Below are 72,089 nucleotides of genomic sequence, written 5' to 3'. Positions count from 1 at the left end.
ATGAATTTTCTCAAAACGTTATAAAATTAAGTGTAGCTTTCGTTTTTGTTATAGTATGAAGCCTCTAGATGGACAAAGAAGGAGAAAAAAATGGCAGAAAAAAGTCAAAAGTTTTGGGTTATAATGCAAAACGTGACTTGTTTCTTTTTCTTCTGCCGTTTTTTTTCTCTTCCTTTGTCCCCATTAGAGACTCTGTAGTAGGTTTTCTCAGTTGAATATGAAAAAACAATCCCACTGATTATCAACGCGGGAATGAATGTCGCATTGTCCAAGTGCAAGTTGATCTTGAAGCTAAACTAAAGGCTTTGGGTGAAAGCGCCCTCTAGTGATCATTGTGTGTCGGCGACAGCTTCCCATTCAAAACAATAGGCGGAAAAATGACTGGTGAATCGTGCAAAAAGTAGGTGACACTGGCGCGGCGCTTCTAGTGTTAAATGGAGATTTTTTTTTTTTCATTTTAAATTTGATGCCTGCTACAGGTCTCAAAAAAGTTAGGACAGGGGTAACAAAGGGCTGAAAAAGCAATACATTTCGCTGGGACAGCATCTAGTATCAGGTCTGTAACATTATTAGCTAAAAAGCAATGTCTTATAGAGGCAGAGTCTCTCAGAAGTAAAGATGTGCTGAGGCTCTCCAATCTGTAAAAGTGTGAATAAAAATATTGTGGAATACTTTAAAAACAACATTTCTCAAACTCAAATTGCAAAGGCTTTGCAAATTTGATCATAATATAATTTTTATCTTCTGGCCCTCAGACAACACTGCATCTCTCATTGGCATGATTGTGTCATTGACATATTTTAATAAATTTTATTGTAACTTTTTAAAATTTGTATGCTGTAAATTATATAAATTATTTTATATAAATTTTGATTTTATTTTAGATATTATTTTATAATTTAGATATTAAATTTCCATTTAACCACTACATTTTTTTATTTTATTGAGTAATTAAATTCCTACACCTTCTTTGCCTCTGCTCCCTGTACCTCTGTTTGGGTATTTTACATTCATCATGTATTGTGGACGTGTTTGCTCTAACGAACCCTGTTTTATTGCATAGTAACGATTCACATTGCTGCTTTTTATCACCATCAAACTTCTGGCATGATGAATAAACATATATTGATCTGTCCTTTCATCTTTCAAGGTTCAGGTCTAATTTCCCATTTTTTTTTTAAATAAACCATGCTGTTTCACGCTTTTGTTTGTTTCATTTTTTTGTCTATACACAGTAAACTATTGGCTCTGTTAAATGATGAGTTTAGCCACACCCACCTCAAGGGATAGAGTGCTAAATTAGTATAAAAAGACAAAAATGCTAGATGCTGTGACATAATATATGGATAATTTTATAATTTCACTTTATTATTTATATGGATGCCTGGAAACATTTTAGTTTGTAGCCCCTTGCTCTCTCAGAAAACATGTAAAACATACCTGCTACATTTACTGTAGATATTTTGTTGGCCTGTCAATAAAGGTGATGTAGCTTGGTGCTGTAGAAAGTGTGTAGAGAATAGGAAGTTGTGCAGGAATCCCTTGGTGTTAATACATTTGAGCTTGTTTTTCATCACATCATATAATGATCATTAAAGGTCTAGGACCAGTGGTTGTACCAAACATCAGCTGTCCAAGAAAATCCATTTAAACATTTGTCTGTGTTCTTTGGGAAAGGTTAAGATTAGCAAAAACAATTGTTTACCAACATCTAAGGTCCTCTCAGGATGTCATGAAAGATCAGTAGGACCATGAGGCCATTCCATTTTCATTTTGGGAGGGAAATCGCATTTTACATTGGTTCTACACTCCAAATTTCCTGACCTAGATGTACAGGGCATGGGCATTTATGTGGTTTACACTGATTCAATTAGTTAGATTCAATAATTCAACACTATTCTATACAAAAATCTATATAAGTATTAACTGGCAGGCTAAATGCTGACTTAGGTAGGTTAGTGCAAGGGTTCAAATTCATAATATTTTATCATTTGTGCTTTTTAACACAAAAAAAACATGCACATGCATGCAACATGCAAACTCTTTTGGTTTGTGATACGTCTTGCTTTATTTTTCAAAGATTTTGCTTTAAAACTGTTTCTAAACACACAAAAGAAACTTAGAAAAAAGAAACAAAAAAAAAAATCCTTTCATTACATATATTAAATGAGCATGCACATCATGAGGCAGTTTGGTTATCAATACAGAATTTAGCAATAATAATAAAAACTAAGATTATTAAAAAAAAAAAACTTAGATACTTGGGATAAAAATATTTTAGTTCAGTCTCATTTCATTTGCACTCACTTTCATTTGAAACAACCATACTATTTTCTACCAGTCAAAAAACATATTAGAATTTCATGTTGATTTAAATGAGGTGCATCCGCTCTAAACTCAGTAGAAGAGGTAGGAGGAGAGCAGAGGAACGATCATGAGAAGGAAACTTAGTGTTAGGATCTCGGCGCTGTTACACAGATTTCCTTTACAGCACTGCATGTTTGTAACACCCATATCTTTCGTACTTGATGATGCAGATGCAGCACAGAAACTTGCAGACACACATCCTTTTACAGACACACTAAGGCCCCCTTGTTGAACTGAGAGAGAGAGAGAGAGAGAGAGAGAGTTCTTTAAAGTACAACTAATTATAATAAATACATGCAGTGCATACTTATAACTGCAAAATCAGAAGACATATGATGAATCTGTTTAAAGTTAATATACAGGTTTTGCACTTAAACAAAAACAACAACAACAACAAAAAAAAAAACCTCACTTTATGTTTAATGTGTGTATTTACACTACAATTGTGTAATTGCTATAAAAAATGCATGAAGTCCAAAGAAAGGACAATGGGCATGTCTGGGTGTGGGATGTTTTTTTTTTTTTTTTTCCAATATGCAAATGAAGCCATTGAATCAGTGAATTTGAGTTTCTGCTGTCAAGAAATGTGGTCTATCAGGGTTCACTCAGGAGCTCATCCATACTGCAGTATTAACATTTCTGCACATTCTATCAAAAAACAACAGCAACTCAACAAAGAAAAGTGTGCAATGTACATTTACTTGCTTGTTCCCCCAAGGTAGAAAAAAAGATAGTGATAAGAGATTTAGGGTTAAAAAAACATGCTTGTTACAAAGAAAGTTAAATAAAGTTCACCTGATGCACTGATGCAGTGATCTTCATTACCTCTACAGTTAACTGTCCCTGAGCATTTGCCTTCATTACAGGTGTAACACACTCTACCATTGGGAGGCTGCTGTGGGAGACCTTGAGGGGGAAATAAAATCAACTGCTCATTGTATCTCATACAGTATGTAATCAAGAATAATATTCCAATAATGTTTTAACTTAATCTCCTGTAACATGCTGGAGGCAGCTAGATGCCCAATCACACATCTAATACCATCCTAAAGAGGAACAAACTTTTATTTTATAATAATAATAATAATAATAATAATAATAATAATAAACTCCATATTGGGTTTAAATGAAATGGTAAAAAGAGTGAGCAACATTCTGGAGTACTTTGTGTTTTACCTGGCAGTGTTTGATTGTTACAGAAATTGGTGCTGCAGCATTTAGCATTAGTGATCACTTGCATTGTCCCCATGTTCAGGCTTCCATTTACACAGAGCCCTGGTGTGCCACAAGTCTGAAAATTATCTGTAATCTTTGTACCACCTACAGAACATTTAACATAACAAAGTGATTAGAAAAATTCACCAAGTCAGTAATTTACCTACAAACTGCCATCATGTAAATTTAACGTTTCAGGGCCTGCCGATCTAGGAAAATAAACAACCACCCAGTCATTTGTAATTCCTTACACACAATTAAATAATAGGGAGAAATCCAGGGTTAAAATCTTATATAAACACACACACACACACACACACACACACACACACACACACACACACACACACACTTACTTACTTACTTATGTACACAGAAGAGGTTGCAGTAACACACTGATCAGAACATGTCACCTGAGTACTTCTGCATGGTCCAGATGCTGATGGCAAACACTGTTGACAAGTCAGTGACTGTGCTGAAGGGAAAAAAGAAAAAGAATAATAAAAAAAGTTTAAATTAGGAAAACAATTAAAACATACAGTACACTGCATGATTATAAAGCTATACACCGCAACAAATTATTGACTGACTGATTTTGCTTAAAGTAATTATATTTATTTCTTCTATAAAAATGAAAGCTTTATTACCTTTAGAGAAAAGCATGCAGATGAGAAGCAGTGTGACCTGAGACTTCATTGTTGATTTTTTTAGCAGTCAAGGTGTGGAAGTGAAGTGGACAGGGCTGAAATGAGGGGCTGAAAGAGTAAGGTCTAAGAGGTAGATTGCTACCATGGTGATGTACGATGGGGTGTGTACCTGGAGGGAGGGATTTACTGCTCTCTTCCTGACATACCTTAGGTTCCATTTCTTTTAAAATGACATGGGATAACTTTCTCTTTCCTGTAAATAACTACTAACTGCTTTATATGAACTCAAATTGCCAACTTTTAGGTTCAACTTTTGAGTAGTTATTTTCAAGATGTTCACAAATTGTTAAAGTTGGAAACAATAGTATTAGCGTATACCTTTCCTAAAAAATTCCAATAAAAATGAAAATAATAAATAAATTCTGGAACAGCATTCTTTGGACATGTAAAAAGTAATATTAACTTGTAGTATGTCGAGAAGAAGAGAAGTTTATTCTCTAAAAAAAGTTTATTCGTCTTAAAGCATAGCGTAAGTTTGGTGGTGGACCTGAGATGATGTGATTGCTGACAGAGAAGGAAAAGAAAAATGGAAATGTATCAGATACATCTCACATTTTGCCAATCGCTTTAAAACTGGGTAAAGGCGAACAAGTGGAAGGAAAAGTGGAAAAGTTTGTCGATCTGAATGTAAAATTATTTCGTATTTTTCTTACATCAGAAAATCTTGAGTGACGAAGAGCAACAACTCAGCTGAACATCTACAGTTTAATGTAACCAAAATATGTCATGGTCCAAGTTATATTGGGACTGTAATGCACTCAAAACGAATGACAATAATTGTGTTAGTGTTAGGTAGTGTTGGTATTAGGTCAGTAGTAAAAAATATAATAACACTAGACCTCCATAAACATGACACTATAAATGTATTATTTATTTAATAGTCAAGATTTTTTCCACAAATAAATATTTAAATTAGAAATTTTGCTTTTCTCAAGTGATGGTAAACAATTCATACACTGCTAAAAGTTTATTAGTTTATTATTTATAAATTAAAATTAATAAATCAACAACACAAATCTGTTATAGCACTACTTTCATTTCTGTTGAAGTTATTAGCTTAAACCAAACGAAAGTGGTTTTCTTTAAAACCACATTATCCACAAACACTTTGCATAATGTGCTGGTTTTTATTTTACAATTTTCATATTCAAATGTTTCCTTGCACTCTACTACATTGGTCTCCACAAAAAATCCTGACCTTCTTCTACAGATCCTACTGTAAATGAGAGCTTTATTTACTAAAGATTACAATCACGCCACACACAGACTGTTTATCAGATTGCCATCAGGCAGCCAGTAGTGAAGCATTCAATCATAAACCAGAAAGCTGAAGAACAGTCTGTACCTCCAGGCAGAACTGAAACTGAAACTAAAATCCAGTCATTATTCAATCCAATTCAATTTAATTCAATTTGTATAGCACTTTTATCCATTGTCATTGTCACAAAGCAGCTTTACACAATCATAAGAATTATGTTTGTATATATGACGTTTGTATTAAATGTCAGTGTGTATAATTATGTCTTCTAGTGCTCTTAGGTTCACGTCTCCACTACGTCTCACACACCGGTCACCACACTGACAACTCTAGGACACTTCTATTCATGCTCACTCTTTGTAACTTGTCAAACAAATTTTAAACAATCCATGATTTACAATTCAAAACCCAGAGTACCTAAAAACTCGTTGGGAATATATGCAAACTTGATGCACACAGTGCAGAGGCAAGATACAAAACTCAAAATCCTGAGGTCCCTGCAATGAATTGGTAACACTACCAGGTTGTGGAAACAACTGAAGTGCAATGCTTTAATCATTATTAAACTGACAATAAAACCAATATCAATAACTTAGCTGTACAGTCATTAAGACTGTGATGCTACCACACAGTCTTTAACTCAGGAATCTTGATTTTATTTTCTGCCTAATCAAATATTAACATTCAAAGTATTGTATAACTTTCCAGCTCAACTTCTGTCCATGTTTTAAAAAAATAATACATAACTTACTATATGAAGATTCAAGACCTTATTTAATTTTCTCTGTTCTATATGCCTGTATTTTAAAAAAAATGACATAAATAAATAAATAAATAAGGGAAATTTTATGAGTAATTGAAGACATTAAGTTTTATTTCCACTAATAAAGCCTAATCTGGAACACACTACACATTTCTTATATCCTCAATGTCTTTAGTATTTACATTTGGGTAAAATCTAATACAATATTCCCAAATACACTAAACTCATTCCTACACTGGTTTAAAAATAATAATAATAATCAACAAGTAGATGACAAACACTGAGTGACACACTTGGCATTATTAATGGCTGTCATTTGTGGGGGACAAATATTTTTACTCTTGATGGTCAAACAAGCTGGAGATATATTTAAAAAATAATTAACAACTAAGAGTTGATTGTCTGCAAATTGTCTAATGATTGGTAAAATAATAACTGATTAAATATAGAATTTTGCTCAATTTTTGCCAACTGTATTTTTACTTTTATTCATGGACACTTATCATGTCTAACACAAAAACAAAAAATGCACAGTGGTCATAGCTATAAATTTATACATAATACTCACTCACTCATCTTCTATACCGCTTTATCTGGTATTCAGGGTCGCGGAGGGCCCGAAGCCTATTCCAGGAGCACGACAGGCCAGGGTGCCAATCCATCACAGTATATACATAATAAATACATTTTATTTTGTATATAAATATTACATAAATGTTGCAATTGAAGATGTGATGCTTACTTTAATTCATTAAACCATTGTTAAAATAATCAGTGTTTCTGCATGCCCAACAAGTCAATTCTAAAAAGTTATTTAATGATGCTAGATCAATTACAGTGCTGATAATTAGTGTCACTTTGAGATTGTTAACTGTGTGAAGGAAGATGTTTTTGTCTAAAAGATCAACAATTGTTAACTTAGTTGTGAGTATAATGTAAATGCTAACAAAAATGGGGAAAAATGTACAGTAAAGATTATTTTAAATGTATGACCAATAATAAATGTTTTTATATATTTGTTCTACTTTATTGTCATCTATACTTCTTTGTCCTGTATACAGGGTCACGGGGAGCCTGAAGCCTATCCCAGGAAACTCAGGGCCCCAGACAGGGTACACCTTGCATGCAATGCCAATCCATCACAAATATTTGTTCTACTGATAATACTAGTATAATATGGCTCTGGGTTACTGGGTTAATAATTAGAAGGTCTGACCCCAGGTTCCCAACTGGGATTAGGCAAAAAAAATCCATTCCACTGTGCTGTAAGGTACATTTGATAACTAATTTAATCTTAATAATTCATAGTTTTGTTGGGAAGTGACGTCATCTTTGAGCCTTCATCAGTACTTCCAGTCCCCTCTGAGTTGTCTGATTGTGCATCATCAGACTTACCTTGCTTTTCTTGGAAACAAATTGCTTTTCTATTCTATCAGATGCATATCGGTGCATATATCTAAATAAAAAATAAAAATGACACTGCTGTCTGTGCTAAAAGCTTGAACGAAATTTGACAACAACAACAAAAAAGCTTTTGCTTATGCAGCCCTCAATTTTTGGCAAAATTAGCTTACAGATGTTACTGTATTCAGCGGCAACGTCATCAGGGGTGTGCGTTTCCTTACCTTACCACTAAGTGGTGCTATAACTATAGACTTACTGTAGTTCATTCTCTCAAGGATTAATGAGCTGCAGCTTACATGATAACAGCTTTAAGTGAAACATTAAACACATTTACAATCACAGTACTAAAATTACAGCACAAATTTAGAATTTAAATTAAATATAGGTGTTTCTTATTTGCATCGAATTTAAGGAAAGTAAATGTTAACACAGTGAGCTTTTAGATTTTATCATGTATAACACTGGCATAGTCAGAAAACAGACTCTAGGTGTGTGTCAGAAAAAGTGGGTGTGCCACAGTTATTGTCAGATTAATGTGCAAAAATATTTAATAAAACTATATAAGCTACATAACCTTTACAAGACTCTACTTTTATTTAAGTGCACTCATAATGACGACGAAAGTTTTGATTTTGTAAAATAATGAAAGCAATCAGGGTGCACTATTCTTTATCGGTTTTAGTGAACTTAAGCATGTTAAAAAAACCCACACATCTTATCTTCACTTCTTTGGCTCCCTGTATAATTCCGCATTGATTTCAAAATACTACTTTTGACATATAAAGTCTTTACAACAGTAGTAAGTCACAGTCAGTTAGACAGAAAGTGCCGCAGTATGAGTGAACTGCTAGTGTCTTAGTATCCATTTTGGTTCATACTTAGGCCAGAACCGTCTTTATGGTAAAGTGAAACCGTCCCCAGACACCAGACGCATCCCAAAGAGACACACAGGGCATCTATGTGCCCTATAAATGCCCTGTGTCATCTATGTGACGAGATCTCCAACCAGAAGCGGGGCACTAGGATGAGTCAGACAGGCCCAGAGAGCAGAGGAAGTCTGGATCACTGGCAGCTCAGGAATGACATGTGTAGCTCGACAGAGAGAGAGAAAGGAAGAGAGAACAGGAGAGGGGAGAGCAGAAAAGAAAAGAGAACAGTTAGGTATGGTCGCAGTCACATAATGTATAATGTGAATGTATATTAACTCTAGAGTGCAAGCAGAGACTCCGGCAGGACTAACTATGACACCATAACTAAAAGGGAGAGCCAGAAGGAAACACAGACATGAGAGCTCCCTGAGATGTAAAGGAAACAATCACCTCACTGTCAGCAAACCTGAGTGATCAATGAGAGTGAGGAAGACAGCATCCAAACATACCAGTTCACCATAATACTCTACGTCCATGAGTCCCCCAGATCTGCTCCTTTACCTATGGCAAATCTATTTATAAACATGCTTGGATAAATAAATAGGTTTTTAGCCTGGACTTAATCACTGAGACTGTGTTTGAGTCCCGAACACTATTTGGAAGACTATTCCATAATTTTGGGGCTTTGTAAGAAAAAGCTCTGCCCCCAGCTGTATTTTTCATAATACGCGGTACTGACAAGCAGCCTGCATCCTTTGATCGAAGTAGGCGTGGCGGATCGTAAGACACTAGCAGTTCGCTCAGATACTGTGGCATGAGACCATTTAATGCTTTGTTTGATATGTCAGGAGTAGTATTTTAAAATAAATTATTTTAAATTAAAATTTCACAGGGAGCCAAGGAACTCATTTACTACTTTACCGAGTGCTGTCTCTGTGCTGTGATGAGGCCTAAATCCTGACTGATACAGTTCATGTATGCTATTTCTATGTAGATATGAGCATAGCTGCTCCGCTACTATCTTTTCCAGAATCTTAGAGATAAAGGGGAGGTTTGATTGATATTGGCCTGTAACTGGACAACTGACAACTGCTAATTTAAAAGATTTTGGAACATAACCAATGCTGAGTGAAGAATTAATTATTCTCAACAGGGGTTCTGTTATTGCTGGTACTATCTGTTTAAGAAAATGTGTCGGTACAGGATCTAATGTACAGGTTGATGAATTTGCAGAAGAGATGAGTGAAATTAGTTCATTCTCTTCAAGGAGAGTAAAGTATTCTAGGTTCTGATCTGACATGGCTAGATTAACATCTGCATCAATTACATTGTCTGGTTTCAAGGCCTCAATTTTATGCCTAATATTTACAATTTTATTATTAAAAAAGTTCATAAAGTCCTCACTATTGCACAATGCTGTTGTAAATATTTCTGCAGTGGTCTTATTTCTGGTTAGTTTGGCTACGGTATAAAATCTAGAATAATTTTTGTTATTTTCTATAAGAGTGGAGAGATAGGTTGATCTAGCTACACTAAGAGCTTTTCTATAGTTCAGGATGCTCTCCTTCCATGCTATTTGAAATACTAGTAATTTAGTTTGACGCCATTTACGTTCTAATTTCCGAGCGGTCTGTTTTAAAGTGCGCGTGTGATCGTTATACCAGGGAGCGAGTTTCTCATTATATAAAGAAAAGTGGAACGTCACCTGATCGAGTTCTATGGGGTCAGACGGTGATCCAATCAATGTTGGTAACTCTGGGAGATTACAGATAAAGCTTTGTGTAGTAGTTGATGTGAATGTATGTTTAATACAGCAGCACAGTGCTGTGCGTACATTATCACTATGAAACACTTCAATTAAGAGAAGATAGTGATCTGATATAACTTCGGACAGTGGAATTGTAAATTAATTTCTTATACTTAATCCAAAGAATATTAGTAATTCTAAAGTGTGACCTGCTTTATGAGTGGGTCCTACTACACACTGATTTACTCCTACTGTATGGACATAAATGCTGTTCTCAAAGAGTCTTCTGGATTCTCAAAATGAATATTAAAATCTCCAGCAATTAACACTTTGTCTACAGAAACAACTATGTTTGAGAGGAAATCTGCAAATTTACAAAGAAATTCAGACTTGGCTGCAGTCTCTCAATAGTTCAGGACTGTAATTCCCTATAAGTCTATCTGAGCCTCCAATAACTACCTGGACTCCATATTAAGATCAATTAACATCAATTGTTATGCTGAACTGCCTGTCACCTAACACACTGTATGAATGCAGATCAAATCCTGCTTTCTGTTTCACCCAGATGAGGATGGGTTCCCTGTTGAGTCTGGTTCCTCTCAAGGTTTCTTCCTATTACCATCTCAGGGAGTTTTTCCTTGCCACTGTTGCCTTCGGCTTGTTCATCAGGGACAAACTGACCATTTTGATTTATATTCACATTCCATACAAACTTCCATTATTTCTTTTGATTGTGTAAAGCTGCTTTAGCGACAATGACAATTGTTAAAAGCGCTATACAAATAAAATTTTATTGAATTGATACTAAATTGCATATTTAAATGACCACAAACACTACTGAGGGATAGTACTGCATATCTATTTTAATAAAAGTTTGGAAAGGAGGTATAGTGTGGTTATTGGGTGTAAATTGTAAAATAAAATAAAATTCACGTTGATATTTGATATTTAATAAATCAAACAATTCATAATGTTTTCGCATTTGTGTTTTTTATCATGTACAAAATAATTTCTCAGTTTGCAATGGTTCTATCTTTATTCTACAATAACTATTACAAAAAAATCTCAAAATATTTATTTTGGAGTTAAAATTTTGCTGTCAAACTGAATTGTTAAATAAAATTAACACATTTAATGTACCTAAAACACAACAGGTATATTTTTACCCTTTTACTAGATAAAATTTCCTATTATTTTACATTTGCTTGCAAATATAATAATAATAATAATAATAATAATAATAATAATAATAATAATAATGTTTCACTTTACCTAATAGACACTTAAGCATGCTGACAAAAAAGAACCATGTGGTTGCTTTCTACTTTTCACATATTTTGTTTTCTATAAACATGTAGGTGCATCAGCTCTGAGGTCAGAAGAAGAGGGCGGAGCAGAGCAGAGGAAGGATATGAAGGAGGAAATTCCGTTTAAAGCTTCCAGCACCGTTACACAGACTTCCCTTACAACACTTTACATTTGTAGCACTGATTCCTGGAATGCTTGATGATGCAGCTGCCACACAGAGACTTTCAGATGCACATCCTTTCATAGACACGGTAATGCCCAATTGTTGAACTGAGGTAGAAAGAGAGAGAGAGAGAGAGAGAGAGAGATAAAGAGCGGTTGGGGAAGGGTTAAATTAGGTACGTGTAGGTTTAATTTAGTTCTTAGTAACCTCAATGCTTATCATCTAATTAAGGCAGTAAATTTAATTTACAGTATGTGACAGTGTGGGATGTCGGTCAAATTGGTTATAAACATGCACCATTAAGAAGTATACTTATTATTTCATCAAAAAACATTTGTTCATTATATGAAATAAAATACCACACGCATCAGGGTATAACTAAGCACCCCTCAACTGTCAGTCCAAAATGTGTTGGTCACAAAATATTTTTGGTCACTATAGACTTGATCTTGACATTTCAGTACAATCAGGTACAATTTAGAGTAGACTGTACTGTGTATATACTGTGAAATATTTATGAAAAGTTTTATATCCCTATCTCACCTATGCGGTTTGACTCACGGTGAGATGCGGAGTTAGGCACCGTGAGTCGCCGCGATTGCCCGCCAACGTCCAGCTGGCGTTCCGCAAAGTTCTGTAAGGGCCGCAAGCTTCCGCGAGGGCCGGCAAAAAAATTAAACATGTTTAAACTCGAGAAAAAAAAACTCGCAGTGAATTATGATGAACCGTACTCATGGCCACTGCGCAAAACCACGTAGGTGAGATAGGGGTAATATCCCTGGTGTGATTGCTATTAATTGGAAATGTTGTTTTAGAGTAAAGAAGCTTCTAAAAGTCTTAACAACAGTAGTAAGTCACAGTGACACAGAAAAAGCTATAGAAGTCCCTTATGTTGCAACATGTTTCCAATAACATGTGAACAGAAAGTTCTCAGAGGTGTAACTGAACATACCCAAACAGGTAAAAGATTTCCTAATGTACATAACCTATTAAAGTTAAGTGCAGATTTAGGAGCATCTAGTCAAAGGTTTAATACATTACCTTGCAACTAACTACTAATCACTTTTAAACATATTGTACCCATGCTAATAAATAAACAGTATGCAGTTTATACTTGTAGCTGCAAAGTCAAGACATTAGGTGTGTCAGTTCAAAGTGAAGTTTATTAAATAACAAAAACAAAAGTTTATTTATAAAGGTGGATATGTGTGTGTTTGTATGTATGAACAGTGGATTGAAAAAGTGTTTGCCTCTTACTGATTTTCAGATCATCAAACAAATTTAAATATTAGTCAAAGATAACACAAGTAAGCACATCATGCAGTTTTTAAATGAAGGTTTTTATTATTAAGGAAAAACAAAATCCAAAAGCAAAATGACTTTGGAGTGATGTTAGTCCTAAACTAAATCCAATTGAGATGATGTGGCATGAACTTAAAAAGGTAGTTTATGCTCGAAAACCCTCCAATGTAGCTGAATTACAACAATTCTGCAAAGATGAGTGGGCCAAAATTCCTCCACAGCGCTGTAACAGACTCGTTGCAAGGTATTGAAAATGCCTAATTGCATTTGTTGCTGCTAAGGGTGGACCAACCAGTTATTAGGTTAACTAGTTATGTAGTTTTGGATGTTGTTTTCCTTTAATAATAAACAAAAACTTCATTTAAAATTGTTTGAGGATCTGAAACATTAAATTGTAACAAACATGCAAGGAACATAAAAATATGTAAGGGGGCAAAAACTTTTTTCACACCACTGTATGTTTGTGGGTGGTGTAGTGATTAGCACTGTCGCCTTGCACCTCCAGGGTCCGGGTTCAATTCCCGTCCAGGCTCGATTCTCGTCTCTGTGTGCATGGAGTGTGCATGTTCTCCCCGTGCTTGGTGGGTTTCCTCCGGGTTTTTCCTCCCACAGTCCAAAGACATGTAGGTTAGGCTAATTGGCATTCTCAAATTGCCCATAGTGTGTGAATGAGTGTGTGTGTGTGTGTGTGCCCTGCGATGGATTGGCACCCTGTCTAGGCTGTTCCCTGCCTCATGCCCTAATGTCCTGGGATAGGCTCCAGGCCCTTGCGACCCTGAATACAGGATAAAGTGGTATAGAAGATGAGTGAGTGTGTGTGTGTGTGTGTGTGTGTGTTTAGGTGTGGCAGTTTTGCTTTTGTCATATGCAAATGAAGCCAAGGCATCACTGAATTTGTATATTCAATGAGCTGAGTTTCTATGTGAAGAAATAGATTTTTTATTAAATAATACATTAGGGTGTCTTCAGGAGCTTAAAGAAGATTTTATTTATTTATTTAGCATTATTTTAATTCCTCCTGTTTTGATAACAAAACACTAAGAACTCAACCAAGAAATGCTTAGAGAATGAATAGACCATATGAAGCATAAAAACGATCTCTGCTTGTTATAGAGAAATTTTGTTAACCTGATGCAGTGATGCAGCGATCTTCATCTCCTTTACAGCTCACCAATCCTGAGCAGCCAATTAAGCCACAGGTGTAACACACTCCACCATTGGGAGACTGCTCTGACAGTTCTTAAAAGAGGAATATAATTAACCAAACTGCTTATTGTGTTACATATGTCAGCAAACATGATTAAAATATTATGCAAATTGTAAATTTTGAGAGAAATCATAATGTATGGTAATCTGCAGTACTATATACTATGCCTTTTTTTCCATTACTCATACAATACAATAGTAAAAGTCAAAGATTAGTCCACGTATAATTTAAAATAATATTTGAAAAAATTAAAACTATTTTGTGAGGAACATTTTGAAGAACTTTGTGTTTTACTTGGTGGTGTTCGAGTGTTGCAGAGATTAGTGTTGCAGCATTGGGTACTGGTGGTCACTTCTATTGCTCCCAGGTTCAGGCTTCCACTTACACACTTTTCTGAAGTTCCGCAAGACTGAATAATATTATCTGTAAGCTTTGTGCCACCTGTAAAACATTCCACATAGCAGGACGATTAGAAAATCTTGCCAATTCATAGTGATTTTGGTTACATTGGCCTGTGTTATTCTTTACACACTACATGTGCATTAAATGGAAAATTCAGAAGATGATAGATAGATAGATAGATAGATAGATAGATAGATAGATAGAAACACACTTACTCATATACACAGAAGTGGATGAGGTCAGACACTGGTCTGAACAGGTTACCTGTTCACTGGTGCATATCCCCAGTACTGGTATACACTTTTGACAAGTCAATGACAGTGCTGCAGAAAAGAACAAAAAAAAAATTAAAATACAATTAAAACAAGGAAAGAAATTAATAAAAACACACTATAAACCTATACGAACTATAAGAAACTATTCACCAACTGATTTAATAAAATGAATTTAGTTTACCTTTAGAGAAAAGCATGCAGGTGAGCAGCAGTGTGACCTGAGACTTCATTGTTGATGTTTCAAAGTGAGGTCTATGTAGTTAACAGGGTGAGCAAAGTCTGAGAGAAAGACTGCTACTATGGTGATAAAAGGTTGGGATGTGTACCTGGAGGGAGGAATTTTTTTGCATACAGTACATCCTGACACTCCTAAAGTTTTGTTTCTTTCAATATAAGAGGGATTTACGTGCCCTGTCCTGTACATCATGTCATGGCAAATTTTGAAGACTTTAACCATTTTCAAAAGCCAAGTAGAAAGCAAAAGCTATTCCCTTTTTCAGCATGAGTTTTTGACTGTGTGTACCTCAAAAACACTGTGTTGCTCCTCTTTATTTCTTTGGTTAATCAAATTTTTCTATCAGTATTCATTATAGTTAATCATTAGATTTATTATGATTTGTTTGGCCTGGTTAAGTGACAGCTCCCAACATTGTCTTTTATCATCTTTTGTTCATTAATTATTCATGTGAGGATTGAGTTTCATGGGCAAGTCTGGCCATCTCTACTCAGTGTTCAAAAATCAGGAAGGAAAACAAAACTGAAAGCTATGGTGTATTCTTTTAGTCCATGTTCGCCAGACTTAAATCTCTTTTTATAGTCAAGGCACTTTTCCATGAAGTGATGCTTACATTAAAGTTTCTCTTGTTCTCCATCATGCCATTCGATCAGATCACTTCATGTGACTCCAATCTTTCTTTTAAAATGTTTAAGTACTTTAGACATCTGATTCCACTTTCATTGTCCTGTTGTGTGTCTCTTATGCTATATGAATTACTGGAGTATAACTAAGTCTTACTAAGTCTATTAACCAACACGAATATGACATTTTAAACAGAGTGCTACTATAATGTGTTAATTATTGTGTATAAAATATTGCATGTTTAACTGTCCTACTGATTTTTACTAATCCTGATAACCCTATCAGCCTTTATCCCACCTAACCTGTAATTATATAAACAATTTTGATGAGTAATTTAATACTTATTTATTTGCTGTAATGACAACACCATGTGCACTTAAAAAAATCTGTGAGGCTTTTCCTGCATTTTGCTGTAAAGTTCTGAGCAGATGATTTGATCTTATTTTGTACATTTTTTACGTTGGTGTTACATGTTGTCTGGATTGTCTTTCATCCCTATGTCTCAACGAACTTCCTTGAAAAATTTTGGAGACAAACAAACTCCATGCATGTGGATTTGATTGAGATACTTTTAATATATGAAATACATCTGGTTTGATTACAATACTTGTTTTAAATGATATATAACTAAATAAAAAAAAAATCAAGGGGAATGTCTATTACTGCCGCGCACTCTGTTGCGGCCAAACGGCAACAGCCAAAATAGCAATTCAAAGTAATTAGTGAAATCACCGCCAGGTGGCGCAAATGGACATTTTGCAAAACGGCTGCAATTAATTTTGTTTAGACAGACTCTCTGTTTCTATCTGTCTATTGTTATTACTAAAGAAAAAAGCACAAACAACAGCTCAAGGGCTTGTAAAAACATTTTTATTTTTAACGGTAAAAATGTCAATTTTGGAATCAGAAGCTCAGTGGTCCGAGCACAACGTAATAATCTTTGTATGATAAAATGTTTCAGTTTCAAATAATCATTAAACGCTGAACCCAAACAGCAAAAGAACATAATAATAATCATCAAAAAAATAATATTCATGGTGCTTTTTGCTGTTTATGTCCAACATTAAATAATTATTTAATTATTAATAATTAAAGCTGCTCACATCGCACGCGCGTTTTCACTTTTAAAAAATGTAGTGTTTAATCAGCAAGTATATGTCGCTTCTCTTTATGAAAGATGAATATTATGACTGAAACATAGCTTGTGTGTAAGTGGCTGAAATGTGGCTGTGAATAAACCTTTTAGTGAATGTAAAATGTTCACGTGAACCCGCGGCGCGCGCATGCACTCTTTTACTTTGCTGAGTTTTGATCTAAAGTCAGATGAACACGCGTGTCGATATGAGAGATTTATAAGAGATTTCTCTTTCCCAGAAATACAACAGACACAAATTTAAAAGTGTTAAATAAGCGCTGTGCTTGCGGCGCTGTGCAAAACGCACGCCGATGTGAGACGCTTTATTTCAGTCATAATATACTAACACTTTTGCTGTGTAGTGGGCCGCGCGCGCACAACCTCTCACCGCACCGGCGGAAGTAGACTAATGATTATGAATACGTTGCAGCATAGCGCTGTATCCCTGTTTGCTTTCATTATTTTACAAGATTATAACGGTTTGTCTTCATTGTGCGTGCACTTAAAAAAACGTAGAGTCTTATAAAGGCTATGTATCTTATATAGTTTTATTATATGGTTTTTGCCCATTAATCTGACAACACCTGTGGCTCACCCACTTTTTCTGATGCACACCCAGAGTTTTCTGGCTACGCAAGTGTTACACACGATAAAATATACACATACATTATATAAGAACTATAGAGTAAAAAAAGGGACCACATTGTACTTTATTTGTAAGTTTTCAATCCAACTTTAATTGGAACATTGGTTAATCTTGTTTGAAATTGTTCATTTCTTCATAGGTTTTTAGTCAAGGATATTTCACAGCAATGTTCAAGTTTGTGAAAGAGAATGTTCCACTGTTATAGCACAATAGTCTAAATATTTTATTTTGTTTTTCATTTTGGAATTTTATTGTAATGCTATAAAACTGAACTCCTTTTTATTGTATTTTGCATCATATTTGTAATATACGGTGTCACAATTCTACAGGCTATTTTACAAATATTGTCATCTTAAGTTTGTGTTAACTTTTTTTTGAACATGTGTGTTCATAGAAATTTATAAAAAAAATGTTTTGTGTTATTGCTTTATTTGAAGGTGTTTGATCTTGAATTTAGGAAAAAAATTGTAAATAACTGTGTTTCCCTGCTAAATGTTTGCTTTATTTAATGTGTTTGAGTGGAATAATTTCGGAAAAAAAACTGTAAAATAAAAACATTTTGCTGCTACACGTCTAGTGCTGTTTTAATGAATGTTTAACATATAGTGCTGTTGATTTATTGAAGGTCTTCAATCGTATAAATTTAGCAAATATCTGTAAAATAATGGTATCTGTTAAACTTATAGTGCTGTTGCTTTATTGAAAGTCTTTAATTGTATCAATCAATCAATTGTAAAATCTGTAAAAATAACGGCGTTGACAACTTCAAACCTATCGTGAATGAAAGGTGTGAAGAGGGATTACAGTAATTGGGATTCTGTGAGTGTTCACCTAGGATCGTGCTGTCCCATAAAATAGATAAAAAAAAATAATGATAGCAATTAAATCAGACTAAATAGTTGGATTTGATACTTTTTTTTTATTTACTGTAACAAACTTGGTAGATTGTCCTAAAAGTCTTGAGCAGTAGAGGATTGGCCATCTGGAGCACCATGAAACATCCATTGAAATGCAATTCCGATGCACAGAAAAAAAATAAACTACACAGCAAATATATGTTATATTATATTATGACTTGAATAAATCGGCTCACATCGAAGGGCGTTGGCGTGTTGTCTGCATTTTTATTGATAAATCGCACGCATTTTGTTAAGTGAAAGTGCAAGCTGCGGGTTTACGCACACCGATGAATTGCGTGGTTTAGGGCATCTCATTTCATTATTATAAACATAATTTATGAATTACGGTAGAGCTCTGATTATACTACATAGGAAATGGGCTCAACATCCCTAAACCCAAACCTCATTTAAATAAAAAAAAATTATTAACAAATGTTGTAAGTAAACAACAGTAGCACAAGTTTATTTAAAAAATATATTTTAGCATCTATTTTAGATGTGTGGGTTCATGAGCTCAGAGCGCCTAGGGATTGTCTGGAGATCAAATCTAGATAAAACACATTACACCCGTTCATAAATAAAAATGATTATTTAGGCCTTTATGCAAAATATATTTTACTTAAATTTTACAGATTCAAACAAGGAAAGAGGACGTGCTGAGCTTTAGTTTATTGTGATGCAGACAAAAGGTCTGGAGAGGAAACAAAGACATTTCTTTTTCCGTTTTTTGCATTGAGTTTAATCATGTAGCACTTTTATTATTCATAGTTAAAGCAAACCAACAGTGTGATTAAAGTACGCGAAATAAACACAGAATTTTGACCCAGCATAAACAACCCAACGATGTGTTTACAAAAACCCAGCATTTTAGTCTACTACTACTAATGAATGGAGGAAGCGCAGTCAAAGTCCAGGGATTCTGCATTCTGTCATGCTGTATTTAGCGAGTAGCATATATTTTTTGTGTTTGTTGCATTTCTGGGGAGTATGTCTGCAGTTTTATCAGTAAATCTACTCATATTTGCGCATGCGTATATCAGCCTTTTGATCAAAAAGCCGCACACAAAACTTACTTTCACTTTGTAAAAGGCAGTGTTTATTGTTTAGTGTATATTTAAAGCGCATAAACACAATAAAACAATATTGTTTTAGGCTAACATATTATACATTTTTGTAGTTTTTTTGTTGTACTTTGTCTTTTTACACACGTGCAGGTGCGTTACAACAATAATAAGAATAATAACAATAATAATATTAATAAATTCGGATCAATACTACTACTACTACTACTACTAATAATAATAATGATAATAATAATTTTAAATAGAGAAAGCATAATTGAAGAAAAGAAGAAAATGAACAATAAATACATATCAGTATTTACAGTTTGAGCTTGACACGTTTATGAGCTCTGTCACTTGCTGTTAATGGGCACCTAAGAGAGATAACACATTTTCGGCTTCAGTAGACACAGAATACTTCAGATTGAAACAGAACTGCCCTCTACAAATAATGAATGGCATTTTCACAGCTTCTCGTGCACTGCCGCGGCAGCTCACAAGATTCTTTTTCTCAAAACGTGCGTTCTTAATAGCCAGATTTATACTACCAGGATCTATGCATGCGGGGTCCTTGGGTTCGATTACAGCCTCTGCTGTACCTGAATCCCCAGACTTACCAGACTGATTTGCAACACCTGCCTTGGTAGGTACAATGAGAACGAGCTGTTTAATCAGCTCTCATATTTTTGAAGCATTTGCTTGATGTCGCGCTTATTCGCGCTCCGTGGAACCGAGATGCATATCATAAAGACAGCAAGCAGCAAAAAGTCATCCTTCCTGCACCTTTCAAACTGCTCCACTGAAGGACAAATTAACTCGTCCAAATTAAATTTCTTTGCCATATTAAAGCTCACACACACACTATAGGCAAAAAAAAAAAAAAAAAACAGCAGACAAATAACAAAACAATGGACGAGCCCCCAATTCTGTTATGCCACGGTCTAGGTTGGTTCATAACAGGAATAAAAAAGGAGGGGCAAGAACAAAAGTGTGTTTGCTTAGTGTTTATTTTACAAAAGTGCGTAAGCAAATCCCCCCAAAAAATGGCTGTGAGCTTCAGAAGCCGACAAGGCCAAAACAATAAACACAATTCCCTCTACATAGTCCCGAAGTGAAACAACTAACATGCACCAAAAGTAAAGAAACAGAAATGCAAAATACTTCCTCTACTCCCTTCCTAACCACTAAAATGGTGTCGACTCCCTACTAAGCCACTGAGTGCAGAAGTATATACGAATATATACAATACGTATTTACAATCAAGAACAGGTATAAACTGTTTTTATAACAACATAAACATATTAATTTGACAATTATAAACCGTAAAGAAACAATTAAAATTTGTAAAATATACAGTATAATCAGTGCAATCGTGTTCAACCAACAACATTGTTACCATATTTTTATGGTAAATTTTTGGCAACCATAGTTGCTGTTTTTTTACAATAATTAACAGTTTATTTTTTACAGTGCAATGATTGTTCTACCGTATTTTTTACGATAAAGTTTTGCCAACCACAGATGCCATTTTTTTCCCTGTAAAATTTAATTATTTTTTTTTTTTTAGTGTACAGTAGGTATGGACGAAGAACAGAAGAAGACCCAGTACTGAGCCACATGGGACACCAGTAGAGAGTCTGCATGGGGCAGATGTGACCTCCATGTAGGAAGCAAACCATTGCCATGACTTTACTCAGATTCCATGGCGAATAATACATATTATAGAATCTTGTGGTTTACTGTGTCAACTGCAGCTGGCAGGTCCAGGAGGATGAGGACAGATGAAGGTTTAGCTGATCTAGGAGCATGGAGCTTTTCAGTGACTGACAGAGGGACAGTCTCTGTAAAATGTGCAAGTGCAGCAGGAACATGACCAGATGATATAAAATGGTTGATGATGGTTGTGATGAAGGGAAGGAGGACTTGTGATTGGGATAATCTTGCCCTCCGTGATTGGGGGACAAGAATATGCACTGAATCTCATCAGTTGACGGATTCGAGAATTCTGCTAAGGGAGGGAAGTCCTGGTGTAGGGATTGGGTTGAGTCCAATGGTGTGGTGGATTGGTGTAACTTTTCTATCATAGAATGTCATCAGCAGTCAGAGTAGATGGAGCAGGTGTCCACAAAGGAGATATTGGTGAGTTTGCCAGGATCATGTGCAGAGGCTTTCACTTTATTTCTATAGAAGGCAGTTTTTACAGAAATCATGTCACATGAGAATTTGGAGAAAGGAGCACAGTAAGAGACAAGATCTGTATAAAGCTGTGATTTCTTCCATCTTTTTTCTGCAGTTCTTACTTCTCTTCTGTTGTTGTGTAATACCTCGGATAGCCAAGGAGCAGGACAAGAAATCTTCCTTGGTTTAGAGGACAGAGGACATAAGAGGCCCATGAATAAGGAGAGAGAGGAGAGAAAAGTATCAGTTGCAGTCTCTATTGGTAGAGAGGAAAAGGAGGGGCATGGGAGGGAATATATGGTACAGAAAGAAGAATAAGTTTGGGTATCATGTTATGTTTGAAAGTATGTTGCTTATAAAAAGTTATATTTATTTCATTTCAACATAGAAATATTTTTTTATTAATTTATCAGACAATTAATTTCTGTTCAAGGTAAACAGAGTTTTGTCATTAAACAACAACAATAAAATAATAATAATAATAATAATAATAATAATTATGATTATTATTATTATTTTTTTTTATTATTGTTATTATTATTATTATACATTTTGTTTGCTTTTGAAATGTGATTTTTCTTATTAAATGTTACATTTACATTGATAATATAGTATATTGAGAGCATGAACTGCTTAGCAGGTCTAAAATATTTATTTTTCAATTCTCCATATTATTCTCCTCTGTTGTTTTAACAGATCTCAGAAGAATGAAGGGGAGCAGAGATTTCTATATACTTATAGAGAGAAAACTTGGTCTGAAACTCCTAGCAGTATTCCATTTGTTCCAATGACAAGTCTTAACATAGTTTTAATGTAAAAATAAATAAATAAATAAAAAAAAAATCCATTATTCATCTTTACGTTGCAAGTAATTAATGAAATCAGATGCACCTTTTTTTAATATTTGCATGATTTACTAGTCTTACTTTACTAGTCTGCTTCAACTTGTCAGTTCTTTGGAATATTTTCTTTTCAAGAACGATGCTGCATCATCTCAGATTTTCAGATTTATTTATTTGTCTAACTTTTTTTCATATTAATGTCTTCAACATTTTCAATGTGGTTTAGTTTTTTTGTGTTAATGAAGAGCCATACGATTGCAGCAAGTCAAAATGGGATTTATTTATTTATTTATTTACTTTTTTCTGTGGACATTACATATGACTTGGCAAATCGACATTTCAAAACAATTCCTTCATACAATTACTTTATTCTTTTCTTATATAAAACTTTTTTCACAAATGTTGACCCCTGCTGCCCATGATGTCCTTGAAGAGTAGTATGGACTGAATGTTTTGGTTGCAACAGCTTCCCCCAGTAACTCCCAGAATATACCGTATACAGTATACAGTGCTAGAAGAATTACTGTAAAAGGTTTCTTGCTCATAGCTATATAAGCAATAACCATATAACTAGAGTTCAGAGAAGCTTTGACTAAAGTTGTTTATGTTGTTTGACTTTCTACTGTGCTAGAAGCCCATCCCCTTCCTTTGGGAAAAATACCCTTCCCAACTAATCCTGTGTGCTTTGTGTTTATGTATCTGTGGAGAATCAGTGGTTTTAGAATTTGACAGGATTTCACCACATTAAACACACCGTGCTTTTGGTCCATCATTACTACCTGCTATCATAAAATTCAAATTCAATGTATTAATTTATAATTAAGACAAGCCTTGGCGCAGATTGTCTCCCACATACAGTACAGTAACATTTTAGTTTCAAAAAGTTATTCATTATAGTAACTGCATCTGAACATTATTTAGCCAGCTAGTGAAAAAATGTAGCCAGCTAGTCACTAAATATCAAAACCTAATCTGCCTAGATAGTAGCAAAACATTTGCCTGTCACGGCATGCCAGGTCACACCCACCTGTCAAACCAAGCCATGATCTTCCACGACTCCATTCCATACTCCAGTTCACGGTTTCAATCTTGCCGCTTCATTGAAATTAAACTAGTCATATAAATTTGAAAGTAAATTAGTCACTGTTCAGGTTAAAATACTTTTGAAAATAATATATTACAAAGTTTTATTTGTATATGCCTGTGTAAGTTTTGACTGGATGTCCTACCATGGTCGTACAAAATGGGAATGAATACAATGATCACTAGGCTCCATGGTTCTTAGTTGAAATAAAGAGGTTCCTACTGTAGATGAATCGATGGAATTTGCTGCTTTAAGTTTAATGGAAATTAAATGTAAACAAACTAAATAAATTATCAACAAACATTTATATACTTTATATTTATACATATTTCTTTGTATAGTTTTGACAAATGGATTTGTGTTTCATATTGATAAAGCTTTAAATGAGGTTTATCAACTCTGAGCTCAGTAAAAGAAAATAGAGAAGAGCAGATGAACCATAATGAGAAGGAAACTCTGTGTGAAGATCTGAGCACCATTACAAAGGTTTCCTTCACAACACTGTACATTTGATAAGCCAATTCCTGGCAAGCTTGATGTTCCAGTTGCAAGACACAAGCTCTTGGACACACATCCTTTCATGGCCACAAAATTGCTTCCTTTGCCAACTAAGAAGAGAGAGAGAGAGAGAGAGAGAGAGAGAGAGAGAGAGAGAGAGAGATTAACTTTCTTTTTATTATACAGAACCATTCTGTACTTTGTGGAAGGAGTCTCCAGTGTGAGCACTTTGTAACAATCAGATACAAAGCTGTTCGGGAAAAAATGTCAAGACAAATTAGGTTATGATTACATGTCAAACTGCTTTGGTACAAGAGAAATAAAACATTTCAGGATATGTTATAGTGGTGACCTTGAGGTGCATTATATGTACATTTGCTGTTTATATATCATTGGTGACTGGTGGCTTTCAAAATAGGGGAAGGTACCCAACACACACTGGAAATTTCAACTTTGAGATGTCAGTCATGCTCATTATTTGGTTACAAGGTCCTTGGGTTCGACCCATTGAGAAATCTACTAATCATTATATAGAGAAGCTGATTATTTGGGTGAAGCATAGTTTAAAAAAAAAATAATAACAATATATATATATATATAAAAATAATGTTGAAACACTTTTAACACAGGCCTATATAGTTTGGGATTTTGTTTTCCCTTAATAATAAAAACTTTATTTAAAAACTGCATGCTGTGTTTGTCTTATCTTTAACTAATATTTAAATTTGTTATAAAATTAAAGTGTGACGAACATGGAATAAAAAGAAAAAAGAAATCAGTAATATATATATATATATATATATATATATATATATATATATATATATATAGTGGTGTGAAAAAGTTTGGTGTATATATAGCATGGATTTAGTTTTATATAAAAACATTTTTATAAAAAGTTCTTTGTCTTTAGTTAATTTTATACATATAAATGTGAACTATTTGCATGTTTTTTTTTTTTTTTTTAAATAAGCATAAAGCCACATTTAATATTTTATAAAGCATTTAGGAAAATAAAGCTTTGCACACCTGGGCAACAAGAAAAACCTGTTATTCCAAAATCACTTTAAAGAAAGGTGACATGTTTTAAGTTGTTTAACACATTTAGATGTAATATTTATATTTCAGGAAGTGAAAACTATTTTTTAATCCATCTGATCATATTAATTAATGAAATATTTTTTTTATCTCAATCCGAAATGTCTTATCTGTACGTCAAAAACAAAAGATTGTTCCTAGCTTTTCCAGTATTTTCAAAGTTTGTATATTCTATTTAATATAAATGCTACACAACACAATATCACTGATTCTTAAGGTGGTATTCATGAAGGTGAAATAGCTTCTTAATGTGTTTAGGGACAACATAATGTGGCAGTACTCGAAAACCTTTCTGTCACAAGATGTTGTTAGTACCATGCAGGTGAAAAATCCTTAGAAGTCTGACGAATCATCTCTGGACAGTTTATTCACGCAAAATACAACACACTCTCAGATTATTAAAGTTCATATTAAAGCTGATATTTCAGCTTATCAAGTTTTAAGAAAGATGGGTCATGCTGATGATCCCTAAAATGCTATATCCTCAGTGAAGAGCAGAGGTGGAAGTTTTATGATATGTGGCAAAAAAAAAGTAATATTAAATGTAAGATTAAGTGTATAATTTTTCCTCTATCAATATACCCTACCTTCATTTGTTGTTTACCATGAACATATCAATCTGATTTGATCTACATGAATAAATACTCATTTGTAAGAATTCTGCAGGCCTGTGAGCAAGTGTGTGTGACAGTTATTGATATATACAAAGTCAGGCAAAAAAATATATACTTGTGTTTTATTATTGTATATTATTATATTCATATAATATTAATAATATGATCAGATTATTATCAGAATTTTATCATATATTTTACATGTATGATGCACTGGCTATATGCAAATATGAAAATTATACCACTTAATATAAATCTATCAGATCAGCTTAAGATCCCATCTCTTTTATTTTTTATTTTTTTGTTCACCTGATGCAATGATGCAACGATCTTCATTTGCTGCACATCTTACTGTGTTTGAGCAGCCAGCACCATCACAGATGTAACACCTGTTCGTACTGAAACCCTCCTCTGGTAGAGCTTAAGAGGGAAATGAAAAACATATGATCAGGTTTCAAATTCTAGCAAAGTTGATTCCCATATTAATATAAACTGTAATTTGGAGATAAACAATAATCCATTGGAATCTGTGGGTGGATGATTATGTATGACCTATTACACACACACACACACACACACACACACACACACACAACACACTGATGAATTTATTTTTTATTTATATAGCGCTTTTAACAATGGTCATTGTCCCAAAGCAGATGAAGAGGAACTGGCAAAGATTTGATCATGAAGTATGGTTACCTTGCAGTTCTTCCTTGTTGCAGAACTTTCTGCGGCAGCACTTGGCATGGGTGGTCACCTTTACTGTTCCCAGGTTCAGGCTCCCATTTACACACATTTTGGGAAATCCACAAGTCTTAATAACTTCTGTTACCTTTGTACCATCTATAGAACATTCCACATAGCAGAGTAATTAGAGAAATTTGACTTAATTATAGTGATTACTGTAATCATAATCATTTACTGAAGGTTTCTTGCTTGTGTTGGCATCTAAAATATCCTATTTTCCATTAATTTCATCAGCATTTTTGTGCATTTGTTTTATCTGCACCTTTCACTTTTACCTGTTTTTGTTTTAGTAGCCTAATCAACATAAAATTAAATTGTACCAAATCCAAAGCAAGCATGTCTGAAGCTAGGAATGTTAAATATAAATTATTTTACATCTGAAGCACTTATTAATTAGACTATTAGGCCTTGTTCACACGGGCGTTAAACTTTTGGATAAACGTCTGAACGTCCTAGACATTTATGTTGCGTTTTGTAGCGGCGCTTGATTGACTTCTACACCGGCGTTCGTTTGTCTCTGTCTAACGTCAGCCTGCAGCCCAAATTGTAGTTTGTGTGTTAACCTGTGGGGGCAGTGTGTCGGGAACTGGATATGAAAGGCCGCCGCCACTGGGTTCACTCTCTGACTGCACAACGTCGGATTCAAGGAATTTTTTTTTGTGGTTTATGAAAAATTGTTTTTCCTTTTCCGCATTTCCCTATGTATAGCATGTAGGATCATGGGATATATCCGCTCCTCCAAAGCATAAAATGAACGCGAAGAAAACGAACTAGAAGCGGTTTCCTTGCGTTTGTTGGGTTTTGAACCGCAAGAAAAAGCTGCATGCACTTTTTTTTTTTTTATGCTGTATAAACGCGCAGCCGGACAAACGCACGTCACCAAAGCCTGTGTGAACACTCTCATTGACTCCTATGTGTAGAAAACACTGTGCGCTTGATCCGCGCTCACCGGACGCTACGCACGCAAGAAAAACACCCTATTTTAACGCCCGTGTAAAAAAGGCCTTAATGTGTAGGAGTTTACAACATTTACTGTGTTTAACAAAAAACATTGATTAAAAAAAATGGCCTATTAAATACTGAATGGTTTCATACTGCAGTATCTGAGCCAACTATTCGCATCCCATAATCAGCCACGTCTACTTTGATGAACAGGTGCAGCCTTTTGTTTAGTACAATAATAAAGACTACAACCAGGGCTGAATCTTTTTCTTACAAAGCCCCGCAGTTATAGAATAGTCTTTCAAATAGTTTTTGGAACCTAGTCTCAGTGGTCAAATTCGGACTGATATATTTGTCTAGTCAAACCTTTGGCGAATAGTTTTTTATAGGTAAAGGAGCAGATTTAAGGAACTCATAGGCATAGCGTTATATGGTAGGTATGCCTGAATGCTGTTTTCTCCACTCTCATAATTTCAATAAGGTTTGACAGTGAAGTAGCTGGTTGACATATATAGGTTAAATAGACTCACAGATGTACACAAACACTTACGTATAGACACTACATTGGTTGCGGTGAGACACTGATAGAAACAGGTTGTGTTAAAATGGCCACATTTTCCTGGTGCTGATAGTGGACAGTGGTGACAGGTCAGTGACAGAGCTGAAGAAATAAATTAAATTGAGCTAAAATAAAAGGTTAAACAAAAAAATCCACTGCAGAAAATGTTAATAAAAACACAAAAACAACAAATAAACAAACAAAAACCTCCTGGACAATTATCAAACTATACACATTAAGGAACTATTGACCAACTTATTTACTAAAACAAACTTAAATTAAGTATTTCCTTTGTTTAAAATGTAAGATTAATTACCTTTACAGAAAAGCACGTAGTTCAGCAGGAGTGTGACTTGAGACTTCATTGTTGATGTTTTTGTAAATTTTGAGCTGTGTAGGTAACACAGACAAAGTTATAATGTGGGTAAGGTCTGAGAGAAAGACTGGTTTTATGTAGATCTATGATGAGGTGTGCACATGAAGGGAGGGATTTAATGCCGTGAGTCCAAATATCTTCTATCATTAAGGTAAACAAAAATAGTAATAAAAAACAGCATAGAAAAAAATGCGGTCAAATCAAATATATGGTACACTCTAAAAAAATAAAGAACAAAATGTTTTCATCTCAACATGGCAACAATGAAGAGAAGAATTTCTTCAAGTGATTACAAAAAAAAAAAAAAAAAGCAGAACAATGTTTAACGTTAAAAACATAACGACCTACAGTAATTTAAGTTTTACAAATTAATGTCTGTGCAGTTCTGGAACAGCAGTCTATAAATAATTAAGACAAAGACAAACTTGTAGCATACTAATTAGAAAAGACCTATAGATAAAGAAACCACCAGGTCAATCCCCCCAATATCAATCCAGCTTAAGTGGCCAGATTCCTTAAGAACATGCAGAAAGTAAAGCCAATTCTGATGATGGACTGGCATTACCAAGGAAGGAACCCAGCATCTGGTGATGTATTTCTGTTTTAAACTTTAAGTAGACTGCAAAGGATTTCCAACTCCGAATTAAAAAATTCCATCAATGTTATTTTTGATTATGTTGCTAGACACTAGAGCACTTAGTGCATCCAAGTAGCTTCTCCAACAAACTGAATTATACATGATTCTCCAGTCGACTGAGGAAGCTACTTGAATGAGTAGTGAAACGTTTCTACTTAACCAAGAAAAAGTCCAGTTGACATGACTTAACTTCCAGGTAAGTTTGATGGTTTGTTGGAAGAAACTGTTGCACAGCCTAAATGTTTTTAGTACCATTTTTAAGATGGCAGATGGGTGAAGAGTGGTCTGTGTGTGTGTTCATCCACAATGCTGATAGCTTTGCAGATGCAACATTTCAGCTGTCCTCACTATCCATTGCAGAACCTTGTGATCTGACTGGATTTTCTGATGCTTCTCAGAGTACAAATGCTGCTGGGTTTTCTTGGCTATGGAGTTGGGACCAAAGTTCTCTGTCAATGGAATTAATTGCTATGATGTTAATGTTGAGAGTTACCCTAGTGAAAAAAAGTAGACTTTCATGTATTGCAAATATATTCAAATCTTCTAAAGTACATTCCAAATATACTAATAAAAACTGTACCCTCAGTTAATATCAAAAGTATACTAATATCATGCCGTTACCAATTTTTGAATTGAACTTTAAACATAATTGTATTATAATTGTATAATAATTGTATTATAGTATACTTTCCAAAACTTTGTTATAAATGAAAGGTTAGTGTACTTTCCAAAGCACACTTATTTAAACTTTGTTTTTCAATTTATTTTTGTTATTTAAAAAAAATGCTCAAAATAATAATTGTAACAAAATACAGAAAGAAAAACATTAGAATAAACATTTTAATACAAAGTAGTCTTAGTATATTTTCAATTCAATTTAAATGTACTTATTCATGCTTATATTTAGTGCACCTCTCTCTCTCTCTCTCTCTCTCTCTCTCTCTCTCTCGTATGTGTGCACTCTCTAACTTGTTTTGTGTGCTAAAAGTAACTTGTTCAGGCTCATTTATGTGTGCAGTATATTCCAATACTAATGCCTGTCTTTGTTCAGACAACAGTTTATATTTCTGTTTGTAAGTTTTGTTGAAGACAAATAAACTAGAGAACTGTTTTTTTTAATAATATTTTTTTGTAACCCTTTGCAAATCTGTTGAATTCATGAATAAGATTCGCCTCATCATTCCTGATGTAATGTGTTTCAAAAACATGTTATAATGTAAAAAATACATTCAGCATTTGTAAATGGTCTAAACGCATTTATTGTAATGGCGACACATTTGCAACACAGTATTATAGAAAACTGTGTGTACTGTATGATATATTAAAAGTATATTTCTATCAACCAAAGTGTATTTTTTTAATATGTGGAATTGGCCAGTAGTATAACAGCATGCTACTGCTACAATAAAATATATTTATGGTATATTACTGTGTATTTGTAACACAGTAAAATTACTGTTATGTACTTAGATACATATAATAATACATGACATATATACTTAAATTTTATTAATTACTGTCAGGTAAAAAAAGAAAAGAAAACACATTGGTGTATTACAAATATATTTAAATCTTCGATAGTACATTGCAAATATACTTACAAAAAGTTGTACCATCAGTTAATATATAAAAAGTATACTAACATCATGCTTTTGCCAAATTTTGGAATTAAACTTTAAACATACTTCAAAATAATTTTATTATAATAACATTATAAAAATATCAGTTTCCAAAAATATATTATAGAAAAATATATTTTAAGTTAAAGTTCAGTGTAATTTCCAAAGCATTAAACATTGTTTTTAAATAAATTTTTGGTTTACTTTTTAAAAATATGCTCAAAATAAATGTTGAAACAATATAAAGTATACATTAGAGTACAAATTTTAATATACGGTAGTCTCAATATATTTCCAGTTAAATTTGAGTGTACTTATTTATATGTACTTATTCATGCTTATACCCCTATCTCACCTATGTGGTTTGACTCGCGGTAAGATGCAGTGATAAGAACCGTGAGTGACCGCCCAACATTCCACGTTCCAAGTTCTGCGAGGTAAACTGGTAAACAATTTTATCTGTTTAATTCTTTAAACATTTTTAATTATTTGCTCGGAAAGATGGAAACGTAATTACAGCACCAAAACCTAAGGTGAATCTTGGTGAACTGTACTTACGCCACCACGAAACACCACATAGGTGAGATACTGTACAGTAGGGGTATTATATTTATTGCGTTCTTCCCGTGCGCTCGCTTTCAGACTCTGTTTTTGCACACTGAATCTCTTTTGCACATGTTCTCTCAAACTCGTTTTACACACTGAAAATCACTTTTGAGCGTTCAGGATTAAGTATTTAAACTCTGTCTCTCTTCAGCGCGCTTAATAGCATAAAGCTACACTTGCACAAACTGCAGCAGTGTTATAACTCTGCAACCATTCCATCGAACCAGAGACTAGAGTAGGGGCAATACTAGACAATCAGAAACTGGAGGTGGCCAGATTCTGGTTTCAGATTCAGATGTTTTCTAATTGACTGCTCAGTCCTCCGCTTCTAGTTTGACAACTTGCAGCTGCACCATTGCAGTTCATATCATTATTCTTTTTTTTTCATCAGCATAAAGTAAATGTCATGGTTTTTGTTAAGTAGTTTGTAATTAAGTAAATGCTTTAAACCATAAAATGTATTGTCTAATGTGTTATTGCTAAATCTTATGTACTTTGCTTGTGGTATAACGGCTCCGTAGCTCTCGGCCTGTTTTCAGTCTCTGTGTAACAGCTAGAATCAACACACCAGGTTTAAACTAATACTGTACCTGTATATTCTAATACTAATGTCTGTCTTGGTTTAGACAACTGTTGATTTAGACATCTGGTAACTTCATGAATAAAATCTCCCTCATAATTACTGATGCAATGTGTTACAAAAACATGTTATAGTGTAGGAAAAGCATTTAGCATTTGTAAATTTGCCTAAACATCTTTAGTGCACTGGTAACACATTTGCAATACAGTATTATAGAAGACTGTGTGTACTATATTGTATAATAAAGTATATTTGTATTAACCACAAAGTTAACTTTTTTAGTAATTGTAATTGGCCAGAAGTATAACAGAATGATACTGCTGCAATAGGAATATATTCATATTAATTACTAATTTATTTCAAAATTGCAGTAATGTACTCAAACATTAAATATATACTTTAATTCCATTAATTACTGTCAGGTATGCATGTTAGTACACACACACTTTAAGTGTACTAAGTATATTTAAAGTTTTTTCACTTTACAAGCAAATTGTGCTTTTGTACAATTTAATTACAACTGTACAGCACTTGTTATTACCATTAATTAGATTTAAACCTATCCTCAAAAATTATTTTAACCCACCCCCTTGACAGCTGAGTTTAGCTGAAGAGGATGAAGAAGTGCTGAGAGATTAATTTGTGGATGAAACTCTCAGCACAGTAAAACAGGTTCTTCTCACAACACTGGTATTTACAATGTCAATATCCTGCAGGTTTATTGATGCAGGCACTCTTATCTGCACATGCTTTCATACTCAATGTCTTGTCTAATTGAATAACAGTGACAGAAAGGTTAAAAAATATATGTAGTAAATACATATAAACAGTGCAATTTGCTACAAATCTGCGTCTAGCCTCTGATCTGTGTGATTGCATACCAGTTATCTTTAATTAAGAAAAAAAAATAATTAGTAAACATTGAAATAATTAAATTTTGACGAAACATCATGTACATATTTAATATAGAAGGAAATCATCAGTGGAATTTAGAATTCTGTTACAAGGTGTAAAACATCTCTCTGCCTAAATGAGGAAAAGATTTATTATTAAATAACTATTGGAATTTAATTGTCAGATTAAAAGGCATCTGGTTCATTTTGCCAGTTTTTTTCAACGATTATTTTAAATAAATAGCAACATCAGCAAATCTATCAGAGCAGAAAAAAAAGGTACTTTTACATTTTATTTTTACTCCTGAAACTATTCAATTAACTAATTTAATTGATTTATCATAAAGTGCAAACACTATAAAAATCTCTTTGTCTCACTTGTAGGTTAAATGACGTTTCATCGCCCATAAAGTTTAACAATATGCCTTTGTGCATGATTTTAAACAGTAAAAGGAAAGCAGAGGACTTGGAGGACACTCAGGAGGACATGGTGAGAACATGGAAAACTCCACCCATGCAGAAACCTGAGCTCAGTTTTAAAAACTTTATCATACAACTTAATAATTGTGCTGCTCTGATACAGGGAGATTTCTGACACCTTATCCTCTTGTCTGAAATGATTAATGCTACATTTTATATCAGGTAAAACCCCTAAAGGGACACTTGATGTTTCCATATGCTTCTGAGGCTTTTATGTTGACCCTAGTGTTCACTGTTCTCTTCATTCCCAGTTTCCCGCAGATTTTAATAATCAAAGGTAATTAGACTTGTTATTTAAGCTGCTTGAATCATCTAGTTTCTTGACTTGCATCTGACCTGAAACTGATCTGATTTAAACTTTAACTCAACTCTTACTATATCTTTCTTACAGTATCTAAAATTGTACCTGAACTAGTATCTTAGCCTTTATCTGAAATAAGATCTAAACCAATTTCTGATCTGTTTCTCCTGTTTTTTTTTATGACCACAGTTTCTTGTATTGTGGTTTAGACTTAATATAGTTCTAACTTTTGTGTGTGTGGGCATAACTGCGGAGGCGAGCTGGCGGTTCAACATAGACTTTTATTAAGCTTTATACACAAACAAAAGTATAGCTCTTTCCGTAGAGCACATATGACGCTTTAATATAAACGCTTAACAAAAACACAACCGACATAAACCTTAACTCTAACAAGAACAACAAAAGCTAGACGCCTGACTGGCTTTCAGTCAGGCTATTTATAATTAACATAATTACTTTCCTCGGTTCAGGTGAATGCTTGCGTCACCTGACCGAGGTGCAGCCTGGGAAATTAAGTTTAACCTAAAACAAACTACAAACATAAATCAACAAAACAGTCATTGGGCGCTTTGGCGCCCTCTAGGGGTTTACCCTTACAGTTGCTTTTATTCCTATTAAAGTCTTAACTTCTGAAATTATGCTGTGCCTGCATCTGTCCATCACCACCCCAGACAACAGTATTGTTGTAAAACCTAAGAAATGCAATAATGAACCTTCCAGTCGTAAATTTAAACTAGAAGCAGAAAACAGCAGCGCTGTTCTGATTAACTGGTATTACTTCTACTCTAGTCTCTGGTTGGCTGGATTAGTGAAAGAGTTAAAATGCTGCTGCAGTGTGAGTATTGTGTACCTTTATGATATTGAGAGCACAAAAGAGACAGAGTTCAAACTCACATAAATATGCGCAAAAGTGAGTTTCACCATGCAAAAACAAGACAAATTTAGCTTTCAAAGTTTATTTAAATTTAACTGAAAGTATACTAAGACTGCCGTATATAAAAATTTGTGTTGTAATGTATACTTTCTGTACATTGTTACAATGATTATTTTGAGCACATTTTTTATATCCCAAAAATTAATTGAAAAACAGTGCCAGAATACTGGAAAAAAAATTACAGCACTTCATTTTTTTCACAAAAAAACTAACAGACACACTAGAGCTCTTTTATATAAAGCATTAAATAGTTTCACACCACAGTATCTGAGCGAACTGCTAGTGTCTTACGATCCGCCACGCCTACTTCGATCAAAGGATGCAGGCTGCTTATCAGTACTGCGTATTATGAAAACTACAGCAGGGGGCAGAGCTTTTTCTTACAAATCCCCAAAGTAATGAAATAATCTTAGACACAATCTCAGTGTTTACATCTAGGCTAAAAACCTATTTATTTAGTCAAGCATTTGTGTAAATAGATTTGCCTTGGGTAAAGGAACAGATCTGGGGGACTCATGGATGTAGAGTATTACCGTGGACTGGTATGTTTAGATGCTGTCTTCCCCACTCTAATTGATCATGCAGGTTTATTGACCATACCTAACTGCCATCTCTCCTTCTCTTCTGCTCTCTCCTCCTTTCTCTCCCCTCCTTTCTCTCTCTCTTTGTCTTTCCCTCTCACTGTCTCTCTGTTGAGCTATACTGTACATGTCGCTCCAAAGCTACCAGTGATCCAGACCCGCTCTGCCCTCTGGACCTGTCTGACTCCTCCTGGTATCCCACTTCAGGATGGAGATCTCGTCCCATGGATGCCCCGTGTGGTCTGCCTGGGATATGTGTGGTGACTGGGGACAATTCCACTTTCCCACGAAGATGGTCCTGTCCTTGGTTGATGCAGACAGCTGTTCTCTGAGGACTTGTGACTTCAGTCTCTCGATAGTTCAGGACTGGAGTTTCCTACAGTCTACCTGAGCCTCCAATAACAAACTAAAATCCATGTTAACTTAAGCACATCTCCTGTTATACTGAACTTCCAGTCTCACACAGTATGACTGCAGATCAATCCCTGCTACCTGTTATCACCTAAATGAGGATGGGTTCCCTGTTGTCTGGTTCCTCTTAAGGTTTCTACCTATTGCCATCTCAGGGAGTTTTTTCCTGCCACTCTCGCCGTTGCCTTTGGCTTGCTCATGATGAAACAATCTTATCATTTTGATTTATACACATTTCATACAGTACTAACCTAAATAATTCTTTTGAATGTGTAACGCTGCTTTGCGACAATGTCAATTGTTAAACGCGCTTTTCAAATAAAATCAAACTGAATTGAATTGAATTTCAGAGTGAACATCGGGTCCTCTGACTTGCACTGCTAAATGTGAAACCTTATAAAGACAGGTGTGTCTCTTAGTGTTATGTCCAATTAAATGAATTCATCACAGATAGACTCCAGTTGAGTTGTAGAAACATCTTATAAGCTCAATTTTGAGTGTCATGGAAATAGCTGTAAATACTTATGTACTGTATATGTAAGTGGTTTTTATTTTTTAATAAATTCACACAGATTTCAAACAAACTTCTTCCAAGTTGTCATTATGGTGTATTGTTTGTAGAATTTTAAGGGAAAAAAAATAATTCAAGAAAATACATGGAAATAAGGCTGTAACATAGCAAAATGTGGAAAAAGTGTACTATAATACAATTATTTTGAAATATTTAAAGTTTAATGTAAAAGCATGATGTTAGTATATTTTTTATACATTAACCAATGGTACTACACTAAAGTGTATTTTTTTTTTTTACTTTGGCTAATCTGGAAGTAACTAGGGTTACGGTTAAGGTGTCTAAGGTGTTTAAATGGAATTTTAAAACTGTTTTAAAGATTTTTCAAAAAAAATACTGTTTAGGTCACAAAAACAAAGTTTAAGTAGGTAAATATTTTTTTTTCTTTTCTATGCAGATGCATTCAGGAAATAACACATTCAGACCAAAGCCAAGAAACAGTCAGAATTTTGTTACATTGTGTAATAATAATAATAATAATAATTAACAAGTTTAAAAGCATTATGTGGACAGGATGATTTTAACAATTAAAAAAAAAAACATTTCATTATACCTCCATTTTTATGTAACATGCTGGTTTTGATGTAATGCATTTTTTAAATATAAATATCCTACCAAACACAGAATTATTATATTATATTAGATTTGCACTTCCAAATAATAAAACTTTTAAATGAGCAGTATCAGTTCAGCAGAAGAGGATGCAAGAGAGCAGAAGGAAGCTTATGAGGAGAAAACTCAGTGTGATGCTCTCAGCTCCGTTACACAGATTTCCTTCACAACAGTGCATGTTTGAGATGTTAAATGCTGGCATGCTTGATGATCCATGTGCATGGCAAAAGTTACTGGACACACAACCTTTCATGGGCATGGTATTGCCTCCTTTTTGGACTGAGAAAGGGAAGGTAAGAGAGAAAGGTTAAGATAGGGCTAAATTACACTAAATGTTTCACTTATTTTTATCCACACAGTTTTCACTATCACAATGCTCATGTCCCATTATAAAGGCTGTTGAGTGTCATGTTCAACAAAATGTGGAATGTTTTAAGTTTTTAGCACATCTAGATTTTAATATCTGGACATTTGTTCGTTGAGTCTGGTTCTTATCATTTTGATTCATATACATTTAGATTCCATACAAACTTAAATGATTCTTTTGATTGTGTAACGCTGCTTTGCGACAATGTCAATTAGTGCTATACAAATAAAACTGAATTTAACTGAATTTAAATTAATTTTAGAGTGAACATCGGTTCCTTTGACTTGCGCTGCTGAATGTGGAACCTTATATAGACAGGTGTGTTTCTTGGTGTAATGTCCAATTAAATTAATTCATCACAGGTGGACTCTAGTCGTGTTGTAAAAAAATCTCATAAGCTCAATTTTATGTGTCATGGAAATGGCTGTGAATACTTACAGTATGTATATGTGATTTTTTTAAATTTTTTATTGGTTTTTATTTTTGAAACTTTCGCAAAGATTTGTCATTATGGAGTATTGTTTGTAGAATTTTAAGAAAAATAATGAGTTTAAGGAAATACAAGTAAATAAGGCTGTAACATAGCAAAAAGTGGAAAAAGTTTTTGATACACTGTATTTTTGGAAATGTACTATAATACAATTATTTTGAAATATGTTTAAATTTTATTGTAAAAGCATGATGTTAATATACTTTTTATATAGTAACTGATGTCTCTTTTTTCTATATCTCAAAGCCAAATGTCTTCAGTGTACTATCAGAATAGAATGTAAATATAAAGGCTGCAACAAATGAAGAGTTGCACCCCATGTGATTATAATAGAGATTCTTATTGACTATTAGCATTTATGATAGCAGTGCTAGTAACATTTAGCATCCATGAGGGTAAATGGGCTTTCCATGTTTTTTTCAGGAACAGCATTATTAAGCAAAAGTTAACAGAAAATAAGCAGGTGAAAAGTTCCTGGAAGCCTGACTAACACCGACACCCAAACAGGTGACCCAGGCACGTTTCAAAACACACTCTTAGACTAATTTCAGTTCTGGACAAAAAAAAAAAAGAACAACATAAATAAGAAAAACTTTGTTTGTTACAGAAAGTGTTAAATATAGTTCACCTGATGCAATGATGCAGCGATCTTCACTTCCTGTACAGTTCACTTTGCCTGAGCCTGAGTAACACATTGTCCCACTGAGAGCCTGCTGTGGATGAACTTTAAACAAACAAATTGGTGATAATGTCTCATATGTCAGCAATAAGTATGAGAATAAGATGTAAATATGATAATTTAGAGACGAATTATAATACACATAGATAGATTCCCTATGCTCCATCATATATAAAATAAATTGATAAAGAGCGACTGTCACATATTTAATCACAGTGTCTAAGTGTTTGATGTGAAATAGAAAAAAACATCAAATTATTGTAGGTAAATAAGTGGACAAGGAAAACTGAAAGTAAGCAACATTCCAGAGCATTTTGTGTTTTACCTGAGAGTGTTTGACTGTTGCAGAGATCACTGGTGCAACATTGAGCGTTCGTGGTCACTTTTATTATTCCCAGGTTTAGTCTTCCGCTTACACATGTTTTTAGTGTTCCACATGTCTTTATATAAAATATATGCTTTGTTCCACCTACAAAACATTTGTATAGTTTTGTAATCATATCTAATTATTATTATAGTACATGTTAAGTATCATAAGATGAATGAAACACTTCAGAGCATGCTACCACAGGAAAATAATTAACCAGTGTAATTTCTTACACACAATATGTAAATAGTTTACATGGGAAAAATCCAGGAAGAAAAATATCTCAGTTCTATAGACACACCGATATACTGTACATACACAAACTTACTTAAGTACACAGCAGTGGTTGCAGTGAGACATTGATCGGGACAGTATGTCTGATTATTACATTTTTTCGATTGTGATGGCAGACAGTGATGACAGGTCAATGATAGCGCTGAAGAAAAAATAAAATGTAATGAAAGTAAAAAAAATAAAAAACATTAACAAAGCTATTTAAAAAATCCTGCAGAATCTTTAATTATACACATCAATTAACTTTTAACCAACTCTGTTTAGATATAAGTTTAATTACCTTTAGAGAAAAGCATGCAGATAAGTAGAAGTTTGACTTGGGACTTCATTGTTGATGTTTTTGTAATATTTGAGGTATGAAGGTGAAGCAGGGCTTAAAATGTGAATACAGTCTGTGAGTAACACTGGTCTTATGGTAATGTATGATGAGGTGTGCGCATGGAGGAGGGATTCGTTGTACACTTTCCAACATATTCATGAAGTTCTGTTTCTTTTAATGGGAGGGGCTTTGTCTTTGGTTGGTTACATTAATATTATGTAAACATTAGTTGTAGTAACCCATGATTAGGGGAGAAAACACAAAAGAGACCCAGCAAAAGACCCAGCAAAAAATAAAAATAAATAAATAAATTGCCTTGATCAGATGTGGTGAAATGCCTTTGCAACAGTGTATACAAAAAAGAGACAGAGACCTGTTTCCAGGTACAACATTGGAAAATGATGCCTGCATTCAGTGAACAGCATGGTGGCAGCAGTGGAGTCACTCCTGTTCCTGGGCACCACCATCTCTCAGGACCTGAAGTGGGACAATCACCTTGACTCCATTGTTAAAGAGGCCCAGCAAAGGTTATATTTTCTTTGTCAGCTGCGGAAGTTCAACCCGCCACATGACCTGCTCACATAGTTCTACTTGGCCGTCAATTAATCTGTCCTGTGCACTTCATTATCTTTATGGTTTGGCTCAGCCACAATATCAGACATCGGATGGTTCAGACAGCTCAAAGGATTATTGGTGCTCCCCTGCCCAGCTTAAAGGACTGTATATCCAGAGTAAAAAAAAAAAGGCTCAGAAACTCACTTTGGACCTCTCACATCCATGCCATATTCTCCTTGATCTTTTGTCGACTGGTCAGTACTACAGAGCCCCGAACACCAGGCACAAGAACTGGTTCTCCTACAGGCAATCTATTTCATGAACAGTTTAATGTTCTCCCCACCGTGCAATAAAAATATGTCAATATCCATATTTGGTGTTGCAACCCACATTTATTTTATAGCCCACCACATTTTATTCCATTTCTTGTTAATTGTATTCATTTTTTGCCATGTTTTTGTGTTGTGTGTGTTGTCGTCATCTCTGGAAGCTTTCGTCAACAACACCAACATCAACAAAAATCTTGCATGTACAAAGTGCTTGCCCATTGGGTGGACCATTGACTTTGTCATCAAGGTGTACTCCAGCTTGCAGGTAGCTACTGGGTAGTGAGTTGAACTGAGCCCGATAGTACTGTAGCAGCAAAGGCGGGCTGCCCACTGTGACTCAGGCCAATCCCACACTGTTGCAGCTTACGCAAAAATGTCAAAGAAGACCTATGGTTCATTGTGAAACCCCAATAAATAAATAACAATAATAGCAATAAAAAAGTCCTCCAGACGCATATTAATGTAGTGTTCTTTAATGTGTACAGTAATTCTTTGATAATAACTCCATTCATTGGTTCTGGACTTTCTACCTGCCATCTTTCATGTTATACCCCAAGGGTAACTCAGGGTGAGTAACGGGTGGTTTAACAGTATAAATACAAAATGCCTAGCTAGACTGGTTTAGAAAAAGAGGCTGAGGTGTATGAAGAGGAGCAGAATCTCAAGAACTCAATGTGAATCTCTCAGCACTGTTAAACAGGTTCCTCTCACAACACTGATTATTTACAATGTCAATATACACGTTTACTGATGCAAAATTGTTTCAGGCAGTTAAGTAACTAAGACAGGAAGATAGAGGACAAAAGTACTAGTTAAGAAATAAACATGACACCCTCCAGGATTCTCGGGTTTTGAATCTTGACCTGTATGGTCACATACAAGTTTTGTTTAAGCTGACCAAAAAAGGTGTAAACATCGAGATATATATATATATATTGGTGAAAATTAAGTTTTTATAATAATAATAATAATAATAATAATAATAATAATAAACAAGTAATAAATATACAGGGATTTTATGAGGCTTGTATTTTGACAAGATAGAAATGGAGGATTTTAAGAGTTATTTTTCTATGAATACTTTTCGTACTTTTTTTTGACAAAGTAGTATTTACATTTCATCTTGTTAAAACTTTAACTGAGAAACATCGGTTCAGCAGAAGAGGGTGGAGGAGAGCAGTTGTATGATGATGAGGATGAAACTCAGTGTGACGCTCTCTGCTCTATTACACAGATTTCCTTCACAACAGTGTACATTTGAGATAGTGACTGCTGGTGTGCTTAATGATCCAGGTGAAAGGCAAAAGCTACTGGACACACAACCTTTTGTAGGCATGGTATCAGCTCCTTGTTGAACTGAGAGAGAGGGAGGGGGACAGAGGGGGTTTCAAAAAAGAGTTAATTTACAAATGTTTCTCTTGATTCTCAAAGTTCTTCCTAATCACAATGCTGATGTTACAGTACATTATAATCTAGGTGTGTATAAATGTTTGTACATTGTGGAAGGAGTCTCCATTTGAAATATTTACAGTATAAGTCCACATGTCTGTCTGTCTTTTTGTACAGCAGAACTCTCATTAATACAAAGCAATTAAAGTTGAATATTTTACACCTTGTTTACGCTAAGTTTGACTTTTTTTGGCATTAGAAATACACTCCCTGTTTAAAAAAGATTATAAAATTCGGCACAAATCTGTTCATTGCAATACTTTTCTCAACATTTTAATTTGCACCATGGTTTTAGAACATGATCTCGAGAACATATAAGACAAATTGTTAATGTGATAATCTGCAGGTCATCAAGCTCGGTGCTGATGATGTGCTTAGCCGATCACACTAGTGTTGGGTCGTTCATGAATGTTTGTGACCATTGTGAATTGTGACCATACCTAACTGTTATCTCTCCTTTTCTGCTCTCCACTCTCCTGTTCTCTCTTCTCCTATCTCTCTTTCCTCTCTCTCTTTCCCTCTCTCTGTCAAGCTACACATGTCGTTTCTGAGCTGCCAGTGATCCAGACTCCCTCTGCCTTCTGGACCTGTTTGACCCATCCTGGTGCCCCGCTAGTGGTTGGAGATCTCATCACATGGTTGCCCTGTGTCTCTTTGAGATGTGTCTGGTGTCTGGGGACGGTTTCACTCTAACTAGAAGACGGTTGTGGCCTCGACTGGTGTTGAAAGCTGTTTCTCTGAGGACTTGACATTTCGATAGTTCAGGACTAGAATTTCCTACAAGTCTACCTGGGTCTCCAGTAACTTCCTGGACACCATATTAACATCAATTAACATGATGAACTGGCTGCCATCTAACACACTGTATAAATGCAGATCAATTCCTGCTTTCTGTTTCACCCAGATGAGGATGGGTTCCCTGTTGAGTCTGGTTCCTCTCAAGGTTTCTTCCTACTACCATCTCAGGGAGTTTTTCCTTGCCACTGTCGCCCTCGGCTTGCTCACCAGAGACTATCTGACCATTTTGATTCATACACATTCACATTCCACACAAACTGAAATAATTCTTTTGATTGTGTAAAGCTGCTTTGCGACAATGACGATTGTTAAAGCACTATACAAATAAAATTTAATTTAATTGAATTTAATGAATGATTCATTCTTTTTGAACAAATCTTTTACATGACCTTTACATGATCTTTTAGATGAACGAGTAGTCTCTGCAAGTGATTCGTTTATTTTCTAATTATAATTTTTAATTCACTGTATGTTATAAACAGGAAAGTATGAGTAGGAATGAGTTAAAGTTACCTTTACGTCTTTTTGGTCCTGAATTGTTAGTTCTTTTGTCACGTGACTCCCGCTATGGGAGAAAGAACGAACAACTCAGGACTCGAAGACTCACTAGCAGAACCGTTCAATTCAGAATTCAGAATTCTTTCTCATTGACTTGTCTGCTCCGAGTCCTTTGTTCTTTTGATGCATGACTCCCATAGACGCTATGCAATGCAGTAAACAGGAAACAGAATTAAACGTCTCTTAACGAATCTTCAAGTCCCGAGTCATTCGTTCCTTTGTCACGTGACTCCCATAGACGCTATGCTGTGCAATTGATTTAAAAAAAAAAAAACGACTTAGATAAGATTTTAAGAATTTAACTAAATGACTCCAAAAAAGATTAGTTCAATTTGATAAACGAGATTCAAAGAACCAAGTCACTAAAATTATTCAAACTTCCCATCAATAAATCACATCACCCTCTGTAGATATCATCTGTCCTGCATGGTTTTGTTACCAGGTTGTAATGTTCTCCATTAGGATGCTCTCTATGGTGCAGGAGTAGATGTTCTTAAGCACCTTAAAAAGCAGTTTAACTTCCCCCAGGCATCTAAGGTATTAGAGATGCTGTCTGCCTATTTTACCATGATATTGATATGATGGTGATGGAGTTGGTAGTGTCCATGCAGTCATACATGTACAATAAGTACAGCAATGGGGGCTCAGAACACAACGCTGTGGGTACAAGTACTGAGGGTAAGGCAGGTTAATACATGACTGCTCATCTGTACTGCCTGTGGTCTGCCAGTTGGAAGGTTGGAGATTCACCGACACAGAGATGGGCCGAGTCCCAGATCCTCAAGCTTGGTGGTGAGTGTGGAGGGAATTATAATATTAAATGCTGCACTGTAGTCAATGAACAGCATTTTAAATGAATTACCCTTGCTAGTGTCCAGGTGAGTTAAGGTTGTGTGAAGACGGTGTAAAATTACTAGTACTAGATTACCACTTCCCGATTGTTGAATCCAACAACTGCTTTAGTAAACAAGTTGATGTCGTCAGCACTGATCGCAACACAACCGCTTTAGGATGTGCCTAAGTCTGTGTCATCCAGTGCATCCCTTAGAGCGGCCAGAGACAAACTAGGATTCCCCTCATTATTTAGCAGAAACAACATTTCACTGTGGTATTCATTTTCTTAAGTGCAGTTATGGTTTTTTGGCCACACTGTATTTGACAGTGGTGGAAAAGGGGACAGATTTGGTTAAGTGGATTGGTTTGCTTACATTGTATATTTGTGTTGAAGGCGTATAAGTCCCGAACTTATAAACAAAACCGACTTATGAACAAATCCGACCTACGAAAGTGCTCCTGGAACAGAACTTTTGAAATTTTAAACTGATAATTTTCATATTCCTAAAATGACTGCATACAGTGCTTCTATGCAAAAAAAACAACACACATAGAATACCAGAAGGGACAAGCCATGTGGAACTGCAAATGGGACTTCTTACAGCTTTTTTTCAGTAATGGCTTTTTTCTTTGCCACTCTTCCTTGCATATATATACAGTGGAACCTTGGATTGCGAGTAGCCTGGTTTGGGAGCATTCTGCAAGATGAGCAAAATATTAAAAAAAACGGCTTGATAAATGATCAAGTCTTGATATACAAGTATCAAATAACATTTGGCACGCATGCGCTTCTTATTTTAACGCCTAGCGTCACATGATGACAAATTCTTCTTTCTCTCGCGCTAGGAATTGTGAATAATCATCTCAGAGGCTTAGTGTTAGTGCGCGTGCGTCACTCCTATATTCAACATCCGCATGTACTGTTTACTATAACACTGTGACCACGTGTGTGTGCGAAAAGCATTTTTTCCCCCAGTTTCTCTCTCTCACTGTCAGAAAGCACTAATTCTGTTAGTGTATGTGTGCACATGCGTGAGGGTCATTGTAGAAGATAGGAGGCACACACTTTATAATGAAATTAATGCCCATGCACACGTGCACACACTCTAACACTGCTCTGTCACAATTCTTTTTAAAGGTAATGTGCAGGTTGATTTGTTTTATTTTTATCTCCATCTCCATCTTATTTAAAAGGAGGGAGGGCTACTCTTCAAGATGAGAGGAGGGAGCGAGGAAGTCATTTCTCTTCTAGTCTTACTATAGACGTGCACACGTACACTTGCACACATAAACAGTGCGTGCATGCACAAACACACTAACAGAAACACTTTTTTACTCTAAAATAGTAAAGATTGGACATTTAAAAGTTTTAGCTCTGGAAAAAAAATTCTTGTTACAGAAGGTGGTAAATATAGTTCACCTGATGCAGTGATGCAGCGATCTTCACTTCCTGTACAGTTCACTTTGCCTGAGCAGCTGCTACCCTCACAATTGTAACAAATTCTTCCATTGAGAGACTGCTGTGGATAAACTTAAGAGGAAAAATTTAATAAGACAAATTGCTGATAGTGTCTGGGTCAGTAAGAATTATTCCAATAATATGTAAACTGATGATTTTCAAACAAACCTTAATGTGAGTAAATAGATACCCCCCTTTTTTTTTACCTGACATTGTTTGGCTGTTGCAGAGATCACTGATGCAACATTGAGCATTTGTAGTCACTTTTATTAATCCTAGGTTGAGGCTTCCGCTTACACATGTTTTTAGTGTTCCACATGTCCTTATATGATCTACATGCTTTGTTCGACCTACAAAACATTCCGTATAGCTTTGAGATTACTACCTGTCATGTGTTGTTCTTTACAAACTATATTTAAATAGTTTACATGGAAAAATCCAGGAAGAAAAATATCTAGGTTATACAGTATATACCGATATACACACACAAACTTACTCAAGTACATGGCAGTGGTTGCAGTAAGACATTGATAGGAGCAGGTTTTCTGAACATTGATACAATTTCTCAATCCGGATGGCAGACAGTGATAACAAATCAATGACAGTGCTGAAGGAAAAAATGCAAAGGGAGTGAAAATAAAAAGATTAAATAAAAAAAAAATTGTGCATATCATTTCACATTATGGCTACCAAAGAAGGATTGACCAAGCTATTTTACACAAACAAATTCTATTTGTTAAAGATGTAAGTTTAATTACCTTTAGAGAAAAGCAGGCAGATGAGCAGAAGTTTGACTTGAGACTTCATTGTTGATGTTTTTGTAATATTTGAAGTATGAGGGTGTGGCAGAGGTTAAAATGTGAGTAGAGAAATACTGGTTTTATGGTGGTGTATTATGAGGTGGGCGCATAGAGGGAGGGATTTATTTATTCTCAATGTATTTATGCTTTGTCTTTTATCCTCTTAAGACCCAAGCCTTAATTTTGCATGCATTTAAATAATTTTATTCTGACCTGATGGGTAAGAAATCTAAGTATTGTCTTTAAACAGGAAACTGAGTTTGATATTTTCTTGCACTCTAAAAAACGCTGGGTTGTTTTTTCTACCCAAGCGCTGGGTTTCCTCTGTTGGGTCATTTTTCTGGGTTATTTACAGAGAGTTGGGTAGTTTTTGTGTAACCCAGCTGCTGGGTTGAAGTTTGATTGGTTCCTCCCCCAAAGGTCACCGGTGGATTCAGCGGCTGTCAGTCAGAGCTTCGTGTCTCTCTTGAGCTCCCACACCGCTGATGACGGTTCATTTAAGGGAAAATGACGTTAAATACAAGGTCTGTATACACATGTTCACTCACCTAAGTCACATATGACTGAAATATTATTACTATATGTAAGATTTATTACTGTTACCGTGTTAAGGTTACACTTAAACTTTCAGGCTGGTCTGAGGTAAGATAATTTAGCCGACAGTAGCTGCTATAGTTAGCCAAAGAACCCCACCTGTGGGTGAAGGAAACGGCGAAGATGTCTGAGCTTTTTATCTTTCTCTGTAGAATGTTTGCAGGGTGAAGAAACTGTAACTGTAGTATTAGCATGACGCTAGCATTTAGTTAACATTAGAACTTTATTAATCTCACTGTTTGAGACAATAAAAAGAGTGTTACAAAACACTGACCCTCTCACAAATATACACACCTGCTAACCTCCCGTTTTTCACTAGCTAGTAATTTACTCCTCGGTCAAAAGTCGCCCGCGTTTCTCCCGAGTTATAACAATATTTTACACCTTTCCCCCTTCGGCAAGTAGTATGCAAATATGACTGCTGCATGTAAGCTAACCAGGTAGCCCTCTTTAACCAAAGTTGCTTGTGACTCAGACTTAATTAACTATCAGTCAGCTGTACAGATAACTACTAGATGGAAGTATTAATATTTGGGTGATTGTGACACCAGCTATGACAATGCATTTCCTCGGTAATTAGCTGAAAATCAACACAGACCACAAGATCAACTAGTCTGACAAAAAAAAAAAAAAAAAAAAAAAAATATATATATATATATATATATATATATTACAAATATATTATACAAAAGCCATGCTTATTTTGCTTATTTTATTTTTGGTAGTAGTTTTCTCCATTTTTTTGTTTCATGTTACCTATACCCTATCTTTCTAATTCTTTAATTTAGTATAAATCCTATTACACATTAAATTGATAGTCTTATTTAGTTTAATCTTTGTTATTCAACAAATTTTTAACTTTCTTTTATTTCTTTCTAAGGTTGGCACCAACATGGTGGAATACCTCCAGCAGGCTGAAGGGTCAAGGCCGTACCTCTACTGTACATCCTGACGTTGGGAGATAATGACCAGCGCTGCTCTCAGGCATTCGTCATTCTGGTGGGACAGGCTCTGGAGCAATGCACACTACTTGGGGCGGTTGATGTGTGCTTCAAGGCATTTTATATTTTTGACATTAACTATTTAAAGTAGTGTGCACCTGTATAGGACTTTTTGTAATGTTGCTATGAAATAGCAAGGCCTACTTGAAAAGTCATAGTCAAGTTTGTATGTTAAAATGGAACCAGGGCTGGATAGTTTTGTTCTGCAGAAAAGATATCTAATGTCACAAAGAGATCCTGCTCTGTAGAAGCTGCCTCAGCCTATTTGTGTTATTACTCCATTCTGCCCTTGTGAGTAATAGTATAGTAATGATGTTGCTGTTGATTATCTGTTCTTGTGCTTTTGAAAAATAAACGTTTTTTCTATGAACATTAAATAGGATGTTGTTTATTGAATATATGTATGGTTTGCAAAACTTTTAAGTTTTTTTTTTTGTATTAAACCAGTATATCAAAGTAATTTAACTGTTTAATAGACGTGGGTAGTTTTTTTTTTTTTTTTACAGATTAATTATAATAACCAAATTTAATAACCTATTTGTGAGGTAGAATTAACTCAACATTCCAGTTAAAATTAACCAACATCTGTGTAGAACATTTGACCAATTTATGTGGTAGAATTAACCCAGCATTATAGTTAAATATGACCCAGCATTTGGGTTGAATATTTAACCCATTTGGCTGGGTTAAAAAAATAACCCATTTTGCTGGGTTGAATTAACCCAGATTTTAGTTAGTCCAATAGTTACCCAGCAGCTGGGTTAAAAACAACCCAGATTGGGTTGTTTTTAACCCAGCATTTTTAGGGTGTGTAATAATACTTATTATTAATTAGTGTAGAGCTTATTGCTACTATAATTAGAGCTTTTGCTACCATTTTATGATGCTATAAATTGTCTACTAATGAGGACAATAGGTCTTAGTTTGACAAAATGAAGTATAAGGTGCAGCAAACCCAAACGGTAATGTCTCCATATAAGGACCAGGGACCCAGGAGCTTAAGACTATCTCTGGATATTTCTGGATCTCTGGTGTGTATGCCTGCCATGTGTTTCTCTTGCTGATGTGATTGTGAGTATTAGCCCACCCCAGCCCTGTCTGATATCCCTGATTGTTGAATAGGCAATTTAGGGATGCCAATTAGCCTAATCTCTATGTTTTGGGATTGGGAGAGGAAAGCCATGTATGTACATGCATGTGTCATACTTATATACAAGAAAAAGAGTCCTGGATAGTATATTTATATCAGCATAGTATACATTTAAATAAATGTTTTTTCAGACACATGTTACTGTTCTTTAATAATAACTTCACTTATTGTTAAATTCTGGTCTTTCAACTGCCATATTTTATGTTATACCCCCAGGGTAAATCAGGGTCAGTAATTGGTGGTTTAACAACATAAATATAAACACCTAGTTAGACTGGTTTAAAAGAGATTGAAGAGGATGAGGGAGATTAACATGAAACTCACTGTGTATCTCTCTGTGCTGTTAAAAAAGTTCCTCTCACAACACTGATTATTTACAATGTCAATATACTGCAAGTTTACTGATGCAGAATTGTTGCAGGCAGTTTAGTCTGCACATCCCTTCATAGTCAGTGTCTCGCCTAATTGAGCAACTGAGCCAGGAAGACAACAGTAATAGTCAATAGATAGTACACCAATAATAATAATAATAATAAATAGTTTGGTTACACACAAGTTTAACTGAACAAAAAAAGTATTAACATTAAAATAATTTACTTTCAACCAAACATAATTTTTACATTTATTTCACCTAAAAGAAAAGTGTCAGTTTTGTTTTTAGAAATGTAAGAATTTTTTAAAGGATATAAATGCATGCTTAACTGTTTAATTGTCATGTAGTTCTCATATTTTTTTAATTCAGCCAATGTTTATAGGTCTGGTGCATTCCCCGCTGCATTCTTATTTTTATTAATTTTTTATTCAACACAACTCAACAGATGTTTACTTTATCCTCATTCCAAGCAATATATATGAACATATATATATATATATATATATATATATATATATATATTTGCCCTTTACCTTCCACAGAAAAAATCCACTGCTGCACTGAACTTCTAGAGGACAATCACACCTGTAGGTGCATGTTATTCACAAGTTCTGACGCGTGTCTTTAGTTACACAGTGTCACTGACGACATCAGACGTTTCGTTGATTTCTTTGTCTCTTGTTTATTTTCAACATCAAAAACAACGGTTGTTACAGTTTCTTGCATGAATCCACTGTAGTCACGACAAGTCGCTTGCTGTGTTCTGTAGCTTCGATAGATTACAGTTACAACAACTCATTTTACTGTATTCCTTTTAGCTTACTGTCTCACGGTCAAAAGCTTGTGTGCTCCACACCTTTCTGTATCCTTCCGTGTCTTAACAACAACTACAACTAACGTGCGTGATAGACATGGAACTGCATAACTGTGGGATGATCACAAGATCACAGAACAACCCATGAAATGATGTCACAATACAAATTATATGTATGATACTTAATGCTTAATGCTTAACTAATAAACTGAAATAAGATAAACATAACAACAAATCACAAGAATGAAATATGGCCCTTACAACACCTATGATAAACTGCAAAAGATTACATAAGCACTTATAAGAAAAAAGGTGATTTAAACAACTGGAAATCGACTGCACCGTCGAAAAGGTGACCTAGCACCACCTTTACCCTGGAGAAGCCACTCCATACCTTTATGTACTAAGATACTGTACACAAGAAAGCAGTCCCCCTTAAAACAACAGTCAACAGTATAAACTAAGTAACATATAACATTGCTAAATATGTCGCACCACTGGTGGGACACAGTGACCATCATATTTAGAATTCAGAAGTCTAATCATATCATCCCTTTCTGATCCATACTGTTCTGGTGCCCATTAGATTTTTGCATTGATTAAAAAAAATATATAAATAAATAAAATAAAATAAAATAAAATATTATTTTATATTACTTTTTCTGATGATATGTGTTTGCTCTCTGTGACCCAGTACTGTTGTTGCTGTGTCCTTACAGTGTTGTCGTTGTCTGTTCTTAGTCAGCCTGTTTCTCTAATCATTTGGAGCAGTGTTTGGTGCTGGCTTTGGTGGATACCAGTGACGGTCTTATTCAATTTAACAAAGATCAAGGGGTCTACGACAGTGAATGTTTCTTAGCGTCAATGTAACACTTTAGTAGGAATAAAGAAGCAGGAAGCAGGCTTGTGACATTTTTTAGGTAATTTATTACATTTTTCTATTCAGTATATTATTGTGCATAACTTTTCAGAGCTTTATTTTAGTCCCACCATCAGACACACACTACACATGGAAACTAAGCATATAAAACAGAAAATAAGTCAAGAATGAAACTAAAACAGTATTAACCCAAATTCAAATTCACAAATGCAGAGAACCTACTGTAGGAGCATAAGTTATGAACATACAGTAAATGCAAACTAAAAGAGGACTCTGTACTAGAAATTTGTACTAATGGATCATAATTTTTCACCTTTTCATTTTTAGCACATATCAAATGTTAGTGCAAGCAAAGATACTTATTAGCAACGAGAAGACAAAATGAACTTAAGAATTTACAAATATAATGTAACAACACACAAACAATTTCACAAGATTTTGGAAACAATGATCTAACATTTTGGTCCATGCATCACGTAATGGTTGCAGCCAGTGTGCTGGCTTGCATAGAACTATGAAACATTTATAGAGGATGCAAATTCTTTAGAGAAAGTCAGGGCAACATGAACTGAAAATGATTTATAACAGCAGGGTAGCATAGTGGAGCTTAGGACACTGGACTACTGATTGGAAGCCCTTAAATTGTTGACGGGTATAGTGCTTAATTGATTCTCGTCTTACATTTCAAGTGTAATCATGTGGTGACATCTCATTGTCAAGAGTCTATAGCGTACCACAGGGATTGATGTTTGGCCTGGTGTTGTTCTACATATATGTGCTACCTCTGAGCAATATCATTAGAAAATACAATGTATCATTTATGCTGATCACATCCAATTATACATTCTTTTAAAACCAGATTCATTGAGTGTGCTTCAAAGGTTGACACTGGCTGGCTAGTAATTAATGTCTTAATGAAAATAAGTGTAAATGCATATTATTTAGTGCACAGGAGCCGTCTTATCAGCTCTGAGCTCAGTAGAAGAGTTTTAAGGAGAGCAAAGGGATGATCATGAGGAAAAAAACTTAGTGTAAAGCTCTTACAGTAGCACCTTTACTAAGGTTACTCTCAGTACTGTTACCTGAAAAATTCCCAATGATTTTAACACTGTTGCACAGATTTCCCTCACAACATTTTACTTTTGATACATTAATTTCTAGCATGCCCAAACCAGTCGCAATGCAGAAGCTCTTTGACACACATCCTTTCATGGGCACAGTTTGGCTACCTTGTTTACCTTAGAGAGAGAGAGAGATGTGACAAGAACAAGATAACTCAACGAGGAAAAACACCAAACATGTAGCCAACATAACACAAAAAGACTTGCATGGCTGAGCCAGCCTCCTGAATCGAATTCTATGGAGAGTGGATGGAGGGTTTTACATTTGCAAGTTGATTAGAGTAAGCTAGTGTAACTTTTGGCAGGGGATAGCTCAACTTTTAGTACATTGGACTACTGATAGGAAGTTTTAAGCTCTGCCAGTGTTGAGGTATAGTGCGGTAAATATTAATCACTCTACATGCTGGCAAATGCCTTAATGGTTTGACAAGAGGAATTGGCCAACTCTAAATTACAATGCTAAAATAAAAAGCAAAATACTTCACACACCCTAATACTGTACAGTACTTCGCTTAACTGCCTTAAACATTGATTACAGTGCTTGGTACATGTTAAATTTGCAGATTTATAAAATGAACTCTTTATAAATATATGAATTAATATAAGTTTATATTAACGTAAATCTTTTAGGGTCCCCTTAGGACCAGGTCCATAGACAAAATAGTACAGTATTTTTACTGACTTATTTTCTAAACTTAAATGGAAATATAGATCTTAGTTGTAAAAAAAAATATATGTCTCTGATTGTTTCAGAAAGTTGTTAAATATAATTTACCTTTTGCAATGATGCAGCGATCTTCATGTGCTGTACAGTTGACGGTTTCTGAGCAGTTGCTATTATCACAGATATAGCACATTCCCCCATTGTAAGCCTGCGCAGGAAGATCTTAAGAAAGAAATAAAATAATGTGACAAAAAATCTAATTTATTTGGATTTAAATAAAATAAACAATGAAAACAGAGCAAAAGCAACATTCTAGAACACTGTGTTTTACCTGAGAGTGGTTGACTGTTGCAGAGATAATGGCGGCAACATTTTGCATTTGTTGTCACTTTTATTATTCCCAGGTTTAGGCTTCTGTTTACACATGTTTTTGGTGTTCCACATGTCTGAATATGATGTATATGCTTATTCCCACCTACAAAACATTCCAAATAGTTTTGTGATTATACCTTGTACCTAATTTCTATTACATGTTCTTTTACAAGTGTTAGAGGATAAATAAAACTCTTCAGGCATACTACAACAAAAAAATTATCAACCACATATGTAAATAGTTTACATGGAAAAATCATCCAGGTTATATAGACATATCAACATACACACAAAAACTTACTCAAGTACACAGCAGTGGTTGCAGTAAGACATTGATAGGTACAGTTTGTCAGATTCCTACATTTTCCCGATGATGATGGCAGACAGTGATGACAAATCAATGATAGTGCTAAAAAAAACAATGCAAGGAGAGTGAAAATAAAAAACATTAAATTAACAAAGTTGCGGAAAAAATATCTTGAACAATTTTTAATTATACAACTCAAAGAACTTTTGACTAATTAATTTACTAAGAAAAATTATATTTATTTCTCCGATTAAAGATGCAAGTTTAATTACCTTTAGAGAAAAGCATGCAAATGAGCAGTAGCTTGACTTGAGTTGAGGTATGAAGGTGAAGCAAAGGTTAAAAAGTGAGTACGGTTTAAGACAAACACTGGTTTTATGGTGATCTACGCTGAGGTGTGCGCATAGAGGGAGGGATTTTTTTTGCACACTTCCCAACAAAATTACAATTACATTTCCATTTCTTTTTATGAGAGGGGCTTCGTCTTTTCTGAATATCTCCAATGCAGATAGTTAACTTTAATTTGAGGCTGGTTACAGTCATATTAGGTAAACATTAACCGTGTACCTGTTTCATAGCAAGCCATCATTAAGGTATAAATAAATAAATAAATAAATAAAAACTAATGCATGAGAGACCTAGCAAAAATAATAAGAATAATATGTAAACAGTTTTGTTTTGGTACATTCATAAAAGTAAAGAATGCATATATGAGCTTTTGACACTCTACCAAATGTTTTCAAAAAAAAAAAAAAGGTTAATTTCCCTTCTTGATCTGAGCAGCAATGTCCAAGAAGTGTAGAAAAATCTTTCTGAATCACTCCATTGTTTTGTATTGGGCAGTGTAGTACTGTAACGGCACAATTTAGTGTATTTTACCAATTCTGATTATCCCGCAGCTAACGATGATAATACAAAATCTGGTATTTACCAATTATAAGCAAGGTAAAAATGTTTAAACTTTAAAATACATGACTAAGACAATGGTTCTTTATAAAGAATGCTGATTGGCTGATGCTCTAATGCTGGGATGACGTTTCTTGGGGAAGCCCTTTGGTAATGCATTGGTTGCTTGGTTACTGACGGCGGAGCTCTGGCACTTCTTCTATGAATTCTTCTTTGCGGTACTTGGGAGTTCTGGCACGTAATTTTTTTAAAGAACTTGGAAAGCAGATGAGTGGTTCGCTTGCCGGTCAGACTGGGTGAAAGTCAATGGTGGAAGAGCGATGAAAGAGCTTGCTTTGCATGAGTTCGAGTCATACTACTATTTTTTTTTTGTATACCAATGTTTTTGGAATAAAGCAAGCTTTCGATTGATATCACACATTCCATATCTTGCACACTCATTCATACCTTTATCTAATAAAAAGGGTTTATAAATGCTGATTACACCTTTTAAGTTATGCAAAATAATCATACATAAATACAGGAATAAAACATGCTAAGTTAATATAAGTTTTGCCCTACTGACACACTTTAAAGATTGTCTGAAATAGTGTATTTTGCCATTTGCCTCTTTGTTCGTGGAGCCACAAAAAGAAACATGGGACATCCCGTGTCCTAGGGTTAATAAGAGTGTCAAAGTGTGACTTGGTGGTTCTCCTCCCCAACTTGCTGTAAAACTGTCTGATTTGTTTAGAAGATCGCCGATTCACACCATTGTGTTTGGGTTTAATTTGCGCCATCTGGTCCCAGCGTAGCTTCAGAGAGCGTGGGACTTTCTCTCCCATGCCCTGGTTAAGCTTCCCACAGCTTTATTTTTCAGACTCTCCTTTAGGAAAGATAGTAGTACAAAAACATATTTATTTGTTTGTAGTTTATTTACAATAACTCAAGATTCACTTGCAATAATCCCAGGAACAGTTCAATAAATAAGAAGTGTAAAAACAAACATTCAGGGTAAAATGGTGCAGATAAAAACAGTATAGGATATATAGATATTAAAACAAACAGTGTGTCAGGGGTAAACACCAGACGGCGCCATGTTCTCGGACTTCATTTTCCAATGTGCACCTCGGTCAGGTGATTGGAGTGCTCACCTGAACCGAGGCAGATAATTAGAAGTTAGCTAATTAAGTTCTTTATAGTCTTGTGTTTGGTTTCTCCCTGGTCGTGCATTTGTTGAGTTACTCTTTTGTGACTCCTTTATGCTCCGTGTCACGCAATTTCCCCGTAACCCCTTGTTTGTGTTCCTTCTGTTTTGTGATTCTCATGTTTAGCTCCTAGTCTTGTTTAGTTTAGCTTTTGTTATGTTCAGTTGTTTATGTTTACCTCATAGCCATGTAAGCTCTTGTGCTTAGTTCCGTATTAGTTTAGCTCCTTGTCTGGCATGATTCCTAGTGTTGTGTTAGCTCCATGTTATGCTTCATTCTCTGCCATGCTTAGATTTATGTTATAGTTTGCTCTGTTAAGGTTAGTTTCTGAATCTGCTAGGTCAGCATAGTTTATCTTCGAGTTTTGTTTGAAGTCTGTTTACGTTCTAGTTTTCCTATTAAAGACTCATTCTCAGCATACGCCTCTGCCACTATGCCTTATGTCAAGTCCACACCCCGTACCCATTACACAGTGCAAAATAAAGACTGAAAAAAAAAGACATTTAAAGCAAACGGTGCAAACAGGAACAGTACAAGATAAAATGGATGTATGGTATCTACAGTCACACACCACTTGCCACTCTTGAAAGCAGTTCCTGTTTTTTAATGTCTGACAGAATCTCATTTATTCAATTATTTTTGCCTCCCTAGTTGCCAGAAAGGGAGCTGTATAAGGTCCATCTTCAAAAACAAGTTAATGCAAAATAAGAAAAAGTGACATAAAGATGGACTTTATACAGCTTCAAATGGAAGAGAAAAGGCTATCCAACACTAGAAATTGAATTACTGGAGCGTCGCCTTAAGGTGAGAACTTGTGCGTATATTAATCTGTTGCATGTTTAAAGTGTTGTGTATATAAAGCAATGTAATAAATAAAACACATTTTATTTCATTTTACTTTCATTGTTTTTTTAGAAAATAAAGAAATGAACTGCACAGCAGACCAGTGCAAACTATTTAATAAAAGTAATTTCAACAAATCCTGTCTCTCAAAAGTCTTCCATCTCTGTTGTGTGCAAAAATCTGTAGAGGTTCCTCTGGGCCTCTTCTTCAATACAAGGAGGGTGGCTCTCTCCTCTTATAGTGGCAATGTGGTAAAGCACAACACAAGCCACTATGATGTCGCATGCCCTCTCTGGACTGACCCGGAGCCCACGCAGACACTGAAACCTAGACTTGTGGATCCCTTTGGTCATCTCCACCTTGGCCCGTGTGCAGCTGTGAGCCAGGTTAAAGTGTGTCTGTGGTCCAGGATCAGGTTCAGGGTATTGTGTCATTAAATAGGGCAGACAAGTAATGATTAAAGTGTACAATACAAATATAGTAAAAAAAAAAAAAAACATGGTATAAAGCAAAATGGTATAAAGTTTTTTTTATAAAAAAAAAAACGCTGCTGAAATGTCTGACATAATGATGACTCGTGGAAATTCTGGCATCATGCACAGATCCTGGCCATTTGGCCTCAACATTAGTAATGATGTGGGTTACCTTACATATTACCTATAGTTAATGGAAAAAGTAATGAGTTTAATGATTTTAACAAGGCAAAAAATTAAGGACACAAAATAAACTTGTTACCTGTACATTGATTAACATCGTCTCCATCATTTATTGAAGGAGCTTTAATAGGAATGTGGGTCCATCAATGCACCCAATTACATTTGGAAACCCTGAAATAGAAAGTCATATATTGAAGTATCAAGTGTGTGTGTGTGTGTGTGTGTGTGTGTGCAGGATGAATACATAGATATACATAGTTTGACTACATATTAAATATGCATTATAAATTTTACTACAAAGGACAAACCTGCCACTCTGTGGAATTCCTGTTTAATAACACGCTGAGGTTTATGGCCAGGGAACTGGAAAAAACGTGTGTAAGAAGCATTTAAGTGCCAGACATACTGTGCAAACAGCTCTTTCTCACATGCTCTGCATCGCTCACGTTGAAAAAAAAAATGCCCTGATGCAAAAAAACGAAGTGCTATGCACAGAATTCGTTTCAAGAGATGGTGGTGGTGGTAGTTGCTGAGAGGCATTATCCATTTATCCATTTTTCATTTATCCATTTAATTGGTTTGTTCTAATGTCCCTACAAAGTTCATATGAATTTTTTTAAATTCAGCAGGTGGATCTGTCATCTTATATTCACAATATAGCACACCCCTTGTATATACAGTGGTTACTCACACGGAATGTCTATGACTGCCATGCACTCTGTCGCGGCAAACGGCAACAGCCAAAATAAATCAGTCGCAATTCAAAGTAATTTGTGAAATAACCGCCAGGTGGCGCATGGGGACATTTTGCAAACGGCTGCAATTAATTTTGTTTAGACAGACTCTCTGTTTCTCTCTGTCTACTATTATTGTTATTATTATTGAAATATATATAAAAACAATCAATTAAACAGTTTTCCAGATGGTCTTTTAGAATCAACAATTTTTAACTTAACTTCCTCTTTGGTCCTGCATCACTCAGTACAACACTCAATTATTTTTATACCTCGTATCCAGTACAGCATCTTGGGAGGTCTAGAGCCTATTCCAGGGGACTAGACAGGGTACACCCTAAATAGGGTGCCACTCCATCTCAGTGCACACAAAAATTTACATATTTACAGACTTACTAACACAGTGACTCACATACTACAGGCAAATTTGAACACACTAATGAGTCTACTCTGCATGTGTTAGGACAGTGGGATAAAATTGGAGTACCAGAGAAAAGCCACCAAGCACACAAATAATGCGCAAACACTGATGGTGGGAATAAAACCCTCAACCTTAATCATACAACCTAATCAGAAACTCTGGGTGATTTAAGAGGTGCATTCTTTTTTAAGGGTACGGGACTAAGCTTTCCAGTCCGGAGATGCAGTGGCAATGAGAGCAGCAATTGGAGACAACCATCAAAAGGGAAAAAGTTATAAATGCCCAAAGGATACAAGAACATTTTACCACTATGTTTGGGAGATGTGGAAAGGCATACAGACGATAACAGAGTACAAATAGAAATAGGTTGAATGGTTTCAGATCCATCACGTCCTCGTGCCCTGAATGCCTTCTATGCTCGCTATGAGCCATCCAATCCTCTTCATACAAATAGGTTTACACCTTCATTGGATGAGCTGCACCTTAGGGTGTCTAAGGTGGATATGAGCAGAACGCATAGGATTAATCCTCAGAAAGCATGGATGAGTTCTACAAGAGTGTGCTCAAGAACTCACTGAGGTCCTGAAGTATATTTTTAACACATCTCTGTCCCAGGCTAAGATGCCTTCATGTTTCATGAAAGTCCACTATAAGACCAATACCTAAAAACACAGGTGCAAGAGTCATGAATGACTATCGTCCAGTGGCCCTCACACCTACAGTATTATTACGAGGTGCTTTGAATGACTGATTTTCGCCCACAAAAAGGACACAATCGACATCACTGTAGATCCACACCAATATCCCTACAGGAGGAATCAGTAAGTGTCTATTTTTTTCTCTACTTTCGTTCTGCATTAAACACAATTATTCCACACATACTTGTCAATAAACTGCTGTTTCTGGGGTTGAAGCCATCTCTCTGTAACTGGGTATTGGACTTCTTGATAAACAGGCCACAGTCTGTTAGGATCCATGGTGTTTCATCATTCCACCATGATTCACAACATTGGCTCCCCACAAGGGTGTGTACAAAGCCCCCTCTTGTACGCAATACTTACATATAATTGCTCAGCATTCATGGTTGGACTGATCTCCAACAACGCTGAGTCAGCATGAAAATTATAGTGGATTTTAGAAGGGGAGCTAATAAATCTTCTCCAATCTTTATACGAGGAGAAAGTGTGGAGGTGGTAACCACGTATGAATACCTGGGTCTGCACGTCCCTAGTAACCTCACGTGGGCGACAAACATAGCCAGCATCATTAAGAAAACTCACCAACGCCTTTACCTCTTGAGGAGGCCAGTGCTGACTTTGGTTTATCGGTGTGTAGTGGAAAGCATCCTGACATCCTCAGTTACTGTATGGTATGGTAACTGCTCTGCGGCTGACAAGAAGGACTGACTGAGAAGAGTAGTTAAATCTGCTCAGAAAATAACCGGCAGCAGATAATGAACTCAAGAACTCACTAACCTAAAGTAAATCTGCACTTAATGACTGAATGTAATCAGGGTCATATTTTCTAAACATACTGTGTGATATTAACTTTTATTATTTATTATTATAAGCTATGGTTTTACTGGCCTATATACATTACATACACTGTAAACCCTAATAAGTTCACAGAACTCAAAAATTATTTTGTAACAGATTACACAAAAGTATTTAAGTGATGTTTTTAAATGTTTTAAGTTTACATAAAATAAAAATTACATTTACATTTGCCTTAAATTATCTCAATGCTATCTTATAATTATTGATATTCCTCAACTTATAATTGGGGAGTAATTCACTAATAATTTTCAATATTTTTCAACTCATATAATGTGGAAAATACACTTAAAATTTTCAATAATTTTTAACTCAAAACGTGGGAAATGCACTCAAAATTTTTAAAGTGAAATACTGATGTCGGCCCACTACACAAATATAATCAGCTAATATTGTAAGAAAACATGAAAGTGACACCACAGTGGCAATTTAACAACTTTTTTTATTCAACACAATGTGCTTTTTAAAAGGCACAAATTAAAGTAGCTCAGTCAAAACAAAGTGCTTGTCATAAAGTAAATCAAAAGGAAAAGGAAATGACTCCATAAAAAAAATCTGTTTTAAATTAAGTGTTAATAGTTCCATATTCTGGTAGTAAACATTGCTACAGAGTATGTGAAAAAGTTTAACACTGTTTTTCAATGTTTTGGCACTTACGGTTCCTTGAAAAACACAAATATCATTCAAATAAAATACTGGTTTCTACTGTGCCGTACTTCAACTGGCAACATCAAGGTAGTGCATCAAGGTAGGCATTAGGCAACAGAACATTAAACATGTATAGTGCACGAATTGAACAGTTGTTTCCCACGTTATTTTGTACAAAAAACTTTAGCAACACGTCAATGTTGTGAATTATTAACAATCAGTGTATTAAAATCTGAGGTAGAACAGGCAAATAGTCACATCCTAAATTTGAGATAGAAGAGGCAAATGATATTTGTAAAAAGGGGAACAAGAACAAAAAAAAAAAAAAAAAACTTCAATACTCAGCTTAACAAATCCATTCTGAATGATTCACTCACTGAACAAATCATTCTTCAGCGTCAGCAGACGCCCTTTCAGTGGTTTGTTGTCCTCAAGACACACCACAACTTTTTGAATAAATGTGAATGTAAGTTCAAGATTCTTTGGGTACTGTAGGTCTAGTGCATAGATGTACCCAAAGAGCAGGAGAAATGAGTCAGCCAAATTTGTGGGACCACTCAAGTATTTCATCCTCCACGACAATACAGATGCTCTCAGGGCTGAGGAGGGACGCATCAGTAGTGTCATCCATGACGACTGTCAGGAGAGCCAATGGAGTGTCAGTGAGGTCTGGACCATCTGCTGACTATAAAACACAAATAATACAAGAATGAATTTAGCCCCTCAAAAATACAAATCATGCTAATGATATCACTTAGCATTTAGACTGCAACTAAGCTACATGTTTAAACTATTTTCTGTACATATTGCTTATATCTTATGTTAGTTTCACACCCATCGGTTAACACTTTTTGAGTACTGGAATGCTTTATACTTACCTCTTCATAATTTCTACATGTCAGTTTGTAGAATAACAACTCAAGTGAACTTCATAAACAGGTCCTGGGGGGTATTCCAAAAGGAAGTTCAACATACTCTGAGCCTAACCCTGAACTCTGAGTTGACTTACCCTGTGAAGTGAAACTGAGTTTTCAGTTCCAGAACAGCTGATCTGAGTTAGGTAAGTCGACTCTGAGTATGTCAACTCTGAGTTGAGCCTGTGCCTGACGATTAGTAAAAAGCCATCATAAATAGAGCTCCAATACTGTGATCGACCATGGCAACAGGGGAGAAAACAGGAAGCAGATATTTTCTGGCCGCCGCCATAATAAAAATCACTGACGGTTTTAAATGCCGTCGTCTTTTTACTTTGAATGTAACATCACTTTCTTTTATATTAGCCTTTGAGGAAGTGGTTAAATGTTATTCAGTGTTTTATTTAATTAAATTTTAGGCTGTTTTATTTAATTTGAATTGGCTGAAAATGAAATATAAAAATTTTTCACATTGGCTCCTCACTTTTGTTTTTATTTGACATATTAAAGTAAATGTTTATTCAGTAGATATTTTAACTTGTAGTAGCTTTTACCACCAACAGATGCTGTTTAACACACATCTGTGTCCTAACATCCTGCTGAGTAGATAAACATAAAGTGCTGCTCATCTCCACCACGTCCGACAGAGGGTCCTGAACTGAAAACTCAAAAATCTCACTTTATAGGGTAAGTTAACTCAGAGTTCAGGGTTGAGCTCAGTGTTTGTTGAACCTACTTTCTGGAATAGCCCTCTGGAATGATTAACTCAGAGTTTTCCTTATCTCAGGGTTCACTCTAAGTTTTCACCTAACCTGCTTTTTGGAATACCCCACTTGTTCTCCTAGAGATCTTTGAGTGATGTTATATGTTTAAGCTGACTGGATAGCTAGGCAAAGGGATCGATAGTGAGGCCAGTACACTTACGTTGCAGGTCCTGAAGAACTTGGAGGCATCTTCACGCAAGTAGACAGGAAGTGCACGAAGGACGAGGGCCCGTCTCATATTTATATCACGTTGTTCCTAGATGGACAAAAAATATCCATTACAATAGTAATTACACAAATGCAGAGCAAACACTTAAAAAAAATCTAAGTGTTAAATAGCTTCATATTCTGATGGTGGTCATTGCTATAGATGGTAGATACAGTATTTTGGGTCACCATTTCTTCAGTAAAAAAATTTTTAAATAAAAGATTTTCTATTGTAAATACTTAAATAACTCAAAGGAAAAAACTCAAAACTGTAAACAAGATTTTTACAAAAACAGTAGTTATTTGGACTTCTTTAAACTGAAGCTGATAAAGTATATTTTTAAGGTACCTCTTTCTGATAGAATACATCTTGTCAAGACATTTATCTCTGATGAGATTGACAATGTTGTGTTCATGCCATAAACACTTAACCTCTCAACCAATTCACACTCTGGCTTCTTACAGTTGTCCGCAAACATTCTATTAATAATCTGTTTCTGAATCATGCAAAGTTAAAAATTCACCTGAAAGTCATAAATCCTTATGAGCTTGGCTAGCTCCTGCGCTATCTTGCCAGTCTTGGTGGCCTTGTCTCTGAACAAGGTGATGAGTTTAGGCGTGTGTCTGTCCAGCTCCTTGTAGAATTGATTGCGCAGGTTAATGTTGTTGATTCGGTGGAACTCTGCAAACACCTGTACATAGACAGAATTACACAGAAATGTATAAAGATGAATTAGGAACAGAAATGTAAATGTATTTTGAGAAGTTTTCAGTTGGCAGGTAGCAAAACCAAGGGCAATTCTATTAGGGATGAGTCAGAACCAAAGTCAAAATAGAAAGTTAATTGTCTTTTTTTTATTATTTAAAACAGGCCGTATAATGTTATCTAAAGGAAAACTAATAATAAACCTCTGTATATTTTGTTTACGGTGAATGGCAAAAATATGTTACAGCGTGATGTGTTGTCAACTTTTACATTTGCTTTTTGGTGAATTTATTGAAAATTTTGATTTTTGAATATTCATTTAAATATTGGAAAAATTTATCATGTTCAAAGTGGGCATGCTTAAGAGTCATGTTGATTAATTGCTCTCAACAGGGAGAACACTAAAATAAAAAAAAATAAAAAATTATTTTTTTACCTGTGACTCCATAAGTAGGGCTGGCCATCTGCTCATGACATCTCTCACCCGTGGAGCTACAAGAGCTCCAACGATTTCTTGGCGACGAAGAGCATAGGATGTGTTCATGAGCTTGCCTATTACTAATTGGTTTCTCTCAGTCTTTTCGACTTCATGTATGATTTCTTCTCTCATTGTTTCCAGAGTGGCTGGGGTTTGATCCTTCGGTAGGTTAATGATGTAGTTGACCTCAGCTTTTCGAGCTTTCTTTATGTTTTGATGGGGGTGATCTTTGTCGGGGTTGTTTCGGCTCCGCCTCCCTGTGTTGATGGCTACTTCTGCAACCCCAGCTTTGGCCAGATTGTTACGGTAAGACGCAACCTTATACCCTATGTGACGTTTCCATCCCAACTCCCCGTCTTCACCAGTCGTCATTCTGAGACATGGATGAGCTGTAATCAAAGCTTTAGCAGCCATTGCCAATTCCTTTTCATGTGGGTATGGTTTAAAACTGTAGATCGTTTCTGCCATTTTTTTAAGGATTTCACTCTTATGTGACCTCTTTAACTTCAGCAATTTTCCTGATTCTTCATAAACATGATTTCCTTCTTCTAGAATATGCTCCATTTCATAACCAAAACCAGGAACAACAAAGTGATCAGGCCAACTCTTCTGCCGCTGTAATGCATGTGGGAGTATGTCTGTGTCAGAAGATGCAGTAGATGAGGTGTCACCTTCAGGTCTGACGACTCTCAACGTGCCCTTTTCTGGTAACTCCTTGATGTCCACCAGTAAACAAAGCTCACCATCAAAGTCCGGATCCTCATAGTGCAGGCTAAAGTCCTCATCCAATCTCGGCTTGAACCTTTCTTGCATTATTTCTTTCAGCTCCTTCACTGACTTTGGTCGCTCAAGTAGAGTAAGTTTCAGGGCGGTGTCTCGTGCAACATACACACGTAGCACATGCTTCTGGGCAGCAGCCATCTTTTGGTTCCTAAAGACAGAAACACATTCATTTTCATGGAGAGTGAAGGTGACACACACAACATTTACATGTCCACAGACCAACTGGTCCACACAGCTCCAAGAGAATGTTAGTTATCTGTTTACGTCCTTCAACAAACCTTCAGTTTAATAATATGAAACGTTTGGGTGTTAAGATCAATCTTCCATCTATGTTGTAAGCACAGAGAGGTGTTTTGTCATTTAGCTCTGATGGGGTGTGAACAGTCAAATTGTTTGGGAAAAGTTCATAGGATCTCAGGTGTTCAATGTAGTGTGTTGTGTGCTCTTGGCAAAGAAAGACAATTGTACCGTTAACCAGGAGAACCTTTTGAATTCTACAGTAATTAGGCAGTCCTCCCTCTTGTCCCACAGACAAAAACATTCCTACATCATAATCAGTTCCATCAATGCAGACCTTTGATGTACTGTAAATAAAATTGCTTGCTGTTATTTGTTCAATGTATGTCTTGGCGACATTTGGAAGCATTGATACCAGTACAGAAGAGACATTTGATGTTTGCTGGTGAGGTTTAAAGAATCCTGAGGCACTGAGGTGGTATGCTACCATGTATTGATGCCTGTCTGCAAGTGTTTTTAACACATTTTTAAAGTTGTGTGTGTCGTGCACAACTCTCTTAAAAAAACGGTGTTTACCCTCAAACCTCATCGTCCACAAGTGTACAAGGGGCCCAAAACGGCGTACAAGGTCAGGATAGTGTTCAACGTAGTGATGCTTAGGACGGAGTTTGAAATCTGGAAAAGCTTCCTTCAGCATCTCTTTATGATCCTGTATCTTAGATTGTAAATACTGGATGGACTCCTCTGTGAATTCTGAGCACAGCGATAACTCTACTACCTCTTTTAAGTCCATTAGCACAGTCCATGCTTCATCCTCTTCAGGAACTGCATTCCCAATAATTAAAGGGAGCAGTCTAAGCAATGTGGCATTTTCATGGCCATTACCTCCAATGCTTTTCTTTACAGCGAAGGACTGTGGTATTTTATGAGGTTTTTCAAGCTTGTCTGTGTGCTGGTACGGAAACGATAGAATTCTCTCATTCAAAAATTCAAGGGTGAAGTATTTGTGACGGATCATCTCTCCGATACACAGGGCGAGCTCTACAGGCACAATGCCCTCAAAAAGATCGTGGAGGGCATCAGGTGAAAAGCCAGTGACGGTATGAAAATGTTCTAGATGCTGGCTCAGGACACAATCTGCCTGAACACCATTCTGACTCTGACTTTCCCCATGCATTACAGCATGCACATCACTATTATGGCTGTCTTTTGTTCTAAGACTGAACTCGCCACTTGCAACTTCATGAGTCTGAAGTTGAGCTTGTGTTGCTGTGCAGAATCTGCAAAAATATTCTGCTCTAAAAGACTTTGAAAAGCCTGCCAAATCATGGGCTGCAAGATTGTCAGACACCACACACATGACTGTTCCTTGAACTACCTTACCAATAGACTCGATGAATACCCCATCTTGTTCAAGGGTACGGAGGTCTCTCAACAAAGGACCAAGTGCTTTTTCATAGCCAAATGTCTGTATGTCAGCCAATTTACATAAAGCTGCAAGCTGAATCACATGAAGGGCTGATCGGTATTTACTGGGAAGATCAGCAAGCGTCCAATATACTGAACATATTTTGTGTATTTTGCGTGACGTGCCAAGTGGATTGGCTATTTCCAAATCATCAATGTACAAAATGAGTGGAATCTTTAACTCATCTGAAGACAAGAATGTGTTCTCTTTGAAGTACAAACCATCTTGGTGGCTTACATAATGACCGTTTTGTGCCACTTTTGTTTCCTTAAGTTTGTCCAGAATATCTGTATGATTGAAGATTTTTTGTATCATCTCAAGAATGGGAACATGCACTGCTGTGTGTCCTGGCTGTAGCAGATACTGTACAGGCTTTACTACAGGATAATTATTTTCGAAGAAGGTTTTCCTTCTCTTGGTTGAGGATAACTGCTTCCCCTTAGCTGTGGCACTAATAATAACATTACTGTCCATAACAGTACTGACAACCTTATTTAGAAGTGTTTCACTGACAGTGATGTCATGACTCTGTAAGACCTCTCTAATGTCATGTTTGACTATCGGTTGGGACAAGGAAAATATCTGAGTCAAATGTTCAACTATTTCCTGAGATGCCATGTCAGATACATGAAGAATAGATTGCATCTTTAGGAATAATGATGCCAAGTTATGGTTCAACTGGGCTCTTAAAGTGTCTGTGTCACACTGACTGTTTACCTCATTGAGGTCAAATGTGTCCGCAGACCCTGCACTGTGACTTTCAGCAAGTTCCCCAAGACTTTCCGCTGCAACTACAACTAGGGCACTATCTTTGTCTGCCAATACGACACATTCACCAAAGTCTGAATCACCACCATGTTCTCTACTTTTGTGTGCATTAAATGCCGAGTAGCTATTTGTTCTGTAATTACAGTTCTTGAATGGGCATGCTACCATCTCATGACTTCGTAAATGACTTCTCAAATGACCAAATAGAATTTCCTCAGAAAAGGGCTGCTTCAAGTTACACAAAGGACATGTAAAAACAACACATTCCCCTTCAGTTGGATCTACTCTACGTGTATCATTATGAGATCTTGACAGATGAGCTTTCATTGCTCCGAATGATGGAAAAGTACAAATACAACTGTCATAGAAACATGGCAGGGGGGACACTCTTGAATATTGGCTATGCAGTAGAGTATAGTGCCAAAATAATTGCCCGCGGGTATTTGATGTTGCAGAACACAACTTGCACTTCCACTCCATTGGGCCAACTTCAGCCTGCAATTTAAATATTTTCAATGAAAGTCTAAACCAAGTTAAACTTTAAGATAAAATGTGTGTCAAATATATCAAAAACATAAAAAAAAACAGAAAATGTTAAAAGATGAGCAATTTAGTTATTAACAAGCAAAGCATCAAAGTTGTGTGCTTATAGATCTGCTATTTCTGTTTTTGTTTTAATAATAAGTATTAACCCTCCTGTTACCCTAAAATCGGCTAACAGCTTTTTTCCAGTGGGGCCATGTTGACCCCAGCAAGTGAAACCTCCAGAATATGACTTTTTGACTAAAATTGTGTCAGGTTATTTATACCTTTGTTGACTTGTTAAATAGGCCTTTTAAATAAACTGACCCTAAATGCAACTGGTCACAAAAAGGGTAGAGGACATAAAAAAAAAAACATGTTAATTTTATGTTTGCAGAGTTGTCCTCATTAAATTAGGAAAAGTCATTAAATCTGAAGCCCAAAAAATAATGTTAATCATATTTTTACAGGTGTTAAACATCGCATTTGGTTATATTGACTCCGAGGGTAACAGGAGGGTTAATAAAAGGTTCAAGTGATCAACTGTGGACCCCACAGCTGAAATAAAAGCATTTAAAGAAATAGCAAAGTAATCACTGTGGAAACACATAAAATAAAACCAATTGTTAATAACACTCTTTCATAATACATCCTACCTGAACTGTTAAAATGATTTCAAGATGATCTCACAACCACACACTTGAGCCTACGAAGAAATACAAACACAAGTCTGGTTAGCATTATAACAACACTCTGACATTATGTTATTTAGCATTGTTCGTTTCACGCTAGCTCACACATACACACAGCTCGACAACGTAAAATACGGACACTTATTGAAATACGTATACTCACAGTACTCGCATGCATTACCGGCGAACAGAGATACCAACAACAACTGGCAGAAACCGGAAAACAGGGATAAAATTATGCTTCTGGCCCTCGCCAGAGAATTTAGACTCGTGGACCCAACTCCACCATCAGAATCCCGGGCAAACATGCATTATGGGAAATGTAGTTCATACAGGAAACCCGCTGATAACGTTTCACCGTTGTAAGACGTATCTGTCACATTCAACAACTTCTAAAGTTACATTTACTTGGATTTGTAAACTTATTACAAAAAAAATCACTGTGCACATTGGACAGATGTATTCTCAGTTCCAAATTTAAGACTATTTATCGAAATTCAATAATAAAATAAAAAACTTATACCCCTATCTCACCTTCACGGTTTTGCGCGGTGGCCATAAGTACGGTTCATCATGATTTACCGTGAGTTTTTGGCGCTGTGATTAGGTTTCCATCTTTCCGTGCGAAAAATTAAACATGTTTAAATTTTTTTGCCAGTCCTCGCGGAAGCTTGCGGTCCTTACAGAACTTCGCGGAACGTTGGCGGGAAATCGCGGCGACTCGCGGTGCCTAACTCCACATCTCACCGTCAGTCAAACCGCATAGGTGAGATAGGGGTATTAGCGTTACTTACCAAATCAGGGCCGATACTAAGACGGCGCTTAAGAAAACGATGGCAATAAGACTAACGAAAAAAACCGAAGTGGTGGTGGTTTGAAGCGGGGGGATAAAAGTGCGCATTGCAAACAAACAAAAACAAATTAAACTGTGTTCCACATCTACGCGGGCTGGCCAAGACTTCCCCACATCAAGGCAAAATCAAAATGGCTGACTCAGCTTTCCTGAGGGAGAGATAAGCCCCACCCACCAGTACGTTATGACGCTACTGTGTGGTTTCTAAACTTTTTGAGCGTTCCACACAAATTAGCTATAAAATATGGAGCCCTATTCAATTAAAGTGGCTTAAATCTCAACTGAGCTTAACACTTTATAGTTTGGTCAACTGCATAACGACATTTGACTGTTATGACCCTATTAGTTATGAGCTAGTACAACTGTTTGGGATTACAGTGTACAGAATATTCCTAACATTCTTATTTTAATTAAGTTATTATTATTATTATTATTAGTAGTAGTAGTAGCTCTGAGATTATTCCTAATGTTGGATACTGGTTCTGGAAAATACAATTTCATTCTTTCATGTTTAACATGTTGAATAACAATAATAAACATAACCTAATCTAACCTATGCCATCATGCCGCCTTGGTATAAGCCAGCGATAAAAGTGGTAAAATACAGATGGAAAAGCATAGCATTAGACTGAATTTGATGACCATGAATTTATCTTACTTTGTTAAAAGTGTGTTTAAATGACTTGTCACATCACAGCTAAAGAAAGAAATCCCCAGAGAGAGAAAGGAAAATGGAAGGAACAGAGGCCCCTTACACTCTACGTCTTTCTGGCACTGATCTGATGTTGACAAACCCTGCACCACCTCTCCAGCTAATGCTGTAATAATGTTTTGTATAGTGGGAATTGACGGAAATTAACATTTTGAAAAAAAAATTAAAAATATGGACAATACAGCTAATTAACAGCTATTAATTATGTTTAATAGAAGTGTGCAAGAATTTTAAGAACTGTTTAATAAATTAATTTGTGTAAAAAACAATTAAATTATGGGGCACTATAATAAGGAGTATAAAAATATTTCAAGCAGCAGCAAAACTAACTAACTAAATAAATAAATAATAACAAATGATTAAGAGAATAGGTGTAAATGAGCAAATCAAAAATAAATAGAAGTAGACAGAATGACTACTGTTTGTCACACTTGACCTGGATAAAGTAAGCAATCCACCTCCTCACTTAGGACAAACACAGATCACACTGAATGCGCTGCCGGCACCTCTGATCTGAAGCTAGGACTGTTAAATATTAGCTCTCTCGCATCTTAAGCAGTTATTGTTAATGAAATTAATTTCAAAGAAATTAAAAATGAAAAGTTTGATATACTTTAAAAATGGACCAAATGTGTGCAAATGTGTTTGTGTTAAAGCCAGCTCAGACAAACCTGACGAATGCAGGAGCACACACACACACACACACACACACGGTACATGCCACACAAATAACACATGAAATCGCATAAAACCAAATAAAACTAGGGCGAAAAATATAAGCAGTAAAAAAATACAGTAGTATCCTGTAGATAAATCCTGTGCTGCGATAACAAGCAACTGACCGTCTGGAACAGTTTATTTGTGTTAGTATTGTTTTCAAGTGTGAATGTTTAAGGGGATTTAATCTGTCTCTGCTGCGACATCTGTTCACAGTTGTGATAAGTGATTAATAGCCCATCAGATCTTTGAAAATCTGTTTTAATTTTTATTATTAATAATTATTTTTTTAATCACATCATCTATTTATGAAACTATGTTGACAATGTATAAACTCCCTATATATTGAACATAGTGTATAAGGCTGCTTGAACACTGCAGTTAACTGAAGCAGTCAGGGCTCCACATGGCGGGATTTTACAGCATTTTAAGCATCTTTTTAAAAAGCGCATGGGGCGTTTATGGGGCGGGGCATCGTTAAGTGTGTCATCGTGGGGGATCACATTCCGTGCACGGACCATGTATGGATTTGTCATGGACCTGCCATGTTTCAGACGGCTGTTTGACGTGGCTCCCACTGTATAAGAGACTGGATGCTAATAACTTACTCCGGATTTTTACTTCATATATATAACAACCATTTTTAAAATTGTATCTTCATGCGTTTGCAGCCTGTTGCAATAAAATACTTAAAAAATGTTTTGCCAAAAAAAAATATTATTTATTACCTGCTCTAGGGGAACTTAGACTTTATTTAACTTCCTACTGTTACCAACTTGCCTAAGATTCTTTAAAATTAAATGAAAACAACACGACACATTTCGGATGTTCTCAGTATGTTTATTTTTTACATGTAAAGAAGTCACATGTGCATGTTTGGTAAGGGACATGTATTTTCATTAGGAGTTTAAAATGTTTTAATTAATTTTCTCCAAATACATAATTACCACAATCTAATAATCAATAAACACAGAAGACTGGATAATATAGGTTATACGATCTTATAGAAACCACAAAAATTAGAAGCTTCTAAAAGTCATTATAAATAAAGGAACATAACTAATTTATAGCTCGACACACACCACTATAATATTAGCAAATGTTTATAAATTATTTCTCACAGTAGCATTATAACACATGCAAAACAAGATAGACATCCATCCTTAAAATACACAGTAACACAGTACAAACACTAAAAAAGGTGTCCTCAATTACATGAGGACATACAGCACAGTGCATATTTAATATAGTAATAATAATAGTGATGTCACTTTCTATTATTCTGTAATTCTTTTTATGATAAATCCACTTTCTTATTGGATTTCTATTCTCAGTCTTTCTAACTTTCATACAAAGAAAAAGTGCAATCAAGTTTAATGTGGTTTTATTTACAGATCACTGTAACAAACAGAAAAGCACATAACGGCCTAAGTTTTATTTTAAACACTAAAATAGCAAGATCGATTTTGGAGAAAATTCTTCACTTTACATGTTAAATTAAAAAAATATATATATTTTTGTAGATAAATATTTAATTGAACTGTTTCATCACTGAGGTTCAGGAGTAGAGGATGGAGAAGACCAGAGGGATAGACATGAGGATGACACTTAGTGTGAAACTCTGAGCAGCATTACACAGGTTCCCTTTACAGCACTGATTATCCACCATGTTAATTCCCTGCGAGATTAAAAATCCTGAACCGCCACAGGTAGCTTTGTTAGCACATCCTTTTAAATTCAATGTATTGCCAAGCTGATTAACTGAGAGAGAAAGAGAGAAAAAAAAAACATTAATCAACACTGAGTTTAACTATGCAGTTACTTTGGAATTGATTACACAACAAATACATGATCCATACACTTGTACTAACACACCAGGATCATAGTGTAGCACATTTAATTTGTATTTGGCTATAAGTAGGAAGATTATCTTGCACATTAGGCCAGGGACAAACCCACTGCTACTGATACAAATCTTTATATATTTTTTTTA

At 35.4% G+C, this 72,089-nt stretch overlaps 6 protein-coding genes across 6 annotated transcripts in view; all 6 read right to left on the bottom strand.

Annotated features, from left to right (window-relative positions):
* Positions 1-11,705: 11,705 nt before the first annotated feature.
* LOC128510866 (phospholipase A2 inhibitor NAI-like) lies at positions 11,706-15,217 on the bottom strand. The gene is made up of 5 exons (XM_053483410.1): positions 15,169-15,217; positions 14,928-15,035; positions 14,605-14,751; positions 14,232-14,342; positions 11,706-11,908 (listed from the first exon to the last, which is right to left on the bottom strand). Exons 1-5 carry the CDS (start codon positions 15,215-15,217, stop codon positions 11,706-11,708), a joined length of 618 nt encoding a protein of 205 aa, XP_053339385.1.
* Positions 15,218-23,977: 8,760 nt separating this feature from the next.
* LOC128510840 (phospholipase A2 inhibitor and Ly6/PLAUR domain-containing protein-like) lies at positions 23,978-28,559 on the bottom strand. The gene is made up of 5 exons (XM_053483373.1): positions 28,469-28,559; positions 28,144-28,254; positions 26,604-26,747; positions 26,211-26,321; positions 23,978-24,299 (listed from the first exon to the last, which is right to left on the bottom strand). Exons 1-5 carry the CDS (start codon positions 28,515-28,517, stop codon positions 24,097-24,099), a joined length of 618 nt encoding a protein of 205 aa, XP_053339348.1. The 5' UTR covers positions 28,518-28,559; the 3' UTR covers positions 23,978-24,096.
* An 8,204-nt stretch (positions 28,560-36,763) lies between these two features.
* On the bottom strand, positions 36,764-46,058 carry LOC128510865 (uncharacterized). The gene is made up of 11 exons (XM_053483409.1): positions 46,010-46,058; positions 45,748-45,858; positions 45,458-45,601; positions 45,213-45,323; positions 44,352-44,490; positions 44,238-44,251; positions 39,231-39,323; positions 38,985-39,092; positions 38,615-38,758; positions 38,239-38,334; positions 36,764-37,032 (listed from the first exon to the last, which is right to left on the bottom strand). The coding sequence occupies exons 1-11, from the start codon at positions 46,056-46,058 to the stop codon at positions 36,830-36,832; spliced, it is 1,212 nt and encodes a 403-aa protein (XP_053339384.1). The 3' UTR covers positions 36,764-36,829.
* Positions 46,059-51,889: 5,831 nt separating this feature from the next.
* LOC128510864 (urokinase plasminogen activator surface receptor-like) lies at positions 51,890-53,635 on the bottom strand. Its single transcript, XM_053483408.1, has 5 exons — positions 53,600-53,635; positions 53,322-53,429; positions 52,980-53,123; positions 52,760-52,870; positions 51,890-52,101 (listed from the first exon to the last, which is right to left on the bottom strand). The coding sequence occupies exons 1-5, from the start codon at positions 53,613-53,615 to the stop codon at positions 51,890-51,892; spliced, it is 591 nt and encodes a 196-aa protein (XP_053339383.1). The 5' UTR covers positions 53,616-53,635.
* A 7,175-nt stretch (positions 53,636-60,810) lies between these two features.
* On the bottom strand, positions 60,811-64,486 carry LOC128510863 (uncharacterized). The gene is made up of 4 exons (XM_053483407.1): positions 63,303-64,486; positions 62,685-62,852; positions 62,114-62,209; positions 60,811-60,960 (listed from the first exon to the last, which is right to left on the bottom strand). The coding sequence occupies exons 1-4, from the start codon at positions 64,263-64,265 to the stop codon at positions 60,811-60,813; spliced, it is 1,377 nt and encodes a 458-aa protein (XP_053339382.1). The 5' UTR covers positions 64,266-64,486.
* Positions 64,487-71,555: 7,069 nt separating this feature from the next.
* The window catches only part of LOC128510698 (uncharacterized), a 4,222-nt gene continuing 3,688 nt past the window's right edge, over positions 71,556-72,089 (bottom strand). The window contains exon 5 of the mRNA XM_053483159.1: positions 71,556-71,857. Within this exon, the coding sequence (XP_053339134.1) occupies positions 71,655-71,857 (203 nt within the window). The 3' untranslated portion in view covers positions 71,556-71,654. The remainder of the gene's footprint in view (positions 71,858-72,089) is intronic.

The sequence above is a fragment of the Clarias gariepinus genome, chromosome 22, assembly GCF_024256425.1.
Source record: "Clarias gariepinus isolate MV-2021 ecotype Netherlands chromosome 22, CGAR_prim_01v2, whole genome shotgun sequence".
NCBI lineage: Eukaryota > Metazoa > Chordata > Actinopteri > Siluriformes > Clariidae > Clarias > Clarias gariepinus.
Note: the sequence above shows the minus strand (reverse complement) of the source record. Positions and strands in the feature narration are given on the sequence as shown.

Coding starts and splice junctions, on each gene's coding strand:
- LOC128510866 (XM_053483410.1), bottom strand. CDS start 15,217: ATGAAGTCTCAGGTCACACTGCTGCTCACCTGCATGCTTTTCTCTAAA. Junction 15,036..15,168: donor CTGCATGCTTTTCTCTAAAG/GTAAACTAAATT, acceptor TCTTTTCTGCAG/CACTGTCATTGACTTGTCAA. Junction 14,752..14,927: donor ATCCACTTCTGTGTATATGA/GTAAGTGTGTTT, acceptor AATGTTTTACAG/GTGGCACAAAGCTTACAGAT.
- LOC128510840 (XM_053483373.1), bottom strand. CDS start 28,517: ATGAAGTCTCAAGTCACACTCCTGCTGAACTACGTGCTTTTCTGTAAA. Junction 26,748..28,143: donor AACCAATGTAGTGTCTATAC/GTAAGTGTTTGT, acceptor AATGTTCTATAG/ATGGTACAAAGGTAACAGAA. Junction 24,300..26,210: donor TCGTTGCATCATTGCATCAG/GTGAACAAAAAA, acceptor CTCTCTTCTTAG/TTGGCAAAGGAAGCAATTTT.
- LOC128510865 (XM_053483409.1), bottom strand. CDS start 46,058: ATGAAGTCTCAAGTCAAACTTCTGCTCATCTGCCTGCTTTTCTCTAAA. Junction 45,859..46,009: donor CTGCCTGCTTTTCTCTAAAG/GTAATTAAACTT, acceptor TTTTTCCTTCAG/CACTGTCATTGATTTGTTAT. Junction 39,093..39,230: donor CTGCATGCTTTTCTCTAAAG/GTAATTAAACTT, acceptor TTTTTTCTTCAG/CGCTATCATTGACCTGTCAT.
- LOC128510864 (XM_053483408.1), bottom strand. Junction 53,124..53,321: donor AACCACTGCTGTGTACTTGA/GTAAGTTTTTGT, acceptor AATGTTTTGTAG/GTGGGAATAAGCATATACAT. Junction 52,102..52,759: donor TCGCTGCATCATTGCAAAAG/GTAAATTATATT, acceptor TCTCTCTCTAAG/GTAAACAAGGTAGCCAAACT.
- LOC128510863 (XM_053483407.1), bottom strand. CDS start 64,265: ATGGCTGCTGCCCAGAAGCATGTGCTACGTGTGTATGTTGCACGAGAC. Junction 62,853..63,302: donor CCCTACTTATGGAGTCACAG/GTAAAAAAATAA, acceptor GTCTATGTACAG/GTGTTTGCAGAGTTCCACCG. Junction 60,961..62,113: donor AGTTCTTCAGGACCTGCAAC/GTAAGTGTACTG, acceptor TGTGTTTTATAG/TCAGCAGATGGTCCAGACCT.